The 67,091-nt window shown below is 45.0% G+C and overlaps 10 protein-coding genes and 1 long non-coding RNA gene across 15 annotated transcripts in view; 6 read left to right on the forward strand and 5 right to left on the reverse strand.

Moving 5' to 3' along the window:
- The first annotated feature begins 8,195 nt into the window (after positions 1-8,195).
- LOC4324778 (uncharacterized) lies at positions 8,196-10,425 on the forward strand. Its single transcript, XM_015767114.3, has 3 exons — positions 8,196-8,547; positions 8,638-8,990; positions 9,834-10,425. The coding sequence occupies exons 1-3, from the start codon at positions 8,371-8,373 to the stop codon at positions 10,285-10,287; spliced, it is 984 nt and encodes a 327-aa protein (XP_015622600.1). The 5' UTR covers positions 8,196-8,370; the 3' UTR covers positions 10,288-10,425.
- A 930-nt stretch (positions 10,426-11,355) lies between these two features.
- LOC4324779 (glycosyltransferase BC10-like) lies at positions 11,356-12,865 on the reverse strand. Its single transcript, XM_015777684.3, has 2 exons — positions 12,220-12,865; positions 11,356-12,115 (listed from the first exon to the last, which is right to left on the reverse strand). Exons 1-2 carry the CDS (start codon positions 12,730-12,732, stop codon positions 11,474-11,476), a joined length of 1,155 nt encoding a protein of 384 aa, XP_015633170.1. The 5' UTR covers positions 12,733-12,865; the 3' UTR covers positions 11,356-11,473.
- A 3,005-nt stretch (positions 12,866-15,870) lies between these two features.
- Positions 15,871-20,648, forward strand: LOC9267520 (chloride channel protein CLC-c). The gene is made up of 8 exons (XM_015777676.3): positions 15,871-16,121; positions 16,542-16,935; positions 17,666-17,866; positions 17,959-18,136; positions 18,246-18,508; positions 18,680-18,949; positions 19,053-20,190; positions 20,272-20,648. The coding sequence occupies exons 2-8, from the start codon at positions 16,691-16,693 to the stop codon at positions 20,356-20,358; spliced, it is 2,382 nt and encodes a 793-aa protein (XP_015633162.1). The 5' UTR covers positions 15,871-16,121; positions 16,542-16,690; the 3' UTR covers positions 20,359-20,648.
- Positions 20,649-21,171: 523 nt separating this feature from the next.
- Positions 21,172-23,388, reverse strand: LOC4325080 (F-box protein At5g07610). Its single transcript, XM_015777649.3, has one exon. The coding sequence runs from the start codon at positions 22,594-22,596 to the stop codon at positions 21,508-21,510; it is 1,089 nt and encodes a 362-aa protein (XP_015633135.1). The 5' UTR covers positions 22,597-23,388; the 3' UTR covers positions 21,172-21,507.
- Positions 23,389-25,856: 2,468 nt separating this feature from the next.
- Positions 25,857-28,740, reverse strand: LOC4325081 (SUN domain-containing protein 4). The gene is made up of 4 exons (XM_015766060.3): positions 28,280-28,740; positions 26,597-27,942; positions 26,426-26,511; positions 25,857-26,167 (listed from the first exon to the last, which is right to left on the reverse strand). The coding sequence occupies exons 1-4, from the start codon at positions 28,491-28,493 to the stop codon at positions 25,936-25,938; spliced, it is 1,878 nt and encodes a 625-aa protein (XP_015621546.1). The 5' UTR covers positions 28,494-28,740; the 3' UTR covers positions 25,857-25,935.
- A 1,264-nt stretch (positions 28,741-30,004) lies between these two features.
- LOC107277261 (uncharacterized) lies at positions 30,005-32,027 on the forward strand. Of its 2 annotated transcripts, none has more exons than XM_015766070.3 (4): positions 30,005-30,090; positions 30,892-31,103; positions 31,411-31,612; positions 31,705-32,027. In XM_015766070.3, the coding sequence occupies exons 1-4, from the start codon at positions 30,057-30,059 to the stop codon at positions 31,869-31,871; spliced, it is 615 nt and encodes a 204-aa protein (XP_015621556.1). In that variant the 5' UTR covers positions 30,005-30,056; the 3' UTR covers positions 31,872-32,027. The 2 variants fall into 2 exon arrangements, with proteins under 2 accessions (XP_015621556.1, XP_066162381.1); XM_066306284.1 differs by having other exon boundaries at positions 30,892-30,908.
- Positions 31,791-34,268, forward strand: LOC136351062 (phytolongin Phyl1.1-like). The gene is made up of 3 exons (XM_026022374.2): positions 31,791-31,891; positions 32,070-32,177; positions 33,266-34,268. The coding sequence occupies exon 3, from the start codon at positions 33,351-33,353 to the stop codon at positions 34,113-34,115; it is 765 nt and encodes a 254-aa protein (XP_025878159.1). The 5' UTR covers positions 31,791-31,891; positions 32,070-32,177; positions 33,266-33,350; the 3' UTR covers positions 34,116-34,268.
- Positions 34,269-35,361: 1,093 nt separating this feature from the next.
- LOC107279862 (uncharacterized) lies at positions 35,362-36,911 on the reverse strand. 2 transcript variants are annotated; one of them, XR_010738424.1, is made up of 4 exons: positions 36,679-36,911; positions 36,348-36,582; positions 36,156-36,269; positions 35,362-36,044 (listed from the first exon to the last, which is right to left on the reverse strand). It is a non-coding gene; the product is annotated as an uncharacterized lncRNA (long non-coding RNA). The 2 variants fall into 2 exon arrangements; XR_001542499.3 differs by lacking the exon at positions 35,362-36,044 and having other exon boundaries at positions 36,141-36,269.
- A 9,634-nt stretch (positions 36,912-46,545) lies between these two features.
- Positions 46,546-53,046, forward strand: LOC4325083 (uncharacterized). 2 transcript variants are annotated; one of them, XM_015765734.3, is made up of 6 exons: positions 46,546-46,981; positions 47,153-47,285; positions 48,116-48,254; positions 48,631-48,667; positions 50,906-51,197; positions 51,664-53,046. In XM_015765734.3, the coding sequence occupies exons 1-6, from the start codon at positions 46,799-46,801 to the stop codon at positions 51,687-51,689; spliced, it is 810 nt and encodes a 269-aa protein (XP_015621220.1). In that variant the 5' UTR covers positions 46,546-46,798; the 3' UTR covers positions 51,690-53,046. The 2 variants fall into 2 exon arrangements, with proteins under 2 accessions (XP_015621220.1, XP_015621219.1); XM_015765733.3 differs by having other exon boundaries at positions 46,550-46,981; positions 51,684-53,046.
- A 1,200-nt stretch (positions 53,047-54,246) lies between these two features.
- Positions 54,247-56,369, reverse strand: LOC4325084 (DNA repair RAD52-like protein 1, mitochondrial). 2 transcript variants are annotated; one of them, XM_015765735.3, is made up of 4 exons: positions 56,050-56,369; positions 55,407-55,444; positions 55,180-55,274; positions 54,247-54,608 (listed from the first exon to the last, which is right to left on the reverse strand). In XM_015765735.3, exons 1-4 carry the CDS (start codon positions 56,337-56,339, stop codon positions 54,465-54,467), a joined length of 567 nt encoding a protein of 188 aa, XP_015621221.1. In that variant the 5' UTR covers positions 56,340-56,369; the 3' UTR covers positions 54,247-54,464. The 2 variants fall into 2 exon arrangements, 1 of the variants encoding a protein (XP_015621221.1); XR_010738429.1 differs by lacking the exon at positions 55,407-55,444.
- A 6,577-nt stretch (positions 56,370-62,946) lies between these two features.
- Positions 62,947-67,091, forward strand: part of LOC4325085 (mitotic spindle checkpoint protein MAD1) — a 10,359-nt gene continuing 6,214 nt past the window's right edge. Inside the window, exons 1-10 of the mRNA XM_066308174.1 lie at positions 62,947-63,299; positions 63,638-63,737; positions 64,030-64,190; positions 64,466-64,663; positions 64,742-64,834; positions 65,032-65,154; positions 65,937-66,184; positions 66,304-66,475; positions 66,707-66,793; positions 66,883-67,086. Coding sequence (XP_066164271.1) covers positions 63,102-63,299; positions 63,638-63,737; positions 64,030-64,190; positions 64,466-64,663; positions 64,742-64,834; positions 65,032-65,154; positions 65,937-66,184; positions 66,304-66,475; positions 66,707-66,793; positions 66,883-67,086 — 1,584 coding nt within the window. The 5' untranslated portion in view covers positions 62,947-63,101. The remainder of the gene's footprint in view (positions 63,300-63,637; positions 63,738-64,029; positions 64,191-64,465; positions 64,664-64,741; positions 64,835-65,031; positions 65,155-65,936; positions 66,185-66,303; positions 66,476-66,706; positions 66,794-66,882; positions 67,087-67,091) is intronic.

A 67,091-nucleotide genomic window follows, 5' to 3' on the forward strand; every position in this document is an offset into this window, starting at 1 on the left:
TAAGTCCTAATCACCCACAGCCTGTTCCCTTCCTCTTCTCCCTTCTTCCGTAGTGGTTTCATGACTCCATTGATAGGCCATGGTACTTGTACAGTATCAGGGAATAAATAAATATTGGAGGAATCATCTCCATCGAAAAGGAAAACAGAGATTTCATTCTCCCTTGTTCCAATCTCTTGCAATCATGAGAGTGATTTCTGTTGAGTGCTTCAGTTTGAGTGATTTTTGTCTGCCGTTTCAGTAAGGTTCGTGAACCAAAGCCGCCGAAAGTACACCGCAAAGCAATTCAGAGAGAAAAATGATTCCAGATTGGTTTCAGTAATCTCAACTCCGCTTTAAATAATATGGTTTGATCGTGAAATCACATAAAACTATGATTGAACGATGGTTTTCATACAATTATTCCATTTTGATTTGATTGATCCCTTGGTGTTTATAATGTCATGAGAGAGAGGAGGCAATAAGGGTGTATAGTATATGAACAACGAGATGAGGAAACCAATCAAGAAGATTGAATATGACATGTAGGGCCCACCACTGATGATATCTGCCGTTGATCAACTACGGGACATGGATCGGAACAGGAACAACAGGGAAACCGCATCCCCTTTGGCTGGTGAAGAATAGGAAATCACAGTTTCTATTGGAATTCATCGATAGATGGCTAGTTGAAATTTGAAGCGCGAAAAGTTCGTCAATGGACATGTAAGAATTAGGATACTAGACAACATTGGTTGTTGGGAACAATATTCGGATGTTAGGTTTGAGAGGTTGGTGTCAATTTTTGAAAGCCCCATATACCGGTTTGAAACGCTTGGTACTTCGTGTACGTGCACCAGCGGGCACTCAGTAACCATCATATGTTTGGTTTCCTAGAGAAAAATGGACTCGAGGTTTGGATAATTGGGTTGGAAATATATGCAAAGTGGTTCATGTCATGGAGAGAGACACGTTATATTTTCAGTAAAACGTAACGAAAATACCCTCCAAATATTGTGTACATACACTGACATTATGACATGCGTATGGTTTTGTATAGTTAAATGTGGATAATTTAGAAAAGTACCTTGTGGAATCATCATTTGTGAAACATACAAGTATTTAAGAAAGCAGAGGCAGAGCGTATTTAAACACATTGCTCTCTTGTTTTTCCATCATTGACTCATTCGAGTAATGATCGGTGACATCTCAGCGAACAGAATCTTTTCTCTTACTCCGGCAAGTTCATTCCAGAAAGATAAAAGAGTATTTGCCGAAAAAGCATTTCCCAATAAGTTTCAGGCTCGAAAACCATCTTGTGCAAAATTTAAAGTTCTTGCAAAAGATTTTATCCATTTAGAGCCTTGTAAGGTAAGTCTTCAACATTGTATTTCTGAAGACTAGCCAACTAATTTGTTTTTGCTAAGATTAGCCCGGCTGTTCATCTGTCATCCACTTATTAATTTCAGACATTAAGCAGTATTATGACTTGTGAGATAATGCATACAGGTGTGTATTGAATACTAAGGACTGTACTAGCGCATTGGAAGAATATCCAGAATAGATTGCAAGGCAGGCCCAGCCATTTCTCCGCTCTGAGCAATATTAGGATATACTAATTGCAGACCAAGCGTGTCGTACATATATATTGTAATAGCAGCGGGCATTGCATGATTTGGTGTAAATATGCAGGGCCCGGGACATGAATGATTTGTGCTATCTTTTAACACAAGCCTCTCATCTGAAGATTGATGCAAGTAAAGATAAGGCTCCCTGTGGTGAACCAGTGTGTCCGGTTCGGTGCGTGGGTGATTCTCCATGTTTTGGGCTTTGCCCCTGTGGTGTGAGAGCCTCGGGCTCTCTTTTTCTTTTTTCTGTACAGACTCTGAATTTTTCTTCTTCTTAATACAAAGTTTGGCCGGCAAAGCCGGCCCGGCGACAAGATAAGGCTCCCCCTTGTAGCAAGAAAGATTGGCAACTTTAGCAATCACATCCTTGAAGATTGGGGGGGGGGGGGGGGGGGGGGCAGAAGTTTCTTGTTTATGCCACTTGTTCAAAACTTCAATCAAACAATATATCACAGATCAATCAGAGCCTCTTTTGTAAAGATAATCTGATGGAATGCATACAATATTTGAACAAAAGAAAAATTAGTGGTTCTGCTTCTGCATAGTTTGGAGGTTCTATAGCCGTCTAGGCAAAAAGGCAGCTAGATATCTTTCCCCAATCTGCCGACACTTGAGTGGGAGACACCTCTGTTAACTATGATGTCGTATACTGATGTTGCATCAGGTCGTTTCACAGGTACCAACAAAGACATGAAGGAAAACCAAGTTAAGGGAAAGGAAGAAAGAAAATGATTCCAATAGTTAATTGCTCGGTTTACCTTGGAGCTCATGGATTATTTGTGATTTGGACGCCAGCAGTGTGCGTGCCAAACTGTCATCACATTGCTCTAATCCTCTTTTGTGATAATCCTAATAGTTTGAAGAGATGACGTAACGAAGAATCTAATCATGCTCTCCTGGCTTCGAGTCCGACCTACAATATCATTGTCAAGTGACTGTATTCTAAGCAACATTTACTATTATACAGTTTCCAGTAGGAGGGCAAAGGACAAAATCGAAGTCATCATCAGCTAGGGAGACATATCTTAATTTTCTATCAGGAAAAGGCAAGCCCAAAGGAGATGAAAATACTACGCACCTAGATAGGCTCCAACAACTTGTAATATACAGGCCAATGATTTGCCAAACGAAATATATATATCATATTGTGAACTTTTTTCTTGAGAGATATCTGTATATTTTCGGAGGGGGGGGGGGGGGGGTCCCCTGTCTAGCCAATAGCCACAACTTTAGCATTTTTGGTAAGTCCTTGGTAAGTATAAAATACTATTCTTCATTGCATACACAACTTTTCCATGATTGTACCACCGATAGTTCGGAAAAAAAAAGAAAGAAAATGTACCAATTCTGAAAAATGGAGATATCAAATGTTCAAGTTAACCTATGAACAAATTTAATTAAAAACAATTTATTTATTCATCTACTTGTTTGAGAGCTAGAAATTTCATTGTTGTTTCCCTCTTTGCTCAGTTTCTCCCGATCAAGTGACAAGCCTAAAACTTGAACTCAAGTGAATAGGTTCCACTAGTCTAACTAGTTAATTGAGCTACACTTATTTCGCTCCATCTAAAAAAATCCTCAAATAGGATTATTTCAGTATGGTCCAGTGTTTTTCCTAGGTTGAAGAGATCTAATTTTGACAAATAAAAAATATATCATCAATTAAATATATTTTCTTGCGGGGAATATCATCAACTATATATGATCCTGGGTATATCGTTTTCAAATGCTAAGAACGAAATTGCTAAAGAGAAAATGACCAAATCATTGGATTCTTTTGGCTTCAATTTATCATTGGATCCCCCATGTTCTTGTCTCGACATTACTCCCAGTATTTCTTCGAGTGAAATAGCATGGATGCAAATGCTGATCCCATCACAACTAACAAAGATACATAGCACATGATTGCTCACTCACCGCTGACAGAGCTAAGCGATTCGGATCTTCTTTTCCACTGGGTCTACACAATTTCACCCCAACTTCCCCCTTCTGTAACTAACATTCGTTTGAGTGTCCAAATCACGAATTAAATGTTGATCTGATATGAAAGCCATCCTATGTGTATTCGAACAGCTCTCAGGGCTGAAAATAAACTTTCATAAAAGTAAGATTTTTTTGCTTTGGGAAAGCCAAGGAAGTGGAGGATCAATATAGATAACTATTTGGCTGTAATTCTGGATCTTTCCCGTTTAGATATCTTGGTATTCCTATTCATTATCGGAAACTCTGGAATGTTGATTGGAAAGGAGTTGAAGATAGATTTGAGAGGAAACTCAGCACATGGAAAGGCAAAAACATGTCATATGGTGGGAGATTGGCCCTTCTAAACTCAGTTCTTTCGAGCCTTCCCTTGTTTATGTTATCCTTCTTTTGAAATTTCACGAGGTGTGCTTCAAAGACTGGATTACTTTGGGTCACGTTTTTTTTTGGAGTAATGATGACCGGAAAAGAAAATATAGACTAACTAAGTGGGAAAACATATGTCGACCAAAAGATCAAGGTGGACTAGGTGTCCATAACCTTGATATAAAAAATAGCTGCTTATTAAGCAAATGGCTTTTCCAGCTGTTTAATGGTGAAGGCCTATGGCAAGACCTTTTGCGAAATAAATACTTAAAGGGTAAAGCTCTTTCTGGTATGTCTAGCAAGATAGGTATTTCTCAGTTCTGAGCCGGTTTAATGAAAGTCAAAGACCAATTTCTTAGGTTTGGTTCTTTTAGATGTGGCAATGGGACAAACATAAGATTTTGGGAAGACACGTGGTTGGGATCGCGTGCTTTCAAAGATCAATACCCTACATTATCTAATGTGGCTCGAAAGAAGCAGTCTACTGTGGCAGAGGTCATGAGCACAACGCCGCTAAATATCTCTTTTAGAAGAGCTATTGTTGACCAAAAGCTAATCGAGTGGGACGATTTGATCCTCAGGCTAGCTAATATAACTCTGTCAAATGAAAATGACTGCTTTGTATGGTCGCTCCATAAGAATGGTCAATTTTCCGTCAAATCTATGTATACCGCAATCATGAACTGTAATGTTCGGATCAAAAAGAGAATTCTGTGGGACTTGAAAATTCCACTAAAGATCAAGGTCTTTATGTGGTTTCTTCACGAGAAAGTAATTCTAACGAAAGATAACCTGGCTAAAAGAAAATGGGGGGAGACAAACATTGTTCTTTCTGCTATGCACAAGAGACAATCCAACATCTTTTCTTTGAGTGTCATGTCGCTCAGTTTGTTTGGAGATGTGTGTTTTTTGCTTTTAATATCCCCCACCCCGTAACGCCAGAAACATTTTCGGTAATTGGCTTAGAGGGGTATCTAGGTCCATTAAGAAGATGATTGTAATTGGAGCTAGTGCTGTATGTTGGTCAATTTGGCGTTGTCGCAATGATAAAGTTTTTAATGGTAAACAATTATCTAACCCTATGCAGGTTATCTTCATGTCTTCCTACTGGCTCCACTTTTGGTCTACAATGCTACTACAGGAGGAGCAGGATACTATGCGCAATGGTGCTACACTCTTGGAATCGGTAGCCAAGGGTCTCTTATTCCACTATGGGTGGCGTAGTTCCATAAGAATTGCTAGCTAAAATATTTTATGTGGTTTAACGCTAGTCAATAATTAAAGGGGAGTTGGGGATTTGTCCTATCACCTTATTTCTCATTTTGATTTACTTTTATCTTATATTTTTATTACTATTAAACTTATAGCTGTGTGTCTTATAACAGAAGCCGTAGATGTAATCCATTTTCATTATCTAAAAATGTTGATCTGATTTAGACTTGTCATATGGGGGTCAAACCAGTTCACCTTTCATGTTTCACTCAGCCACAGGGACGCCCATGTTGCAGCCTCTCTCGCTGTCACTTCGTCGCTACTACTACCCCTGTCGAATAGTCTTTCTGGTATGATTGACTCATTTCTGTTTTCTGTAGGTTTGTTGTGGATGTCTGCTTTGCTGGGTGAAGCTAGCGTGAGCTAGCCGATGATTTATTTTCCAAGGAATGCGTTGCATTGAATCGTTGGGTAGTAATATGGTCTTAATTCGGCAGGATTGTCGGCCAAAAGTGACCCCCCAACTGCAAGCAACGTTATGGCTTCTTGGACCTTCACGTGACTGTCCCTAGTGAGGCGATTACTACTGAACATAGTGGAGTGAGTGAGTCTCCTGGTACCCTCCTTGCTCGATCTCTGTATATATGTACAAGGATTTCTTGGCAGGTAGATCGGGCGCGTCAAAGTATTGTAACTGCGATCGTTTACTACGTCCGGTTGAGTTACGGATCGTTTACTACGTCCGTTCTGTTCGGCATTGGCTTCCATGAGTTACGGATCGGGGTTTGTTTCGATGCCACATGTCCAATTACGCTCCGGGAAGGGAACATGAGAAACGAGAAACGAGGATAGCCCATCGAACAGAACGGAACCGACCCAAACTAGCGGCGCCGAGCCGAGACGTAGTACGTGACAAAGATCGCGACACAGCGTGGACGAGCAACCGCCGCGTACGCGCGACCTACCTGTGGCTCCTCGCGCGCGCCGAGCCTAGCCGCCACCCGCGCGCACCCCGCGCGTACGTGGTGAAATCCACCCGATGCGTAACACATCCATGAGCAATTAAGTAGATAAAATTACAAACAGATCAGTGTTAGTAAGAATTTAATAAGAAAAAGTTAGTACGTATAGCCTTTTCCCACATCCAGGCCCGCGAGGCAGCCGCAGCGCGCGACGGCAAACGCGGGGATCGCCGTGCTCTCACAAGCCCACACAACCCGCCGGGCCGCGATGGATTGGGCGAATCTCGCGCGCGCAAGCGGGGGGCGCAAAACGTCTCGCCCCGCGCGGTGTCCGCAGGACGAACCCGGTGTGCGGTGCGGAGCGCGGCGTGTGCGACTGTATTACACTACGTAGTAGTACGTGGGACAAACATCTTTGGGCTCGCGCTGCGGCGCCCGCCGCACGGACGATTCGGTGGGGGGTTCACCATATGCTCGTGGCGGCTTGTTAATTCGCCGGGGATTGCATCCTGAATCCTGATCCTGATCACCCACCCCAATCGAGATTCGAGAAGCTAATAACGGACAGTTTGTCCCTCGAATCGCGAATCGATCCGGTTTTCGGTTTCCCTCTACTGTACTGCACGTGTTCGTCGATCGCAGGCATCCTCGCAATCACCCCATCAATCGAGAGATCAGTATATTTTTTACTACAAGTTTACAACCAACTCCAAAATTAATCTACCACGTGAGATCGCATCGCTCCAGATCCGAAGAAGTTACTGCAACTACCACTACACCAACAACTACAGCATGTCCAACGCCCCAGTGGCCACTGGTGGTCAGTTCGTCACGCACCTTGGCTCCAGACCCTGCGACAGAATACGTACGCACCGCTGGCAAATTTTGTTGCCACCCTTACTACACAACGTGCTCATTCAATTTCCATCGGCCCGGACGATCAAGATCGGTACGTGTATGTGTACCCGCCTACACGTCCGTATACGTGGCGTCGCGTCTGCACAGAGATGGACCAGGTGGCGATGGCCATCGACCGACCGATCGATCGCCATCTCCACCACCAGCTTCGCACATGCGCACACGGCCGTGACGAGACGACGCGCTCGGGAACAGAAGAATCCAAGGCGTTTGCATGGCCATTGACTAGAAGCGTACGTGCCCCGCTCGCAGTTTCTAAAATCCAATCGAGTACGCGTAGTAGCTCATATAATTTTATATGACAATCTGTCTGATAGTGTACAAAGAAAATTTTATATGTGTTGTGGTGACTCAGCCAGCGTGATAGGCTGACAGGCAGCACAGTGCGAGGAGAGCCACTTGATCTGAATGGGGGGATCAAGTAGAGACACACACACACACATCATATGCACGAGCAAAGCATTTTCATTTGGGCCGGTACGGACAAGGCAATAATTGCTAACCGTGCCGTTCTTATTCCCCAATCATTCACCTCCATCAGATAAAACCATCTTGTAATCATGCACTACTGCAACACACAGAACACTCCAGCTCTCGTCGGCCGTACACGCAGTAAGTCTTTGGCGCCTTCTCCCTCTGTAGTTGGCACCTTTCTTCAGGACTATATATTATAAAAAACATTACGACGGCTTTTTACGATTCCGTCTTACGGCAAAAATCCGTTAATGATGGATTTGGTTCTAAAATTATATTTGTAGTACTAGTAGTACCCCTAGATCAGTTTGTGTATTCCAATTTTTGTAACTAAACAAACTAATGAATCTGCTAATTTTTTATTTCTTGTAGCCCATAGCTTAGAACATACTCTTTTTGTAAAAAAAAACACAATCCTAATTACGAAATAGACATGCACTTATTCAAATAATGCTCAGAATTGAATTTTTTTATAGGGTTGTAACCATCAAAATTCTTTTTCTCCTCCACTGGAGAAGTAGATGGTAGGCAGTCCACTCCACTCCAGTCCTTGTCCATTGCCAATTCACCCCTCATGCCGCTATGTCCCCACATGCAATTTTTTCCCTCCCTCTCTCTAAACACCAGTTCAAATAAATGCCCCTACATAAAAGCCACTCTTCTCTCTCACTCACTCACTCACCCACACAGCCACACTCGCTGTGTTTCTCCTCTGCCGCTTAACCACCTCCCTCCGTAACAAACTCCTCATTTCGCTCCCCTCCCTTGCTCTTCTTCTTCTTCTTCTTCTTCTTCCTCCTCCGCGACCACCACCGATCCATCCATCCACCGTGTCTTCTCTTCCCTCTCCAATGGGGAACCCTCCCGAGCTGTACCACCGCATCCTCAACATCCCCAGGGAGACCTCGCCGCAGGAAATCCGCGCCGCCTACAAGAGCCTCGTCAAGAAATGGCACCCCGACAAGCACCCGCCGTCCTCCAAGCCCGAGGCCGAGGCCCGCTTCAAGGCCATCACCGAGGCCTACGAGGTGAGCCCCTAGCCGTGCGTTGCGTGCGTGCGTTGGCTGTAGATTGCGACGGCGTCGTGTCGTGATGTTGGGCGATTCTTGGTTGCGCAGGCGCTCCTTGACCAGCAGGAGAACAGGGCGGTGTTCGGGGTGTGCTGCAACGACGGCCGCGCGGGCGAGAAGGCCATGGCGTGCGGCGTGGTCGGCGGCGGAGGGGCACACATCGCGAGGACGCGCAGCGACGACTTCGGCGCGAGGATGGCGCCCGGCACGCCGGCGAGGGAGTTCAAGAAGGTGTACAGCTCCGGCAACTCCGGCGGGCGGCGCGCGTTCGCCGAGTTCTCCAGCTCAATCATGCGCAAGGCGCCGCCGCTGGAGCGCAAGCTCGACTGCACCCTCGAGGAGCTCTGCCACGGCTGCAAGAAGGAGGTCAAGTTCACCCGCGACGTCGTCACCAAGAACGGGTATACCCCTTTCTTCCTCCACCTAATCCGTGAGCCAAGATTGATTGGAGCTTTCACCTGAATTCTGGCGAGCAATCGCTTGTCATCCATCCATCCATTTTCCTCTTTTAAAACTAACAATTCGATGCAACCGGAACAACCCTGATGTGATTCGCTCACTTGCATGCCAATTTTAATGGATCGATGCTTGGAAACTTCAGAGTAGGCAAGAATTCAGAATTTGTTCTGATGGCGACATCCATTCCGCTTTGTGCCTCCCCAATTCTCTGCACTGTTCGGAACAAAATGATCCATGAACAGTGAAACAGCACGACCACTTCCTTCCTTTCCAGGCTATGGCGCACTTCTTTTTTACAGTGGAGGGTGACTGCTTTATTATAGCCTGCATTTGTCAGTGGAATATTTAGCTTACTTTGGAACACATGAAAACCTTTTTACACAAGTTCCCTTTGGTGTGTACCTTTTCTCTTCCGGGGTATCTATCCTATTCTTGCAACATTATCCTACCTAACACAAAGCATAATAACAGCAGTGTTGATCAGGGTTTAGTACATGTTAAGATCCAATCTTGAGGAGATAAAATCTCAACTCAAGTTGCTTTCGTTGCCACTTATGCGTATACGTGTTTGTCGAGGGCTTAGAATACAGTAGTTTTGGATCTAGCATCTAGCAAAGTGGACCATTTGGGCAATAAGCACTATCCACATTTTCTTTTGCATGTTGATGGTGGTGGTAGTCTAGGAAGGTTCAGTGACAGTGACTATTAAGCACCTTTCCTCCTTGGATTCTCTCTTTCAGTGTTGCTGGACTAATCACCTTCAATGGATTTACAATCTTGGACAGGTCAATAGTCAAGAAGGAGGTGAGCCAGATGGTGCTGGTGAAACCAGGGTGGAAGAAAGGGAACAAGATCACATTTGAAGGCATGGGGGATGAGAGGCCAGGGTGCCTACCGGCCGATGCCGTCTTCGTCATATCGGAGAAGAAACACCCTGTCTTCAAGAGGGTAGGCAACGACCTGGTGCTGAAAGCCGAGGTGCCATTGGTGAGCGCGCTCACCGGCTGGTCCTTCTCATTCAGGCTCCTGAGTGGCAAGAAGGTGAGCTGCTCATTTCAGGATGAGATCATCTGCCCAGGATATGAGAAGATCATCAAAGGGGAAGGGATGCCAATTGCCGATCAGAAAGGAGCACGGGGTGATCTAAGGGTGAAGTTTGAGATCGCGTTCCCGAAGCAGCTTACTGACGAGCAACGCGACGGTCTTGCTCAAATTCTGAGAGGATGTGCATGGGATTGATGAGATTGAAATGCAAGGTCCAAGTGTATCAAATTTTCTCAGCCTTGTGTTAAACAATCAGAATGAGTACATAAAGAGAGATGCCCTTGTATATACAGGTATAATATATGATGAAAACCAAGTCTTCTGTGGATAGTACATGCCTTTCCAGATGAGCTGTATGGGTTTATTTTGATGAGATCTCGCCCTCTTCTTTTTGTCCATATATAATGGCCCATTTAATTAATTACTAACCCCACTTCATTTATTTAAGTATCTAAAAGTGAAGCTTCATACTATCATTCTACTACCGTACCCAATGCCACTCCCACCTGCTATGTCCACCTGTTCTCCAGGCTCATTGTCTTTTGCGAAAAGCACTAACAATCATTCGCCTAATTGTCGATTGTTCTCGTCAGTTACAACGGACGTGCTGGTAACAGCTTTGCCTAATCCCTTCCTTGGCTGATGAACTGCAGCTTTACTTTGTGCTTTTCCCCCCTGCTTTTGCTGCACTAGTTGACAGGCTGCAGTTGCTGAAACCCCAAGGGATTCAAGGGTCATCACACTGCTTACATATGATATGTTGCCAATGGGCCATTTCTTGGGCCAGCGAAGCATCGGCCGATCCGAGAAAATCGACGAACTGGACCACAGCCATGAATAGATCGATCGTTCATACTCGAGTGAAGTGCGAAGAAATTGAATGCGATGATCTAGTTGTTGGATCACAAAGTTGAGAAAAGAGCTGGAATGGTTGTTGGTGCAGTGCAGGCTCCCCCATCAGAATGTTGGGCCCCTGCGTGTTCCTTGATTAGAAAGCACAACCAAATCGTCCCCTGTTGCAGCACGCAGACGCAGTGGTTGGTTGTTGTTTCAATGCCAATTAGCCAATGCACCTTTGGTTAGGCGGCAGCGGCAACAAGCTGTTGATGCTGCGACTCTGCAAGTTGGGGTGATGCACTGATACCACGAGACAAGTAGACAGGCTGGGGCTTGGTCAGTCAATGAGGCCGGTGTGCTGCTGCACTGTGCCTAACCAACCTCCATTTTGCATTGTCGCATCGCACTGTAGGAAATTCGACAAAATTCCCGCAAAATGAACACTTTCTTCTTCTTTTTCCCCTTTTGCTTGACAGGTACAATTGGTACCTGAATATGTTGTGTGAAATCCTATGTTACAAACAATAGTTGGCGGCGAGGAGAACTAGTACTGCATCACCGTCGATGAGATGTTGAGCAGCGGCTCCAGCGCGTCGGCGGAGAACTTCCTCGCGAACAGGAAGCACGCCGTGGTCGGCCGGGAGTTGTACATGCAGGGCACCTCGCTCCTCCTGATGCTCAGGATCAGCTCCGGCGTGACGTCGCCGGCGGTGTACGTCGCCGGGTGCGCGCCGCCTCTGGACCAGTCGACGTACGTCACGGTGCGGTTCGAGTTGTCCGCGCCGTGGAGCATGGCGACGAACGTCGGGAGGTAGTGCTCGTCGGGGTAGCACGACGGCCGGCAGTGCCGCCGGAAGAGCGGGTAGTACCTGGCGTCCGTCAGGGCGGCCACGGCGAGGTCTCGCCTGAGCTCGAACCACTGGGAGCCCTTCCTCCACTGCGGCAGCGTGATGTCCGGCTCCATGCGGCGGCTGTACCGGCCGCGGCACGTCTTGCCCTTGTGGTAGTAGACCTCCACGAAGCTGTGGCGCGAGCCGGTGAGGTAGCCGTACGCCACCGGGAAGCTCTGCACCGGTATGCAGCTCTCGGAGAGGAGGACGAACCGATCGTTGGAGAAGTCCAGCAGCGCGTTCGCCAGCAGCCGCTTCTCGGCGTCCATGAGTGTTATGGATCCCCATGAGGTTTCCTGCAAGCAAGCCATGAAATCGCGAGGATCAGATCATGATGCTTTGCTGCGAATGATGGCGTCGCGCTGTTGTTCGGCATTGTGTTTGTGTCGTGCTCGTGCACCTGGCTGGGGATCTGCCGGCCGTAGAACGGCGAGTCGTCGGACACGTTGAGCACCATCCCGGGCGGCGCGTGGACGTAGATGGAGAAGAGGCCCTCGTGTCCACGGAAGAATCGCTCCCAGAGCGGCGCCAGCGGCAGGACGCCGCGGCCGGCGAGGAACATGAAGGCCACCTTGGGCACGCGCTGGAACGGGTACGCGCCACCGGACGACGCCGGCGCCATCGTAGCGCGCCAGAACAGCTGCTCGTCCGTCATATCGTGCATGAGCCGCGTCGGAGCCACGAACTCCGAGAAGCTACCGCCGCCGCCGCCGCGGTAGCGGTACACGGTGGTGCTCGGGAAAAGAATGTTGGTGTATGTGCTGCAGCACCGGCGAGGCCCGGTGGCCGTCCATAGGCCGGCGACCACGCCGAGCGCGAAGATCACAAGGAACACGACGGCTTTGGCGAGGTAGAGGAACCTCTCCTTCCTCGTGAGCACAATCTTGAATTCATCAGCCATGGCGGCCTTCATGCTTGTCACAGTGGAATGCAACAAAATGCAGACGTACAACACTGTACAATTAGCTAAACGGCAAAAGCTATCAAAGAGTGAATCAAACTACACTATGGCCAGTTCAAAGTACAGCTGCTTCTGCTTGACATGGATGAACAAGGAGAGGAGATTTTAACGACGCCATAGATGATCCATAGCTTGGAAGACTAGCTAGCATAAGATACCAAGATGAACTAGGCCGCACTCCAATCTCCAATTCCTGATTCTTCCATCTGGAGCTTCAAGAACACGAGACACGGACATAGAACGAGAAAGGTATATATACTTTGAGATCAATTTAAGAAAGGCATGAATATACGCAGAGAAAAATGCCAAAAAGAGAGGAGGATTCAAGGAAAAGGAAGTTGCGCTTCTAGGACTGCATGTTTGTTCTTTCAAGGACCATGGGAAGTACTACTACTATTGCTACATATAAGACATGGTGATTTTGTTTACGATAAGGCATATGGATGTGGATTTTCATCCCTCGAGGGGACATCCCCTGTTGTTTGTATGTCATCTAAATAGTTATCATTTTTTTTAAAAACAATTGACAACATAGATTAATATGAAATATATCACTCCACAAACATGCAAGACCAATTGAACTTCTATAAGTTGCAACAAAAATAACAAATTAAACTGAAAATAATTATCGCACATTCGTAACTATATTTGTTATTTTTGTTACAACTTGTAGAAGTTGAATTTAAACTTGCATGTTTGTGGAGTGATATATTTCATATTAATCTATGTTGCCAATTTTTTTTTATTTTTTTATAACTATTTAGGTGACATGCACAAAACGAGAGGATATCCCTCGAGGAATGATTTCATTTTCCCAAGGCATCTCTCTCCTTGATAATGTACAAGAGAAGCTGTACGTCCATGTTGTCGCAGAATGGCAGTTAGTTTCGAGGACAAAGCAAGCATAGAAATCCACTAAAAACAGTGCAGAATGTCCGGATCATGCAGCATCGCAGTCGCAATCTACAAAAACGAATAAAGCCAGCTTGATCTACGCCCCAAGAAATCGTGGATTCTGACCAATACCAATGTGCTTTCGAGACTTCCAATCTCCCATGGCAAGCTGGACTCTCGGTGTCTTCGAGGCTTGGTAGCAGTTGAAAGAGTACGAGTCAGTATTAGGGCCAGATTTGTAGTGGCCTGCTTGGTAGCAGGCCAGCCTTTCAGGAGACGCAGAGACCAAGTGGAATAAGTCTACTTTACCTCTCTTAACTCATGCGCATGGTTGAATTGCATCTTCAACCGCAAAACCGGGTATAATCTATCCTCCAACTCACAAAACCATTCCAAATTGACTCCTTGGACGGTTTGGGAGACGATTTTGTCCTACGTAGCGTCTTTGAGACTCTGTTGACATGCTGAGTCAACACGTGAGCCCCACATGTCAGTGCAAGGTGTGGCCGGTGAAAACTCACCGAGGGAGGAGGAGGCAGTCACCGCCGCGCGGCTTGCACCGCCCACGCCCAACGCCCTCACCTCACCTCACCTCCTCCACCACCCACCGGCCGCCGCCATCAAACCGGCCGACGGAGATGCCCTCGACTAGGACCCCAACGCTGCCGACGCTGCCAACAGCTTAGCTGCCGACCCCAACACCGTCGACGTCGCCATCAACCTGACCGCCACCCTTAACACGGCGGGGAGGGAGGAGAGGAGGTGGCGGCAAGGTCGGAGGAGGGGAGGCCTGGGATGAGGAGGCCAGGGAGGCGGCGGTGCAGAGAAAGGAGATGAGGCGGTGGCGAGGTTAGAGGAGGGGAGGGTGGGGATGAGGCGGCAGAGGATGGGCGAGGGAGGGAAGGCGGCGCCGACAAGGTTGGAGGAGGCACCGACGATGAGATGAGACGCCTCCGCTCCCACCATTCCTGCTGCCTTGAACCGCACCGACACCAACACCATTGACGCTGCCATCAACGCGGCGGGAAGGGAGGATAGGAGGCTGCGGCGAGGGCGCGGATGAGGAGGTGGTGGTGGGGAGAGGAGGTGCCGCAGCTCCCACCATCTTGCTGCCTCGAGCCTCGCCGCCCTGTTGCCCTACTGCTGAGCTCTGGCGCAGATGAGGCAGCGATGGCGAGGTCAGAGGAGGCGTCGGCGAGGAGAGGAGACGCCACGGCGAGATTCCTGTCACCCCACCCCTCTTGCCGTCCTGCTACTCCCTGCGTGGATGATGGGTGCCAAAGTAGGAGCCGGCCTGTGAGCTCCACCCCTCACGCAGCCGACCAGTGAGATCCTCCCCATGCACAGCCATTGGCCGACGAGGTCTTCCCACGCACGCGGCTTTCCCGGCCGATGAGGTCCTCCCCAATGTGTGGCGCGGCCGGCCGGCAAGGTCCTCCCCTGCGGGTGGCGCGGCCTTCCGGCTAGGTCCTCCCTACACGTGGCATGGCCGGCGGCATCGTCTGTGCTAATGGAAGAGGAGAGAAGAGGACTAGATGAAAGAGAGAGAGGCGGGGAGATGAGGTGGAGGCCTACTGGCAAGTGGGTCCCACCTGTGACTCAGCGAGCCGACTGCCACGTCAGACAAAACCACCTACGAAACTGCTCAGGGAGTATATTTGCAACGGTTTTGGAAATTAGGGGCGGGTTATACCCAGTTTTGCGGTTGAGGGATGTGATTCAGCCAGGGGCATGAGTTGAGGGAGGCTGAACAGACTTATTCCGAGACGAAGTTGATAGGCGACGAAGCCCACAGCCCACCTATTGGTGAGATGGTGCGAGCCGTAACTCTGGCGCGCTCGCGCCGGTCCATGTCACGTCAAGCAAATCAGGATTACCGGTTCTATTCATAAGCACGCTGCTTGCTATTATTTAGCTGAATTTTAATTAATATTGTATCATGTTTTTATCATATTCATATTCATTTAAGTTTGAGATTCGTATTAGAATCAAATTCCTAGTTATATTTTTAATTTTGAATTTTAATTAATTGGAGTTTACACGGACTCTTCTTTTATTACTACTACTATGTTATTATATTTTATTCCGAATTCTAGCGATTTATGTATTTGAGTTTAGAGTTCTTGTCGGAATCGAAATTCTTCTAAAAAAACCTAATAAAAACATCTGCCGAACCTAACATAGTATGCGGATCATTGTGGATAAAAAACGGTGGCGAGAGAGAGAGCCCGTCCCTAATTAACCGCCGTTCCTCTCGCGCCTCACCACCGAATCACCCTTTTGCCTTCGCAATTCTGGGCCTGCAACCACATCGCTTCGCCGCCGTATCCCTTCTCTTCTTCCTCTTCTCCGAGCGCTCGCATCGCACCGCAATTCAATGCCCGCGCTTCGGTGTGAGATCGACCTAGCCGGCCTCCCTGACGACGATTGAAGATCGAACCTACCGTGTAAGCTCGTTGATTCTGTTGACGCCTTGTTTTTCTTTTTTTTTTAGGGTTGTTGACGCCTTGTTGATTGATTCATGGTAAATGTTGCTGTTAGTTTGATTGGTGTACTCCCTTGCAGCATTGCCTTGATCGATGAGTTTTAACTGCATTATTAATAGTTAATTCTTTTCCTAATTTGTTCTCGGAGATGAATTGACAAATTCAATCACAAGCTAATGCGGGTTGTTCCCATGCAAGTTCAACATAACATATCCTGAATATATTTTTGTTGAAAAAATATCATACGGAGTATTCCGAATCATATACATGTACTTGTATGTTTTTTTCCGTATAACACATTATCCAAACAATTTTACTACAGAATATTTTTCTTAATATATCTCTCGTTAACTAACTCTTGTCTTAATCTTACATATACAGTGCAAGATCTTGTATAGTTTGCAAAATCCAGCTGTCTAACGAAGAACATGTAAAAGATCTTGTATCTGCATGGATTTCGATGCGACTACCTAAAGTGCCAGGTAAATAACTGAAATAAGCTATCCATAAGCGGGGAATCCAGTACGACGATGGCTGTAGGAACAGAGAGTGGCTCGGGCGGCGTAGCCGAGAGCGCCCCCTCGACGCCAATGTCGGCAATGACAACAACGCCCATATCGGCGAGGTCGGTGAGGTGGGAGAGCGACATGCCGGACATCGAGGAGGGAGGCGGCGGGCTGGAGCGGCCGCTGCTGCGCCGCCGCGGCACCAACACCACGTCGCAGATGGCCATCGTCGGCGCCAACGTCTGCCCCATCGAGAGCCTCGATTACGAGTACGTGTGTCAATCGTGACATCTCTGCCTTCCTCTCTAACTCTCGCGAGTTTTTTTTTTCTTTAGGCCTTGTTCAGTTAATCCGCGAGGGAGGATTGGAGGGGATTTATTCCACACCTATCGCGGTGTGGAATTATTCCCCCTCAATTCTCTCCAATACTTTTCAATCTCCTTTAAACCGAACAAGCCCTTAGAGATTCATGGTACCGGTATTTATTTTCGATTAGATTTGTTTCGATGTTTCATGTATGTTTTAATATCTATTTTTTATTATAGACGCGCTTCATGCTAATGATGGAATACTATATTTGGTTTGACTACTTCCCAAAATGGTTGAACTTTTTAACTTTGACCGTCAATACCAATTTAGTAGCTTTATAAAATATAGTAAATTTGGTATTTACATGCACTTTCTGAAAGACGTAAAATTTGTCTTATAAAGTATAATAAGTTTTTTTTTGGAGCGGACGTATAATAATTTTTTTATACAATGATAGTGCATACGCCATTATTTTTGTTTATAAACTAATTAACTAAGCATTTGAGAAGTCAGTGACTGTCAAAAGTTTTACTTAAATCTTATGACTAGAGATAGGATAATTTTACAAGGGACAACCCAAAGTATGTTATTATGAACACTAGTTTGAGTTTGACTACAATTTTACAAGTGAGGTGATCAATGTAAGTGTGGTAATTAATGGATTTTCCATATTGACTAATGATGACACAGACTTGTGGAGAATGAAGTGTACAAGCAGGACTGGAGATCAAGGGGGAAATTGCAAATCTTCCACTATCAGATCCTTAAATGGGTCCTAGCACTTCTTGTTGGATTAATAGTTGGCCTAATAGGATTCTTCAACAACATTGCCGTCGAAAACATAGCCGGGTTCAAGCTGCTCCTGACGACCAATCTAATGCTCCAGAACAGGTAGAGTCCACCCTTCCAATGCGGTTCATTGCAATTGATGAACAAAACCAGTCAAAAATTTTTTTTGAGCTCAACATTTCTTGGTACTTTAGGTACAAGGCGGCCTTTCTATGGTTTATCAGCTGCAATGCAATGTTGGCAGCAGCCGCTGCAGCATTGTGCGCTTACTTTGGCCCAGCGGCTGCCGGATCTGGCATACCTGAGGTGAAGGCCTATCTGAATGGTGTCGACGCGCCGTCCATCTTAGCGCCCAGTACCCTCTTCGTCAAGGTATGTATGATCCTGATTGAAACATTCAATCTTTCTAACTCTAATTTGATCATCACGACACCGATTTTCGATGTGCATTGGATCATGTTGGTGAGCTTTGTACTTGCAGATTGTTGGGTCTATATTTGGGGTGTCTGCTGGGTTTGTGCTGGGCAAGGAAGGTCCTATGGTGCACACTGGGGCTTGTGTTGCCTCCTTTCTAGGACAAGGCGGGTCGCGCAAGTATGGCTTCACTTGGAATTGGCTCAGGTACTTCAAGAATGATTTGGACCGCAGGGATCTGATCACCTGTGGAGCTGCAGCAGGAGTTACAGCAGCCTTCCGCGCCCCTGTCGGCGGTGTCCTCTTCGCACTTGAAGAAGCAACATCCTGGTAATTCCCCAAAATAAAAACCAAGTTGCATCTGAAATACCATTTTGCCAGATATGCTACAGTACACCCAGCATGTCTTTTGAATTGTCAATTGTAATCTTTGCACATTGTCAATTGAAAATCCACATCCCAATTACTCAATTGAAACTATTAACCTTTGCGCTTTCTCAGGTGGCGGAGCGCGCTTCTCTGGAGGACATTCTCCACGACAGCAGTGGCGGCAATGGTGCTAAGGTCCCTAATAGAGTACTGCCGCAGCGGCAACTGTGGCCTGTTCGGGAAAGGAGGGCTGATCATGTTCGACGTAAGTTCACAGGTGACATCATACACCACCATGGATCTCGCCGCGGTTGTGCTGCTCGCCATCGTCGGCGGGCTACTTGGAGCACTCTTCAACTTCCTCCTCAATCGGATCCTTCGTGTGTATAGCTACATCAACGAGTAATCTTCACCCGAATCAATGCATTTCAAAATTTTCAATCATCTGTTGCAACTTCGGCAAGATGATCACTGAGCTTTGCATGCATTTGGGTTAATTTTGCAGGAAAGGCGCGCCGTACAAGATCATTCTTACGGTGGTCATCTCGCTGGTCACCTCGTGCTGCTCCTTCGGCTTGCCGTGGCTGACGGCGTGCACGCCATGCCCGCCGGAGCTGGCCGCCAGCGGCCACTGCCCGACCATCGGCCGCTCCGGCAACTTCAAGAACTTCCGGTGTCCGCCGGGGCAGTACAACGCCATGGCGTCGCTGTTCCTCAACACCAACGACGACGCCATCCGCAACCTCTTCAGCGGCGGCACGGAGAGCGAGTTCGGCGTGCCCATGCTGCTCGCGTTCTTCACCGCCGTCTACTCGCTCGGCCTGGTCACCTACGGCGTGGCCGTGCCGTCGGGCCTCTTCATCCCCGTGATCCTCTCCGGCGCGTCGTTCGGCCGGCTGCTCGGGAAGCTGCTCGGCGTGCTCACCGGCCTCGACACGGGGCTCTTCGCGCTGCTCGGCGCGGCGTCCTTCCTCGGCGGGACGATGCGGATGACGGTGTCGGTGTGCGTCATCCTCCTGGAGCTCACCAACGACCTCCTGCTGCTGCCGCTCATCATGCTGGTGCTGCTCGTCTCCAAGACGGTGGCCGACTGCTTCAACAAGGGCGTGTACGAGCAGATGGTGCGCATGAAGGGGCTCCCTTACCTGGAGGCGCACGCCGAGCCGTGCATGCGCAGCCTGGTCGCCGGCGACGTCGTGTCCGCGCCGCTCATCGCCTTCTCCAGCGTCGAGAGCGTCGGCACCGTCGTGGACACGCTGCGCCGCACGGGGCACAACGGGTTCCCGGTGATCGAGGACGCGCCGTTCGCGCCGGAGCCGGAGCTGTGCGGCCTCGTGCTGCGCTCCCACCTCCTCGTGCTCCTCCGCGCCAAGACCTTCACCGCCGACCGCGTCAAGACCGGCGCCGCCGAGGTGTTCCGCAAGCTCGCGCCGTTCGACTTCGCCAAGCCCGGGTCGGGCAAGGGCCTCACCGTCGACGACCTGGACCTCACCGAGGAGGAGATGGCCATGTACGTCGACCTCCACCCGATCGCCAACCGCTCGCCGTACACCGTAGTGGAGAACATGTCGCTGGCCAAGGCCGCCGTGCTCTTCCGCCAGCTCGGCCTCCGCCACATGTGCGTCGTGCCGAGGACGCCGGGGGTAATAGAGCTTACCAACTTAGCTGAATCCTACATGCTTTTCCGCCATTTTTGCATCTGAATCTTGATGATGATTTTGCAGAGGCCGCCGGTGGTCGGGATCCTGACGCGACACGACTTCATGCCGGGTTACATCCGCGGGTTGTTTCCGAACGTCCTCCGTGAGTAGCGGCCATGGCGAGCGCGCGAACGAATTCTTTTGCACATATCTTTTTTTTCTGCTTTTGGACCTTATTACCAACTGGAGTAGATTAGCTTAGATTTGATGTTTAATTAGCACCCAAGTGAACGAGCGGTGGCTGCAAAATTCTATGAACTCGCAAAGCCTGAGAGTGAGAGTTCAGCTATATGAGGTGAGAATTAAATGTCATAGGTTTAATGGAGCTTTGTAATTAACTGATGATCTTTTCGAAAAAACAACTCGTCGATGATGCCGATAATGAATTTGATTTCAGTCAATTTGTTGGTGTAATTATGTGAATGGAATAGTCTTGGCGTAATCACTCTCAAACGCATGCAGTGGCTTTGCTGGTATCATCATCAGCGGACGCCGTTGTCGCTACCGTTGTGAAATGGCAATCGGTCAATTGCAGTGATTTGTCACTGCTAACCGCTCATATTCTAGCCGAAGCTAAGACAATTTAATTGGTGTATCTAGCACTTCGTACACAAAACTGTCATATCTTGTTAGCCGAAGCTGCTCCTATCTGTTCTAAATTGTAGATCGTTTAGGTCTCTAGTAAGTCAATTTTTTTTAAAAAAATATAGCAATATTTACATTTATAAGGAAATTAATATATTAATGTTTGGTTTTGTGAAAAGGTTGTTTGAATTTATAAAAAGTTTGCTTGGATTTATGAATAATTTGCTTGAATTTATGAAAGGGTTGGTGTTGTGAATGTTAGTATTTTTTTTATTTATAAAACTAGTCGAAATCTAAAATCTTATAATATGGAAGGAAGGGAGTACACAACAACCAACGAGCGGAAACACCGAGTATTCATTTGAAATTCAAGAATTTTACATAAATTTTGCAAGAAACAATTCAATTTTGAATTTTGTAAAAAAAAACAAATCAATTTTCTTATGGAAACAGAAGAACTGTCCACTATCCTGATGGGATTAGAGATGAATTTTACTCCATAGAACAAACGAATAGCATATATTTTTTCCCTTTTTTTTCTTTTGATTGTCTTGTACCTTCTTTGTACAGTTGGACACTCGAACGGAACGGCATTGTGCCCAATGTTGCAGACAAGCATTGGGCCCACATGCCATTGTCAACATCGCCGGCCAGCCTATCAGCCACATAGACCAATCAGGCCAAGCTGTTGGCCAGATGGCGCGAGAACGGAAACAGCCAAATCTGAATGAGATGCGCGCCTTCCTTCTCCTTCTCCGGCCCGACCTCCCACTCCTCCTCGACGCGCCTCTTCTCCATGTCGAACGCCACGAGCTTCCATGGCGTCCACAGGTACACCATCTCCCTGTCCGGGTGGAACGCCATGAACAAGAAGGTGACGGCCTGGCAAGCTCCGCTCGCCTCGCCGGCGACGAGGTCATTGACCCCCAGCTCGTGCTTCAGTGCCCACTCCGATGTGGCCGCGTTCTTGAGCTCCCAGAACTTGAGGCGCGTGCCGTCGCTGGACGCGTACCGGAGGCGGCCACGGCAGTGCCCGGCGCGCGCCCGGCAGCTGACCGGGGCCGGGAGCGCGGTCACCGCGCACGCCATGGTCCCGAGGTCGATGCGGACGACGTGGCCCGAGTAGGCCAGCACGTGGATCGCGCCGTCGAAGTAGTGCATGGTGGCCGACATGGCGTCGGTGTCGAGCCCGAAGTCGAGCTCGTGGTCGCGCCACGCGCCGCCCTCGGAGTCGAACACCTCGACGGACGCGCCGCGGGGGAGCCACCCGGTGAAGCACACCACCCTGTAGTGCGGGGACGCGGAGGGGTCGAACGCCAGCACGGACAGCAGCGTCTTCCCGCGCGGCGGCGGCAGCCTCGCCCACCGCCGCGTCGTCGGGTTCACGACGTGGAACGCCGCCGCCGGTTGCGATGCGTAGTACAGCAGCATGCCGTTGCACCCGTCGATGATGGTGGACGTCTCGTGCCCGGGGAAGAATCCCATGTCGGCCTCCGCCACGCCGCCGCCGTGGTCACCACCCCCCGACGCGCACGCGTACGTGTACGCCTGCCTCCTCCTCCCTTCGCCGCCGCCGCCGCCGCCGCCGCCCCGGCCTTCCTGGTACAGCACACCGGAGGTGATGAGCGGCAGCCTCCGGCGGAGGTAGTCGCCGGAGATGAGGCGCCGCCACGACGTGGCCACGCACTGGAACCTCGCCAGCGACTTGTACGGCAGCCTCACCAGAATCTCCGTGAGCATGTCCTCCCCAATCTCGCCGTCCATCTCCTCGATTCCTCCTTTCCACCTACTGATCGACCACCCTGCACCTCACCTCACCTTACAACTCCAAGCTATCGCTTCCAAAACAACAGTAGCAACAACATCCAAGAATTAATGGCAACGCAAGCGACGCACATATATTAGCAAAGCCGTTGGGCTAAAAATCAAGAGATTATGCAGCTTCCGAGTGGTGCACAAGAACAGCATGAGTATTATCTGTACTCAAAATGGATGCTGCTGCTTGCGAATGCGGAGAACTGAGTCGATGCCTTGCCGTTCCGCGCTGGACATATATATCTGCGTACGCCATTCGGATTTGGGATATATCGTCGGGTTTCTGCTTCGTTTTTTATTGAGTGTTGTGGCGGGACGCGAGGATTGCTGCGTCTGCAGCGTTGCTTACGCGTCCTTTTGGGTTCAAAAAGGAAAATGCGCGCCGCACTGTTGTTCAGAAAGAGAAAGATGGATGTTCCACTAGCGCGTCTAACAAAAATGGACGGTTAATTTTCATCATGAGAATTTGATAAACTGAGAAGGAGACATCTGAAGTTAGGTGTGCATGTCTTGCTTCCGTTGTTGTTTCAGAGAGTACTTTAGTATTATACTTGTATGTTACTGAAGGGGATTGCGTGCAGTGAACTGTGACAGTGTGACCGGTAGTCGGTAAATGAAGTGGCCAAAAAAGGAAGGAAAAGAATAAGAAAATGTTGAGAGATCTTTTTTTGAAAAAAAGAAAGTTGGTGTGATTGTGTGGCAAAACAACACGGTCGATCTTCAGAGTCTTTAACAGATACAGAAGAACACTCATCTTCTTTGAAAAAAAATCTTATATGTTCGTTTTTATAAAGGGGCAGAAGAACTTTCTTTCTTCTTGGACTTGTCTCCAAGCAAGTGAACACATAATGGAACCATGGTCAGACGGCCACGTTAACAGTTGGGGCTTATCGCAAGCTGCCATTTGGCGTACACATCTCTCGTCAGATATCCATCACGCCGAGCGGTGCCTACCTACAAAACTAGCTAGCATACACGTATATCTTCCAACCCAATCCTTTTCTTTATTTACATAAAAACAAACAGCAAGATGCAATGATGCACATCGAAAGACCCTTCTGTTTCAGGCTTCAAGGCTGGGATATCTGTTACTTGGACGCCATGCAAATCACAGCTTTGTCGCACTATATCTCGAGCTCTCAAGTCGTCGATGATTTCCTGAATCCAGGAGAGGAATCCGGCGCTTGTCCAGGGCACGAGTTTTACCATGGTCTATGAATTTTGTGTGGATGCCACTCAAAGTTTCATCTTTGATCTTGCGTCGTCCAGAGTTTAATTGGTGCAAACACACCGACGCTGACAGCGACCTGCCTATTGTTCTTGTCTCTGGTTGGGTAACGACGGGTCACGGGCCGGTGCAAGCTGTGTGTTTGCAACGTTTCTTGGAGTGTGCAACTTGGATTCTCTGCCTGGGCCATTCTTGTGCTTGGAAGTTCCAATCATCGTACAGTGCAGGAGCTAAGTTATGTTCATCACTTTGCTGATGATCGATGGCATCGAAGAGAGAGAGAGAGAGACGTGTCATCTGAAGGAAAACGTGTAGGCATATGCCGATTCTGAGGGAGACTCATGTAGTAGTGTTTAAAGTGTATGATATTTTATCTAGTACTGTACCATTAATGAGCATACCCCTGAATTCATTATTCATAAGTGGAAATTCTGTTTGTTTTCATGTTTTCATTTTTGAAAAACAAAAAACATTTCTAAGTGTGATGTTCATACATTGAGGAATGGAAATAAGGCCTTACATTGGGCTTCAAGAGTCAGTAGTGGTCTGGGGGCTCTGGCCTCTGGGCTGATACGTAGCCCTGCCTTGATTGGGTGGGCCAAGTGAGTTATAATCTAAGCAGGTGGGCTCAGATCTTCTGATGCTCGGCTCTTCCCATCACTTCCCATCAGGCACCAATTCCCCAACCATACCCGGATACCCCTAAATAAATTATCGAAACCATAGCACAAATGCAGGCACCAATGCCCAACCTGGCAACCAGTCTGCTGTTTATAGCAATCCAAAGCCAAGATGGCAATTAAGATGTAAGGCATAGTCCCGTACGGACTTCATTCGCAGGAACAAAGTGGTCAAAAGATACGATGAGTAATTTACTCCCAAGCAATTAGATTATGAATGATTACCCAGCTAGGAGGCTAAATCTGCAGCATGCTTTGTTGATAATACAAGTAAACTTTTTTTTTGAACATTTACAAGTAAACTTGAGATAGAGATAACAGAAGCAAGCTTGAAAAATGGAAGCACCTTTTGCGTAAAAAAAAAGGAAGCTATTATAGGTTGTTTTTTTAGCCACCAGCCCACCGTATCAAGTTGCTCCAGACGGAAGAGTGGTATTTAAGGGAATAACAAAAGAAGCAAGCAAAAGTAATGCTGAAGTTGACATAAGAGAATGTCGTACAAAACTGTGGATAACTGGGATATCCATGGGGGCAAGAAAGCCAACAGTTTGCTAATGAAAGCAGATGAATGTATATTCTATGAAACAAGTTGACCAGTAACCAGGGATCACAAATAAGTACTGTATCGTGCAATAGGTAGTCCCTAAAATAAATGTCAGACATCATGGAAGCCTACTTACTTTAATTTATAGATATGTGCAAAAGTCTCCTATAATTTATAGATATGTGCAAAAATGGCTATCAAGAGATCTGGAACTGGAAGCAACCAACAAATTTACAGCAAACCAGTGCAAAGTACTGTTTCAACTAAAAGAGCTGTACATTTGTAGTACATGTTTGAGGTCATTGACTTCATTCAGTACCGTTAGCAGTTATCAATGCGGCCTCTCAAGCTGGAAGCAAACGGAGTACTGCCTTGTAAAGCAACATGATGTTGAGGCCATGTGCACCAGGCAGGAAGGCCACTCAGATTAAGAACATCGAGTGCACAGCGATCATGCCAAGATATATATTACTCCATCTCTTCTTGGAATATACAAGGAAGCACATGGAGGCCTGTCATGGTTCTGAACTTATAAAAGAAATTGCCTGGCTCCAGGTGCATGCACATGCTTTCCAGGTAGATTTGCTTCTACATTCCACTGGAGAGGACCATGCAGCTGACAAAAATAATCTAGCACTGGTAGCTTGCTGCAACTTAAAAATGACCTGGGTACCACAGCCTTTTCCTTTTCTACCCTCCAAACTGAGATCGCCGACGAGTTATAATAACTACACTCCCTTGTGTAAGATCTCAAAGATGCATTGTAATAGATTTTGAATTAGACACCTCAGGCAATTACAAAGCGCAGCCGCAATTATATGGAGTTGATAGGTACATCACTGTATTATCAAAATGGAGGCTATAATGCAACTGCTGAACAGCAACACAAGCCATCCAGATTTTACCCTATCGAATTTTTCAAAATTATATAATCTACAGGTATTAAATATCATGCCTATAGACAGCTTAGCAATCGCTAAACATCCAAAAACAAAACTCAGGAATATTACAGCAAAGCTTCTATTCTCCAAGTCAGCCTGCTTTTCCCGAAATCTTTCAAGTTCTGATCTGCAGAGACACCATAACATGAATCACAAAGTTATAATCATCCCAAGCCGACATAATTATTCATTAATACCAAAGCAGTTCAAGTAGTTTATCTGAACTCTCAATAGTACGATTAGAAGCTATAATTAGCTAACAGAAAAAAGAATTAAGGAAAACACTTTTTGACAAGCAAACACGGAAGCCAACTCGGGATAGACCTATATCTCGAATACGAGAATAGAGTAAAAACACAAAAGGGAAAACGGTAACTATACAAACCTGATTATGACATTATCCAAGAGTAGCTGGTTTAACTGTGAGGAAGCAACTAGTTTCCATGAGAGAATCCCTTCAATTTCTTTCGCCTGAAATGAATGAATATATGATAAGGCAAAGAAAGTAATGCCAACAAAAGAAGAAAGAAAAATACATGTGAATAGAAAAGCATACAAAGTCATCTTTGCTTCTCTCAAGATGCTTCAGCTCCAATTTGATTTTCTCCAAGAGTGCATCTTTGGTATCAATATCAGCATCAAAATCCTTAAAAATTTGCCCATATCTGCTATTTAGTTCTTCTAGATACCGCTCCAAGACAGAAAAGCTCACATCAAGAGATTGCACCTTCTGCATTAGTACCTTAAGAACTGTATCTCCAGGAATCCTGCCAGCCTGAATTGGCCTTGTCTCGGTAACTTGATCATGAGCACCATTCTTTGATGAATCACCGTTTAGTTTATCATCTTCTAGTTCAAACTCATCTTCATCCAGGGGTTCATGTGAGGATTCTTTTCCCTCAGTGGGCTCCTTCAATTGTGTTTGCTGATCGACTGGTTCCTTCATTTTGTCATCAGGTTCCAGCCTTTTATTCTCAACTGGAATCAAGTTCTCCAGCATCTTTTCCACCGCATCCATTCCATACACTTCAAGCATACTGAGCGTGCAGTAGAATTCGGAACCATAATGGCTAAGCAAGTTGAGTTTCAGATATCTAGCCCACTTTGGCTCAGGAAAAGTAAAATTCTGAGCAATCTTGGCATTTGCAACAGTGAATCTCCCGAGTGTTTCCCAGCTATCTGTGGGATAATTCAGACTGCTCAGCATTTCAAATTCTTTCAAGTTAGAAGAATAGTGCTCAAAATTTGCAATTGCGATTGTATCTACCAAGGTTTCTTCAGACAGCTCTATAATGACAAACTTCCCCTCTGCTGAGCAAGGATTGCGGAGATACTTGTCTTTATCCTTGTCTAGGATGTTAGAAGCACCCTTGGCCTCCTTGTTGAATTCCAGGACCTTAGCCCCTTTAGCTGCCGAGGCATAATTGTACAACTTCCCACTAGGCTCCCTTCTGTGGATCACATTTCCAGGTTGACCACTAGGGACACCCTTTCCTCTTTCCGCAATCGCTCGTGTCTTGAATTCATCAAGACCAGGAGGGACAACTCGTGATAACCTTGCTGGTCTTGGAACACCTTCGCTCTCCACCTCCCCCTCTGGATGAACTACAGAATCATCATCTGTCCGTGGAAGATTCTCACCCTGATCAACGTTATCCTTGGGCAGAGCATCCATGCTATCACCCTGTGCCTCATCATTGGAGCAAAGCTGATCTTTCTCCAGCAGTGTCTCTTCAGAAAGCACATGATTTTCATCGGGTTTAGCACAGCTATCACCTGGCAACGCATGATTTTCCCCATTCTCCTGCTGTACAACTGAATCAACAGAGCCTTCGCTCAAGGTAGGCTCAACAGAATCAAACGAGGGATCAGAGCTTCCTTCATCCGCAAAAATCCCTTCATCTGCAGAAATCAGACAGCACCGAACATGAGCCCAATCGACACCGAGAAATACGCATAACGTCAATTTGAAAATTATTGACATGCGATATCTTTCAAAAATGGTAAAATTAAAGCGGAAATTTCATCAGGACATCAAAAAACCATGATGTTTATTCAGAATTCAGAAATGAAACGCGCATATATAGATCTATGTTGTAACCGCGTAATATTGCGATTCACGTTCGGCCGATTCAGCGAACGACCATCTTCCCCAACCACCGTTCGCACCACCACGCAACCACCCACCAAGCACGATCGATCAAAAATTGATTCCGCGAAGGCCAAAACGAAATCGTACCTCGTTGACCGTTCCCATGACCGACGAGGGGGTTGAGCAGGAGCAGGACGACCCAGCAGGCGACGACAAGCGAGACGGAGAAGCCGTACAGCCGCCGCCGCCGCCTCCTCCCGGCGGCCGCCGCGGTAGCCACGCCCACCCCTGCCTCCTCCTCCTCCTCCTTCGCCGCCGCCGCCGCCTTCCTCTTCAGAAGGGCTCTCCGCGACCTCTGCATTCCTCCGCCCTCACATCTGCGCCACACAACACGCCACCTCACCACCGACTTCCCCTCCCTCCCTCCGCCCCGGCCCACGCAGAGGAAGAGCACGGGGCACGGGACGAATCCCCAGCTGCCGCCCCGCCCCGGCCCCGCTCAGAAGAACCGCCGCGGCGGCGAGGTCCGATGCTGCGCCGGCGAAGGGGAAGGGGGTTGGATCGCCGCGTGGCGGTGGATGGGCGGGGGCTTTTGAGGTGGCTCCATCGGAGGAAGGGGAGGAAGGCGTTGATGGCTTTTGTACCGCGAGATCTTGTCGGCTTCTCCACCCCCGTTCGCACTTGTGAAATCGTGAGACCTGTCCAATCCCCAATGCCAACCTGTTTGTTACCGGTGCGCGTGGTGGTGAGGTGGATTCTTCTGGACTCTTTGGCTCCCTTGTTTATTCCGTCCAGCGTGGAGGAGTACAATCTTATTACCGTTTGCTGGGTGGACTAGTTCAAATTCAAAAGCCAGAGAGAGAAATCATGTCCATTTCAGGCTCACCGTTTGCTTTTTGGTTACTTGCCGCAGTCGAAAAGTTAAATTTTGATTTGATTTTAAGGATTTTTTTTCTCATTTTAAACAATCTCCCATTAGCTTTTAAATCCGTAAGAACGCATATGTGAGAGTTTTCCTCTACCTATAAATTATTTATTGATTGTTATTTTTTTCGCGAACGCTTTATTGATTGTTAAAAATCAGTGCCAAACAATCAAGTTGTTTAGTCTCAAATGTGTAGATTTTGTTTAATGGCCAGTGGTGGTATCTTTTTTTTTTTCTAACTACGGCAGATGTCACCCGTGCAAAAATAAAACTAAATTATCATGTGATTGTAGCATTATATATTTATATTACTACAAGATTATATAGTAGGAGTAAACATCGGTATACATCATATATAAAAACATGGGGTACTGAGTGTGTAACCATGATGCTTTAGATAAAATAATTTAAGCCGACTTTGATATGTTACGCAAACAAAGATGGTTGTACTAGAAGAAAAGAATTTTGCAGCCAATAAATATACGGAGTACTAGTAGTACTACTTCAATTGTAGGTTTTGTCGAGTTGTAGTTGGATGGTTCCACGTCAATTCCGGAGTTGAAGCATACACGTCACAGCTGTGCTTGCTTGGTACACGTAGGGTGCACGCCACGCGTGTCAGCCAACAGCGAGCCTCCACGTGGACTCAAGGAGTAGCACTGTACGTCTTCCCTTCTCTCTCTCCTCGGGTCAATAATAGTTAACCCGTTGACTCGATGGGCCGTGTTTTCACCAGCGCGGCGGAGGCCCATTTATTCAACTACCGATAAAGGGGCCCACACAACCAGCCCAGCATCATCTCCGTCTCCGTTTGCACCGAGGCCTCGGGGCAAGGGCCCAACCCGTTTCCGAATCTCGAGGCGCAAGAGGCCATCGAACGGCGGAGCCTTAAAGCCCCAACTTGTCCGTGCGGTTTCTTACTTTCGTGGGCTTTTTTTCTCCCTCTTGATTGCGGCGCGACTGCGAGCGAGAGAGCTTCACGCCCAGATCCGGGCGGCCATGGCGAGGAACCCTACCCGCACCGTCTACATAGGTGAGCGTCTGTCTCCTCTTCCCCCTCCCCGCGGCGCTCGCGGTGGCTTCAGATTTTGGTTTTAGTTCGGATTGGAGTAGATTGATGTACACCTCGGTGATTTGATTGATCAATTAGTTGGTTGGTACTTGGTAGGTTGGTTAAGTTGTATGATGTTTCCGTGGTGTCCTCGGTTAGCGTGGTTACGCGTGATTTGTGGATTTAGCGTGGTTGCTGTTCCTCTGATTTCTGATGGGTGCAACTGCAAATGTATCGTTGAAAGGATTCCTGTTGTTCCCCTTGTATTTCTTTTACTGGCTAAAACGATGAGTGCATTTGGAAATAGAGCTGCTAGATGCTAGTATCAAAGCTTGACAAGTGATTGCACTGTTGCTGCTATGAACTTTACTTGATAATAACGTTGGACTGTGTTTCACAAGTAGCATTTCAATTTCTACACGTTTCTTAAACTTACCTGGCATGGAGATACTGAACTTCCACTTTTCTCTCTTTTTTTTTTTGGTTGCGAGGAACTTTTAGTCTTTTACTGTTTGTTGCATTAGTGAATCTGTAGCGGCTCTAGTCTATTGAACTTTTCTCCAGTTGTTAGCTTTCTTAGCAATTCTCTGGGCTATGCTAATTTATTCGGAACCTTGTCAATTTATTTGCCTGCAAATGCAATGTTTTTTGTGGACAGTCCTGGTGTCATCTGGTATTGTTTGTATGTATATTGTATATCTAGTGTTTTATGTAGTCTAAGCAGCTTCATTTCTCTGTATCAGAGTATTGTATTAATTATATTGCAATTTTTTCCTACAATAGGTAACTTGGATGAAAAGGTAACTGAAAGAATATTGTATGAGATTCTTATTCAGCCAGGTCGTGTAGTAGACCTATGCATACCTCGTGACAAGGAAACTAGTTGTCCCAAAGGTTACGCTTTTGCTGAGTATGAAACAGAGGAAATCGCACAGTATGCTGTTCAACTTTTTTCAGGACTTGTTCGGCTTTATGGTAAAACACTCAAATTTGCGGTAGGTTTCCTTTTTATCTGTTTTTTTTTTGTTTGGATGTGTTACTTCTATATGATCATCAGCTTCTTATGATTAAACTGTACCAATATGATTACAGCTTGCGAAATTAGAGTGCTAGTAGTTGTTCTTGTGTTCTGTGCCATACAATTTCGCAAAAGATTGATAATTCTGATTTCCCAAAAGATTGATAATTCTGATTTCGAATTTCTTCCACATCCTTTAGATAATGTTTTAGTTCATACTTATCTATATTTATGCGGATATGAAGAGGGTCAGTTTTCTGAATTTATATCATTGTCTTTTGCAGATCTCTGGACAAGACAAACCCTCATCAAATGGCAATAATCCAGTAATGCCTAAACTCAATCCTGTACCATTACCAAAGCAGCCTCAGTTTGTGCATCATAGTGATATGCATGTATTGCATACCCCAGCGGATCCAATGGTAAATGGTGGGACAAGAGATTATGGCTTTTCAAACTATTATCCTTATAGTGCTAATCCCCAAGGTGAGATTATTTCCTGGGCCTATCTATATGTACTGTTGTACGCTGCATATATGTCACTCTTAATCTAATCCTACTATTCTTTTGCTAACCAGCATTACCAGTTGGACCCGTGCATAGCTACAGAGGGTTCAGCAATGGTACGTATGATTGCAGTACATGCATATTTGGTTCTATTGTTAATGGTAGGTATGGAGATTATGTTTTGAATGCTGCTGGCCATGGAGCTCCGAGGCAACCAATGTTGTATCCGTCCTACTAGGCACCAAAGAAGGGAATCTGGTATGTTGAGTTGTTGATAGAGTAGGCTGGTTGGGATTAGCTCCCTGAAATTTTCATCTCTTAATGCACATCATTGTCATACATGTACAGAATATGGCTCTCTTTTATGAATGGTAATTAGAAAATCTTAGTACAACACTCATCCTTCTCTTCTTTGGGGACGGGAGGGCTGCAACAGCGAAGGCTGTACTACGCCTCCTCCAACTCTCGAAACAATGAGCTATGCACGCTTAGGCTGTATTTGAGGAGAGGAGATAGAGGAGATTGGGAAGATACGCAAAACGAGGTGAGCCATTAGCACATGATTAATTGACTATTAAGTATTTTAAACTTCAAAAATGGATTAATATGATTTTTTAAAGCAACTTTCCTATAGAATTTTTTTACAAAAAACGTACCGATGAGTAGTTCGGGAAGCGTGCGTGTGGACTCTTAAAGCCTTGAAAGCAATCTTTGTCGTGTACTTGAATGACCGTTACTCTGTAATACTAGAAGATGTTGATGTCTCAACATCAGCTGTAGATTTTTTATGGAACCGAATCAAGTCAACTGTTCTTTACTTCTTTGTCCGTGCACATCACAGAAATGAGTCTCTGTCAGTGTCAGGGACAGGCAAGTTGCTGCAATGTGGCATTGCCAACTAACCCTATTTTGTGATGGTTAAGTGGTAGTGGCTTGGCTGATGTTTCGCTTTGCAGTTCTCTATTCGTTTGTCACCTGTCATTGCTAGCTAGTAAATTTTAGGCTTATCTTGGGCATTGCATTCCTTTTTATGTGTTAGGTGAGGTGATGCATACGTTGGAGCTAGGCAAATTTTGATCATTTCTCTACTAGTGCAGTTCCATTGTGTTCCACCTATACCAAAAAACACATAAGACAGACACACAAAACTTCACAGGTAGACAGGATGGCACTAAAACACTCCCATTTTGACTCACCTAACCCAAAAGGTATCCTATCCTGAAACGAAAATTCTACTGAAAAGATCATCACTTTGGGTCCCCTCGATTAACCTTCTTCAAGGTGAAAACCACACCTCAAGACACGTATCAGAGGTGCTGCTTCTCGTTGCATATCTCCTCTAGTGTAAGTTACTTCTGATGCTCTACTAAACCTAGCCTCCAGGGGTTCTTTCCTTCACTTCTTGGAGTAGTAGCATGTACAAGTCACATGCCATCTCTGCATTGTGCTATTTTTCCGTTGCAACTAGAGCAATATGAAAACTGAAACCAATTGTGCATAACCAATGCTAGCGCGGCATCTTTCCTCTGCAAAAAAACGTTTTGGATCTTGTTGCTCCAGTTGCAGTTGCAGACTTTGCATCTGCCGTACTGCTGCACTTGCTCGTTTGACGCTGTCTCTCGGCATTGCAAGCTGACAACATCGAAGACCAAGACTACGCAACGCACGTACAAGGACTTTTCTGGGTAAGACTCTTATTGAATCCATTGGAGTGTGTATGATTTCTCGCCGGTCAAAGCCAAGAGAGGAGGCGATGAAGATGGAGAGCCCGGGGGTGCAGCCGGCGGCCGCCGGTGAAGAAGAAGGCGGCGGCGGCGTCTTCTTCTGCGTGGCGGTGACGTCCAGGGGCAGGACGGACCGGCTGTCCTACTTCCAGGCGGAAGGGGACGGCGACGACGCGGAGGAGGTGGCCCGCGCCACCGCCGCGCTCTGCCTCGACCACGCGCCGGAGCACCACCACTGGCACCACCACACCGTCGTCGGGCGGCGCACGTTCGCGTTCCTCGCCGGGGACGACGGCCGCACGTACTTTGCCGTGGCGGACCCGACGCCTGGCAGCGCCGAGACGGTCCGGTTCCTGCAGCGCGTCCGCGACGCGTTCGGCAGCTGCGGCGGCGGCGGCGGCGGCGGCGCGACCAGGCGGCGCAACCAGCGCGACGACGCCGTGGACGCCGTCGTGTGGCAGTTCGTGCGGGCGCTGCGGGCCTCCGCGGGAAGAGGGACGGCAGCGCTGTTCCCCGGCGACGACTCACGAGGTGGAGGTGACGCGTCGAGCGCCGACGGCGACAAGGACGACGAGGAGGAGGAGGATGATCGTGGCGGCGAAGCGATGGCCGTCGCGGCGGACGGCGCGCGGCGGCGAACGCGGCGCTCGTGGTGGCGCTACAGCAAGGTCGTGATCGGCGTGGAGTTGGTGCTGTTCCTCGTCCTGTTCGTCGTGTGGATGATCGTGTGCAAAGGCTTCAATTGTGTCCAGCGATGAGCGGCACATCGCTTGTGCAACTGTAATTACATTTACACGTATAGTTTGTTTTAGTCTACGTGCTGTGCTGTCCATGAAAAACCTTGCCCGTCTTGTTAAATCGTAATTGTCTTAGCAACATGGAGTACAATTTACGGAGTATTTGCTGTGAAAGGCTTTGCTGGTTGATTTTGTTTTCATGTAAAAAACTTGGGCTCGCTTGCCAGCGGGTTTTCTTAACGATGGTAAGGGGGTTACCTCTTCCTACCGCGGTAGCAAAACTGAGCAAACTTTAACAAAAAAAAATTAAAGCTTTGTTTAATTGTTGATGGTTGATATGCTAGGAGCTAGGTTATTTCCGTTACTAAACCCTGACGATAAGCCCATTCACCGCTGTAACCGAAGATGAGAGACATTGCTTTTGCTTGCTAGTTAATCCTGGGGTAATGCAATTATGCCCAATGCAGGGTTTGAGAAACATACCAATGCCACTATGCCAGCATCTGTCAGTTACCACGAACTACGGTACAGAAGAAACAGTACTCAACAGGGTACAAGAATTTGCAGGGTGGGAGCTGTTTCAAACATGGACTCGAGCTGATCATGTGTGTTCACAAACAGGGCAGCCCTGTAAAACACTATTCTAAAATCTCGCCGTCATATGCATGCCACGTTGCCCGTACAATTCCTTTTTTTTTTCCTAAACACGGTACCGACGCATGCGCCCATATACACGACATCTCGTAGAATAATACGTCATCTACCATAATAAAATAATTAGCCGTAAATAAAAAACATATGCTAAATTTAAAACTTAAATTCGGATAAACATGTTTCACTGTAAGAAACCTAATCGGTCGTTCACGTTGCCAGTACAATTTTGAGCAGCTATAGTCCGACTCATACTCATACATAAACACTGGGAATTTGTAAATGAATTTTCTGAATAATAAATGGCATTTGATGGATGAATTTGTAAATGAATTTTCTGGATAATAAATGGTATTTGAAGGATAATTGCAAAACAAACTGACAAAATGTACCAGTGTGAAGACTGCACATTTTGTTTGATTTGGGCTATTGGACTTGCATCATAGTAAAGTTTTATTTGGCCCAGATGTAAATCAGGCCCGGATTATGACAGCCTCCAGGAGGCCATTTTTCTAAGGCAGTGGTTGGGAAGCGGTAGTTGATGAATGGCGATCAGCCTACCTATCCTTCTCTCCCTAACCGAAAGGGAGGAAAAAAAACAAGTAAACAACAATTCCTTGGAATAAAAGACACTATAGTAAATAGAGTAATATATAAGAGTTGATTAGTCTATGAAAATGAGCCTATATATCGCCTATGATTTGGACAGAATATCTTGATCAGCTTTGTTGCGCTAGCACCCAACCATTTCCCTCATAAAAAGACAGAAGTACGAAAATGAAAGGAGCACAGCTTTGGCAGCCTTTCTGTTGTAAAACCAATTCATACGCATCCACATCTCTAAATTATAAAACTTTTCTCCCCACGACAAAAGGAAGTAATGTGTGCTACTCCTATCACCGTTCTGAATAATCTGCAGTGGTTTCTTTGGCAAGATCAGAAGAACCAACATGAACTTGCATTTGCTTTGCCAGTTGCCAGTTTGCCACCAAAACACAGAACACGGCATGCTCTGTCTCTCGAGCGGTGCAATGCAATGCAAGCGACACCCTCGATTTCCTCCTGCAAAAGAGGGAGAGAGAGAGTACAGGGCATGGACACCATGCGTGCTCCAGTTTCAGGCTCGGGTTCAGAAACGGGCAGTACGGGACACGGCCTTTACCCACACAACTCTGCATCACATGCGACGATCAATACCAAACAGCTGCGCCTCTGCATCTGCATCTTCAGCCAGGGGCGGAGCTAGAGAAAAACCGAGGGGTTCCTAACTTTCTTTACGTAGTATCGACATGTACAGCTCTGGAACGATATTATACTAAATAGTTGTATACTCAATACATATAAGCATCATCTTCCTAATTAATGACAATATATGAGAAAGTGCATGAAAAAATTAAAAAAAATACGTACCATAATGAAGAAACCAACTGATAATAATATATATGAAGTTAATAATGTGTCATGAGCTCCATACCCAAAACAAATGAATATATCATGTAAAATGCGATGTCACCATCTTCATTCCTCCATGCAACAAGGCATAGTTTAATTATCAACAAACAATAAGTCATGAAATGATTTGACATAAATAAAAACAGTTACCTATTAATCTTTATCATATTTGCGGTGGTTATATTCATGAACCGATAAACCACTTGTTGTAAGTGGTGGCTATCGGATGTGATTTTTGATAGAAGCACTTGTGGTCACTAGGCGGATTTGACGAGTCAATGAGGGCAAGCCGGCGAGCTCATGGATCCAGCCATTGCCGGCCAGCTTGCTGCTGCCGCTGCCCGCCGGCCGTCCTAAACTTCTACTCCCAGACTGCCCTGAATGGCTGCGTTCATCGCAAAAGCAAGCAAGAAAATTAAGATTAAATCAATGGTAAACTAGCAAAATTGGAAGAGAGAAGAAGTAGGAGTACATGACTTACAGAGTGGCAGATTGGATGATAGGATTTAGGGGCTGTCATAGGTCGCGGAGTCGTCGGAGTGTGTGGGAAACGGGCGGCGTCGGCAAGCGAGCGCCGGGCGGTCGCCGCGTCGAGCACGGCTGTGGCGGTCCATGGGCGAACGGTGACGGGCGCACGACGGGATGGAGTCGGAGACGTCAGGCGTGGTCGCCGGTCGTGGAGTCGCGTGGAGCAGGTGCTCAGCGGCGACGGACGAGGAGAAAGAAATAATCACGCGCTTGATTTTGGGAGATGAAACGACGCCGCCGCTGCGCCGTGTGGATCCAACCACGTGCGCGACTCCTCCTCTCCTCTCAGCTGGGCTGTCTCTAACAGATACACATCGATGGGCCTTGTTTTGGGCCAGACGAAGGAGGGGTTCCTGGTTTTGGGCTGAGGGGGTGCTGATGTGGTGAATTTATGGGGGTAACAAGGTATTTCAGAAATTGGGCCGGGTTCCTGGGAACCCCCCGGGCCTATTGGGCTCCGCCCCTGTCTGCAGCTGTTGCGGGCTTGCAGCAACGTCATGGGTTTTGCTACGCTACGTGCCAGGAGAATGGTCTCGGATCCTCTCTCTCTGTTGCTGTTACTGCGGGGCTGGCTTTGCTGCTGTGCGCGTGAAATTGTGAACAGTGTAGTGAGTGATGAGTACTACCAGTGGTACTGGTACTGGTACTCCAGTAACTGAAGAACCGAACTGGGCAGCAAGCAAGCAAGGAAGGAGAGGAGTCTGCTGTGGTGGTTGTGTCGCTGAAACTTTTTTTAACCGCATGTTCTTCTCTACCGCTGTTGATGGGTGGATGGGGCGATGGGCTGTCACATTCGCCGGTCAAAGAAGCCTCTCTTTCCTTACAGTTGGAGCCAGCTGCCACCGACTATTTTAGCATACGTACTCCTACTCCTAATCTGTTGCTCTTTTGCATTCTTTTGTGTATACCGGTGCAGTACTGGTACTGCCCTGCAGTGCCGGTGGGAGACCGATTCCACAGCACTTGGGACCGGGGTTTTCCCTCTAGGAAAGGAAGAAAATTTCGGTGGGCATCAAAATTCCGGAATTTCGGATATTCCTAACGATTTTTTAAAATTTTTAACATATATTTACTGAATTTAAATAAATTATGACTAAATTTACAAATATTTGAAAAGGTCTGAAATTTCGATCAGAATATTTGCTTGTCGGAAAGGGATGAAATTCCCAAAATTTTGAATATTCCTGAAATTTCGAACCAAAATTTATATTCCTGCTTGGGACGAGGAGCGAGCGTCCACTCTCCATGGTCTGCATGGACCATAGCCCATATACCCGTCAGCCGGTCAGCCACTCTTGGAGAGGCTTTTCCCTATTTGGTAGGAAATACTTTCAAGCCATCGAAATAGTTGACAGTAAACAGATCAAAGTTCAGTACAAATGGAATGAACTAGTGTGAATTGCGGGTTTATGATATTAAAGCTAAAGGTGTCGTCATCTCATATATTGCTGGGAGTTTCGTTTATTTTGTGTTCCTATTGTGTTACCCTTTTCTTATATGTAACTATAAGGCACATACACCTCAAGATTATAACTCTACAACCTATTAATTTTACGGAAAGTATGTGTACAACAAAGTACAACAAACTATATTTTAGACCTGGTAGAGTAGTAACTTGTTGACGCTCTCGATGAAGGGGTTTGGTGAAAAGTGATTGTTGGAATAGTCTCTGGGATCTTTCTTTGCTTGTATCTCGATGGTATTTATGCTCGTAGGCTCCATTGTCTTGAGAGACTCATGATTTTTTGTCATGTACCCGTGCCATTCTAGTTGAGTTCAAATATGTCATGAAATCCTTACATAATTGGGTGCGTCTCCGACCCTTATATGCTCTAGGCGATACCTTTTGCAGAATTTTTTTTTATATGCAAGTTGGTATGCATTCTTTAGGCCGTGTATCCGTAGAGTATCCTTTGGCTTCGTTCGAGATGGCTGCTTGGACTAGATTTTCATCGGCACGTGAAATCAGACGAGCTATTAGCAAATTATTATTTGAGCATTGAGTATTACAATTTAAAAATAGATTTATTTAATTAAAAAAATTCTGTATAGGAAGTATTTGTAAAAAGGCAAAATTGTTTTACACTGGAAATTGTTGTCTTTGGTTTCATAGCATCGTAAGATATTAGTAAAAATGTGCTAATGATAAACGAGAGAATAGCTAATCCGAAAAACACTCTGAAACTCAGCCTTTTAACCCTAGATCTAAAGGAAGTATTGCTAGCTCTGTTTCAGGCTTCACCCAAACCTGACTAAAGGAGTATATCTTTGCCATTTCTGTTCATTTACACGCACCAACTAATAAATCCAAATTAAAGACCAGATTGTTAAGCTAATGAAAATGACCAGGCAAAAACTAATTTATCCATGAAAGTCACATAGCCGTATCGTCCTTCATCGTCTCCAACTCCAACATCGCCATGCAGTACGTACGGATGAGAGGCAACGTGGCTGTTTGACGAGCCCGTAACGTACATAATTTGTCACATTCCGGAGAAAAAGGTCCCAGCCGTTGGCTCATCATATTCATATCTTTCACGGTTCACCGCTACGGACGCAACGCCAAAAGGTGCCCGACCGATGCACTGTTGGCGACGGCATATACATACATACATCCACGCGACCATACGCTATGTCACGACGGGGATCTTCGAGTTGTCGGGTTCGTTCCGTTTTTATAATCTCCTGCATATATGCATGTTTATCTTTTAGCGTCAAATGATAGAGATCAGGTTAGTCGTCTTCACAGACGGAATCATCAATCATGTACTCCATGTGCTTTGCATGGCTGTAGATTCCAGCTGCTGTCGTCTAGCATCACATAGACGGCACTTAAAATAAACAGCCGGTAAAAAATCTGAAAAAAACTTATTTTTATTTTCAGTTTTTAACTTTTTATTTTTTTTTTTCAAATTCTACGATTACATATTATAAAAATCTGGATTATTTAGATAGTTTCTGACAGCTGAATATTCTAAAAGAAATTGTAGTACTAGCTTAGAAGTTTCCCCAAACATACACATATTTTCTTCATCCTAAAAAACAAACCTCCCGTATTAGTATGTGTTATATTCTGTACTAAGGCCGTGTTCGATACCAGCCGTTCCCAACTCCCCCTCTCGTTTTCCGCGTGTACACTTTTTAAACTACTAAACGGTGTGCTTTTTGTAAAAAGTTTATATATGAAAGTTGCTTAAAAAAATCATATTGATTCATTTTTGAAAAAAAAAAAGCTAATACTTAATTAATCACGCGATAATAGACCGCTCCGGTTCCCATCACCCACCACCCACCACCGAACACAACCTAAAATTTGTCTTGTACATGATGAAAGAAATAAACTCGTACCACAGTCACCATGACACATACTCCCTCTGGCTCATAATATAAGGTCATGTACAAAGGTAGAGACTAATATGAGCTCTCTATATTAATTAATGTAATTAGAGACTATTCTCCTACAATATTAGAGACAATAAAAATTCTAAACCATTAATGCATAAATAATGTTATTATTATACTTCTTTCCTTTTCTCTACCCTCATGCAATAAACTTTCTGTTAATAAATGTTAAGAGTTATCTCTGAGCCGTTGTCATGCGTAGCAATAATATTTCTCATTCCTTTCCACTTTTTCTTCCACGTCACCAAATTTACTTGCATAACAATGAAGAGAGCCCGTTATTAGACACCATTGTACATGCCCTAAGGGATTTTGGAGGGATGCGATATATACTAGGACAACCAATCTGGATAGGAGTATGTCCAGATTTGTTGTCCTAGTATATATCATATCTCTTCAAACTCTGTTGTAATATGTGACGGAGGGAGTATTTATTTATGGACTTAACTACAGCGCATGCAGCGTGCATTTACCTCCAGGATCGTCACGTTGACGGTACGGTACGGTACGTAGTCCCATTTTGACCATGTACTTAGATCCTGATTTCCTGTGGAAAATGACACGTTTCTACGGCAGAATCATCTAAAATGACGTTGACAAGAAGCCGGCCATCTGCCAACTGCGATGTGCCGCTGCAGGAATATTTTGGTCAGTTAATTATAACTGGCTGTGCCTCTGTACGGAGTGGAAGTGCAGGCCGGACCGCCGGAGAAGGGGCAGTCTGAGCCAAAGCGATGATGTCTTTCACCCCCCCTCGGCTTTTCCGGTGAGATCGGCGGGCAAGAACGATGGATGCAGCGTGCGGCGCAGCCGCGCAGGCCTACCTACGCCGCGCGGCGCCACTGCCGCTGCCGCTGCCGGCTACGGGAGGACGAGGGAGGGAGGGAGGGTTGGAGGGGCGGCGGCCTCAGAATCTGCGACGCTTGTCACAAGTGGCCTGGGGACCCTCCTCCTCACCCTCGAGATCTGCACCAGCAATGATTCGCCGCGTGGTAGGGCCAACGCCGCACTGCTTGCCATTCGAGCCTGGAATTGCTGTGCATACGTCCATACGTCCATACGTTAGAGCAGTAGGCTATATGCCGGCTAAGAGAAGTGGGCTATAAACTTACAGTCAGCTTAGACATAAGAACCAAAAAGCTCTGTGAGAGAGACAAGTGGGTCATGTATTAATTGTAAAGAGCTAATTATTACTCCCTCCGTCCTATAATATAAGGGATTTTGAGTTTTTGCTTGCACTGTTTGACCACTCGTCTTATTCAAAAAAAATTAGAATTATTTTTTTTGACTTACTTTATTTTCCAAAGTACTTTAAGCCTATTTTTTTGTTTTTTATATTTGCACAATTTTTTTAATAAGACGAGTGGTTAAACAGTGCAAACAAAAACTCAAAATCCCTTATATTATGGGACGAAGGGAGTATATGGGTAGGTTGAAAGAAGACTACAAAGAACCTTATAACCAACAGGTCGGCTGTATTATTAGCCTTGCTCTTACGGGGGATTTTTGGTTCTCTCCCAACTGGCGAAGTAGAAATTTAACTCTGTGGGGTCAATTACTAGTTTGTACTTAAACGAGGTCATTTATTTAATTATTTTGGATTTATATATGAAAATGAAAGTCTATAGTGGTATTTTTCAAAAAGCTGTGAGGTCAGCTGACCCCACAGTTTATGCATAGGTCCGCCACTACTCTATTCTTGGTAAGTTTTGGTACTAATAATATTTTTGGTAGATAGATATGCATGTATCACACATATTTGGAATGATACTAGTATAAAGCCAAATATTGATCATATGGAGAGGAAGGTTTTAAATTAATGCTAAACTGACCGTTGGAATTATCAATTATTTGGGTTTAATCCAAATATACACTAATACCATTCAAACATATTTTTTGACAACAACCTAAAAATGGTCCTATCCTACATCGCTGGGCACATTTCCCCTTTTAAAATCACACGACTTTGGATGTTTTAGACTACTTTAAGATCTGTTCAACACCTCTCTAGCCCCAACCCGTCATTATATTCTTCTCGTTCACTCACGACACCATCGCGACAGGCTCTTCTTCTCCCGATCCTCATGCCCTCTCCATTGCAACCGTCTTCCCATACCAGCGTGCCGTCCTCGACCTTGCTAGCGCCAGGAGCCACTACCAACACGTGACGAGATACATCCGATCAAGCTCCTCCATTCCCCCAGCCATGCTTTCTCCCTGTTTCGAGACCACCGGAGACACCACGGTCACCTAACCACTTTGGATCCATGCTTCCATCGCCAATATAGACCAATCACCTTTTTTTTTTCGTCGAGACGACAACACCACTGTCTCGCCGCCCAACCATGACCGTGGGTCCACCATCAGACTATCACCGCCTTAACCATTCCTCTTAGCTAGGGAACAATTCTCACTTCCCTGCCTCCAAACCCCATTTTCTCTCTCACCCTCAACTTTGAAACCATTATAGTATGTAGTTCAGGGCTTATCAGAGACAGACGAAGCACGAATCTTAGAGCATATCTGAAGGCTCAAAATTCGAGTGATCTTCACCCTAAGAGCAAGTTTAATAGTATAGCCAACTACTAGCTCCAATTCATCTATAGCTAATCTAATAGCTCATTAATACAATGGTTACATACTACACTATTAATACTTGGTTCCACCTGTCATACACACACTGTGTTTTGGAATCCGTGCTACAGCTGACTATAAATATATAGCCCGCTGTTCTTCTCTCTCCTCACTTATCTCCTTAAAATATGTTTACAGCTGGCTTATAGCCTGCTACTGTACCTGCTCAAAAATGTGTCAAGTGGTATATATAGCATTCCCGTTGGGTTGTGTGGTTTGTGCGCGTAGCGGGTTTTCTCGTGGCGAAGAGGATCCGCGCGGCCAGCACGGTGCACGCGGGCCGTACCTGGGCCGCACGTGCCGGCGAGCCCGCGGGGGGAGGCAGTGGGCGGTGGCTTTTTGCGCGCAAGTGACCTCGATAGAGGAGGGGGCCCCGCTTTACAGCTGGTTTCTCCTCCCCGGCAGGGGGGCACTCTGTCCAGTCACGTGGGACAGACAGCCTCAGCTCTTCTCTCCCCTCCTCTCTCCCTCTCTCTCTCTCTGCCCAATTATTTCCTGAATTATTGCGGCTAAAAACACGACGTGGCCCACAGACAGAGTGCTCAGAGGTATAGTTAGCCTATTGTGCACTCCTACTCCTACTACTAGTACCGGAGTCATGTTCACGCTGTGCCCTGTTGGTTTGAACCGTGGACCAGTGGTCAAAACGAAAAACGGATCAGTCCCCTGCTCACGTTACGTTAATTTGGACAGTAGTCAGGTCCATGCAATCATGCATGCATGCAGCCCAAGTTGTAGAGTACTCCGCAGTATAGTACCACTACTATAACTCATGAACTTGAGTTGTATAAAGATCTTGTAAGATATTGGTAGATGAGATTTTTCAAGAGGCCGTATGTTACCGATAAAAATTCTAATCCTACGAGGCTTTAATTGGGCATGTTCTATGTTCGACTAGCAGCCAAAAATTCATTGCACCACCAACCAAAATTCCAGACGATTCTCTCTTTACGTCAATCTTTTCCTACAAGTGGAAAGACTTAGCGAGGTCTTCCTACGTCAGTGGCACCGCCCAATATCTCCTAACCAGAATAATACAGGTTGGAAGCTTGGACAGTTGGGTAGTGGAAATGTGGAATCCTAATTGCTGCGCAGTATGGGCACAGCCGTTTACGTACCCTTCTCAAGTCTCAACAAATATTCATCGGGCGAAAGACGACACGCTGACAACAGATATACGAAGTACTACTATTCTTTTCAAAGATAAGCAGCAGTTGCGCTTTTCTTTTCAAAGATTCTACTGTTCCTGAAAAAAAATGGTTGATTTGTTAGTGAAAATCCCTCGAAATACATACGTACCAAATGCGGCATGATGGAAATCATGTAAAGGAAGGCAGAAAAACCCTACTACAGTATATCACTGGTGAGTGATTGAGCTAGCCGATAATTCCCCCATTCAATCCCATAATTCAAACATCGTGCAGTAGAACTTACCAATTGTACTACGAGATGTGCCAGCAGCTTACCAAGTTTTCTGGATTCTGGTTCAGACTAGAGAGTATCCAAAGTTCCAAACTTTAGTGCGCTGGTGGAAGAGCAGAATTGGATGTGAACAGTGATCACTTGCATACAGGACCAGGCACCAATGGACTGACGCCTCAGTGCTTCACATGTCCAATTAGCCAAGACCCCCTTGCTCCAGGGTCAGTCCACCTCGACCAGTCAACAAGGACAGCCGGCCTGGGGAGAAGTTAATCTAGGACGCAGATACTGTAGTCTGATACAAACGTCAGGCTGTATACTGGACCAAGCTAAGATTCCTCCCTTCTCCAGAGAGAAATACTCCCCTGGTTGTTAAAAAAGATTCCCCTTGCAATGAAGCATGTAGCCAAATGATTAGTAGACAACATCCATCGGAATGAAAGAGACAAAAGTGATAAAATATCAAAGCATATGTAATTCAATGATTCATAACATACATCTTATTTCTAGTTCATGTGAATACTGCACTTGCAGCTAGCCAGCTAGTACTACGAGATTATAAATTCCACATTAGACATCCATTTTCAGTCAGCTAAAGCGAGGTGATAGCCCCCTCACACTGATATTCATATAATTTAAGCGAATGTTCTCGGATTATGCACATTACACTTTTCTTCATGGATTTCTGTAATATACTAATCTCTCCTGCAGGTACTCCTAATCTCATGCAAGAGTATCTAAAGCTAAGGAGAGTCTCCTCGCTTAGACACTATTATATATGAGAACCCACTCTAGCCTACTTTATTATATTAGTATTTACGCTACCATGTCAGATTCCAAAGGTGCTTCAGACTGTTTGAAGTACTTGTACTCACAAGTATGAACGAACATATGCTTTCTATGTTAATAAATCTAACCTTGCAGTTGCAGACACATGTTACATGATATACACTTTCCGCATATTCTTTATTTTCGTCTTGAAAAGAAAGGGACAACTATTAGTCAGCAGCAAGATATTGCATGGATAGGTACATACACACGGGGCGCCAAAGATTGTATTGTTGTTGTCTGGGACATGACAAAGTGATGGAGGAGGCTGTTGTTATCAGAGGTGGCTTACAGGCCAAGAGAGATCTAGAGTTAGGAGGAGCTAGAGAGACAGGCAAAAGCTTTGGCACCTGCGTCCTTGTCAAGCCTCGAAACAGTTCAGTACTCCCCCAACCACTCCAATTGGGGTGGCAACTCCAGCCGTCCATCTCCAGATCAGATCTGATGGCACATCATGCATTCCCTCAGTTTGCCAGGCAGTGCACATCATCAAATATCTCTCCCTCCATTGGTGGGGCATATTTTTCTACGTGCTTGATGTACAAGGAAGAAAGCCTCCACCACAGCTTTGCTCCAACTCAAAGCGGCTAGCAGCCTAGGATCACGAGTGAGAGTGATGCTGATAATCTCTAACTATATTGCTCTACTGATTAGTTCATTTAATGTAGCATATATTTATTGAGTGAAGTAATATAACCTTCACAATTGTTGGCAAAACGTCTCAGATAGGAATTAGGATATTTAACATGGGTTGGAAATGGGGCATGAGATATAACTCGGATAAACAACTAGCCTAAGATTTGCACAAAGGATTTGTTCAGGTAAAAAAAGCCCTGGGCTTTATAAAATAGAACTTATCTGCAATTGCAGTCCTATCAGGCATAAATTATTCTCACCTAGAAATATAGCACAAAATAACCTATATTAGTGGTGCAGTGATTTTACCTTTAAACTCTTTCTGCCCACTTCCTCAACCCATGCTTATCTACCACTTTGAAGCAAAACAGTACTCAAAATGATCTCTACACATCATATTCTGCTTGGTATTAGATTGTACCAAGTATGACCAGAAGATATGTTGATGCGCCCATAAACCCATTCTGTCCACCATAAACCTCCAATTACGCAAGAGAGTACATCCATAAATCCATTATGTCCTCTGTTCTGCTAGAATATAATAATCAAACTACTATGTTATAATTGCATTCAGAGCACGAACAGCGCTAGACTGATTACGCTTGATTATCTATAATGACCTACCTCCAATCTAAACAAACAAAATCGGGATACGCTCACAAGGCCTGCATCTTACGAAATTCTGTTAAGTTCCCTAATTCCCGACGGAATCCCTCCCTAACTCCGTTCCGTTTTTGCCACTATCCAGACAAGGACAGCTCAACGCCACCCTGTAACTACTGTTCATCCAATAAGGACAGTTGAGTCATTCTACTGATGCTTTGGCCGGGGTGGGTGTGTCTCCCGGTGTGTAGTATTATTATACGAGCATGGTTTGGACCAAAAGGACAAGAGTGGTGCATTATAGCAGACACTTGTATATATTGCCCTTCTGTACTCTCCCTTCCCCTCTCTCCTACCCCCTTTTCCTTCTAACCTTTAGCTTTTCCTGCCTCCCTCCTTCTTTCCCTCCTCTCTTCTCTTCTCTTCTCTTCTCTTCCATCTCCTAATCTTCCCCTAACAAGTCCTAGCTAAATTCAGATCCTTAGTTGCTGGTTTTTCTTGTTCCTTTTCTGAGCTAGATTTCTTGCTGCTGAGTTGAAGTTAGTATCATGAGTCCACCGAGTGTGATAGGGCAATTTGGGGACACAACCTACACCAAGGTGTTTGTAGGAGGGCTGGCATGGGAGACCCAGAAGGAGACCATGAGGAAGTACTTTGAGCAGTTTGGGGAGATCCTGGAGGCAGTTGTTATCACTGACAAGAACACTGGCAGATCCAAGGGCTATGGATTTGTATGATCATTTACAGTTCTATCTTTCCTTTACGTGCACTTAATTGCAGCAGTTTACTTTGCAAACCTTTCAGTTCTAGTCCACGAGTTTTTTCTTTCCTTTTTGGTTTGCTGCAATATGCAAAGAATGCTTAATTTTTATTAAATTATGCACCACAAATTCGTATTGTAGGTTACCTTCCGGGACCCGGATGCGGCGATGAGGGCTTGCGTTGATCCCGCGCCGGTGATCGACGGGAGAAGGGCTAACTGTAATCTGGCTTCCCTTGGGGTTCAGAGATCTAGGCCTCCAACCCCACAGCATGGTTAGACATTTGCCATTATCTCACCAGCTAACAAAAGCAACATAGAACACACAGTTAGCTAGCTTGCTTGAAAGCCTTCGATGACAACTTCTTATGAGTTGAAAACAGCCCAACACCAAAAGCTCTTGAAAAAGAGAAGTGATAATCATTATAGATGCACTAACTCTGGCATTTTCTATGATTTCCACATATAGTTTCATGATCGCAAACTTAGCTGTTATGATTTTATGCGCAAAAAAGTTCCTTCCTGCCAATAGAATAAATAAGAGCTTAAAGAACACGACATCAAGTTTGCCTAACTTTGCTAATTGGCTAAGCCTTGTTAGATGAGGACCTTTTAAATGCATTGGTTTAGCTTAGTGCTAACTAATTTTTACTAAGTACAGAGCATACATTTTGACAGGACTGCCCTTTTACCTAGCAGCAAAAAAATCCATAGTCTTGACGATATTATCTTGGAATTTAGTTACTGGAAAAGTAGATAAGGAGGACGAACAACATTAGCAGTACAAAGATGTTAGTTATCCTTGAAATAAGTGCCTTGTTTCGGATAATGCGCTATACTAATTATAAATCCTAGGCTCAGATAATAAACTATAGGATCAAACCTTAACCCTAAATTAATCGGGACAGATTCAGAGAATCTTTTACTTCTATTATGTCGTCTTGCAATTCAGCGACCGAAGAATGGTTTGACCATCTCTGTGAATAAACTCATTAGTGGTGCATCAGAACAAGTGCAAGGCTGCTTTCAAGTGTCTTTTTGCAGATAATGCTAGCAAGGCAATGTGGGTAAATTTGCTCTAATTTTCTTGACGATGTTGCTACAGGAGGGGCTAGGAGCTTTAGGGTGATGAAGTCCTTTAGCCAGCAGGCAGGGATCCAAGGTGGTCTGGGCGCAGCTTTTCCTTCTCACGCCACCTTCCCCCATTATGCTATCCCACAAGGTCTCCCTTACCATGTCTATGGGTAAGTTCTCTCTCTCTCTCTCTCCCCCCTTAAAGTTCCCAAGGACCAACTATGACGGGGGGCTTATCACATGCATGACATGTGCATCATGACATGCCGCCTTGGTCAATGGTGAATGGCATGGAAGCTTTTTAGCTTGCACCCCCAAGGCCCCAACCCCTCCTCTCTCACACACACACAGTGGCAGGCTGGCACTGGCAGTGCATGCTGATCCAGTGGCACATGAAAGGGCAGTCTTGTTATCTCCCTTAGACTGCAAGCACGCCCTACTCTCCCTCTGGCGCAAGCTATTAGATGCTTAGTCGAGTAGATGATTTCATAACCATGATTGATACAAAATTGATATTATTTCTTCTCCTTCCCTTAACTACTGCAGGTACTCTCCCTATTCTCCAGACTACAGTTATCCCACAGTAAGTTCCTCTTGCAAATCCAGCAAGTACTATTAGTTGGATAAAAAATATAATAGGATGCTGATGTTCTTATTATTTAACTGAGATCAGTTTCTGTGTGTGTTGGGGGTGGGTGCGGGGACAAATATTAAGCATATCAATTTTAAGCTAACATACCATTGTGACAATGCTTATAGGTGTACCAGAAATTAGTTTTGTAGTATGCATTTGCAATAGCAATCAAGATATGATACATGCTGCATAGAAAATAGTAGCACATAAACATCTAATAGCAAAACAAGACATTGCACGAAATTAAATGCTGCTACAGGAACATATACTATACTGCTATAGCAAACAGTAACCCAAAGAAGGTGAGAAATGCTAAGCATATTAGCCTCTTCAACCGCGAGCTTTCAAGCCAACCTGGACGGTTTGTCTCCATACTCTAGTGTACTAAATGAAATCTGTCTTCATAGCAAATCCTACACAGGTTTTACTTACAAACTGACATCCTGCATGCACCGTCACTTAAAAACTGGCATAGCATGCTTGTCAAACACTCAAACTTGTAAATCATGTACAGATCCCATTAAAATGTTACTAATGGAAAGCACATAACTAGCTAATACAAGCCCACAGCCCCACACCAAATAAACATTAGTGTGTAGCACTACCCCAGTACCCCTATATAAATATAATAACATGAATATACAAAAAGAAAAGCTATCAAAATAATCACTTTTGCTACTAGAAAACCAAAAATCCTAGCAATTTCAATACATTGAACCATTTGAAATACCACAGGCTGATAAAGATTTTCCTTTACCAGTAGTTTTTACCTGTCAGTTGGCATGAGTTAGCAGCTCTTAAGAATATCCATCGCCTGCCTAGCTTCCTCCATGTTCAGTGACAATATTATGTGCTATTGTGCTGAAAGGCCCTAAGCCATGCATCCTTTCAAAACCATTCCCTTCACGTGTAACAGGTATTATAATGTTGAATTTCTGAGTCCAGCTTCGCTAATGGATATGAGGTTGTTTTCCAACCCCCCTCAAACAGTTGTCCCATATGAGATGAGCCCAGTCCAAACAATGTCCATGCCTGCATTAAAAAAAATCATCAATTATCCATCCTGAGCCTCCATCAAGTATAGTGCCTTATGGTCCTAGCAGCTTCTATCTTACCTGGTACAGGCGCACATGACATGGGCCCTAGCTTGTCCAGACCAAACCTGTTAAACACTGGGTCCATCCTCCCATCAGCTAGACCCCTTTGTTAGCCAAATAAACTTAGTGACAGCACATGCGTGGGTCCACAATTCTATTCAAAGCTATACCTCTGTTTGGCTCCATAAAGACCTAAGTCACCTATTGGGCCTTTGATGCATGGACCTAAATGTAGTCCAGAATACAGGTTTTTGCAGTTAGTGCGCCAATTTAGCTTTGTCCCAGATTGATGCACTGCATATGACAGGAACAGTCAAGTGTCTGTCTAACATGTAATCTGTTGCAGAGGCACATGATTTTCATGAAGTCAAATAGGAAGCACAGAAACTTGGTATTTCAATACTGTTTGATAGTTTACATGAGCTAGAAAAAAAAAACTATTTGAGGTATACCACTCTAATAACGGGACTATAGCCTGCCCCCTTCTCCCCCTCCTCTCTCTCTCAGTTCCAATTTCCAAACCATGCATTTTGACACCATCCATTTACTAGTGTTGGAGCGAGGAAAAAACAAAATAAGTTACTTGTTTGGATATAGTAGGATATTTTCTAGAATAATGCAACAGAACACCTTTTAAAAGTAGGTAAATTGTACATCTGCATAGTGACTGTGATACCCAGAATTAGATTATTGGTTATGTACTGTAAAAGGCATATCCAAAATATTAAAATGACAATTAAACCAAATTGTTGCCTTTACTTTAACAGTTGCTAACGGTTATGCACTTACGCCTTAGCCGCCTTAATATAGTACTATCAGAGTCACTGATTCAAATTCATTAGTAAATTTTCAACAAGAAGCAAGAAAACTTAACAGAATATGCAAGCACTTAATTCAACTTTTTACATAAAGTTACAGATGCTAAAATGCATCTCTTGCAAACCTAACAGATTCAAGCTGCATATAGGTATGTTTTGAATGTAATGTGAACTGAATTATAACAGAGTTCCTAACATACATCACAGAATTATATCAGAAAGAACAAACGTCATGGAATCAAGACTTATCTTCTCCTTGTGCTGTTAATTAGAACTACTACAACATCTACGGAGGAGCTCAATACCCATTTTATGGAGCGGCGGCGGCGGCGGCAGCAGCAGCAGCTGGCATGGTGACTGGAAGCAGCCCCTTTTATCCATATTTCCAGTTTGGGCAATCAGGAAGCACTACAACCAACTATGCAAGTGGACAAGGCTACAACTTGCAATACCCACAGATGTTTCACTTCTCAACTGTGGCTTCTACAGCTGCTGCTGTAACAGGTTTTGCACAGCAATATGGAGGGCCATTGTCTCTTGCAGCGAGTCCTCAAGCCCAAGCAGGTATTACTAGCTCTCTTGTATATGCACCTCCATCATAATTCAAATCCTCTGTGTAGGCATGATCCTAGTTTCCTAGGTAAAATATAGAGCTTTCAAAAGTACATTAGATTTTTTTTTCTCTTCACTTGACAAAAATGCAATTCAGAGGTTACTTTGCATGAATATTAAAACAAGAAAAGCAATCCAGCAGCTGTTACTAGGTTGCATTTCAACCCTAACAAAAGGTTGCATTTCAATATGGAACTTTTCAGTCTGCCCCAGTACATTTCTAAGGACAAATTAGCTGTCTTTTACGCATTTGTCAATCAGTCAGTGCATAAAGAATCCTAACTAGTGGACATGTAATGAGAATGATACAAAGTATGGTTTACTTTTTCACGCTTGTTTGCTAAGAAAGCTATCATTTTCTCATAATATAGTTACATTATTTCTTTCTTGCTCAGTAGTGACACTAATACATTCACAGTGTGTGTCCCCATTAAACAGGCATGACTATGGCTCTCACAGCTCCTACTTTGCCGACTCCAACTCAGGCTGCTCATCCTTACCGGCTCATTCCCTCGCACTTTGCTGTGTCTGCTGCTCCAGAGCAACCCTTGGCCTAACCATGGTCTCCTTTCTCATCGTCACTCTCATTTTTATTTCCCACATGTTGAGTCCATGCATCCATCTCTAACACCAGAAGGCACTATTGTTGACCTCATGCTCATCAGCTAAAAGTGCACACTCCATATCCCACATGGTCATGTGGTGATTGGAGATAAGCTTCAGCCCCAGGATGGGCTCAAAGCTTAATGCCCCCATGGATGGGGCTGTACTAACAGAGAAGCACAAACCAACCAATTTAACAACAGTCCAAGGAAGGACTTCATGGATTAATTTCAACCCTAGCAGAGAAGGCTATGGGCAAAAGTAACCCTAACAATCAAGCATTAACCCAGGGAGGGTTCATGCTGATACAGGCCAATTGGACAAAAGTGACATCTAAACAACTGATCGAGCAAGAATGCCACTTCAAAATTTCGTCAGTGGAATCTATATTGTATTTAGCATAGGCCATGTGCTTCTGGATGAAGCACAAACCATTTAGCAGACCCTAATCTTCTAGTCTTGCTGTTACCTAGAGGAAATCAATTTGACATGTAACCAGTCTTTAACCTCTTCCCATGCAAATTAGCCCCCAGCAACTTATCTAACACCACGTGTTAACTTGTGTAACCAACTTTTAACCTTTAGTAAGCAACTATTAGGTGCTCCAACTAACATTCCTTTTTTATCTTCCAGTTTATAGCTTGCATCTAGGTGGTTAAGGCTCTAAGGAGAGCCTGTGCCCCTTGTCAGAGACAGGTTCAGAGGAGTGCTAATGTTTGTTTTTGGCACTTAGTGCTACCTCCTGTCATTTCTAACATAGTGATGGTACCCCAAAGAAGGCTTTGGAAATGCCAGACACTGCCTATGTATTTCATTCATTAACCCCAATGGACCCATAGATATATTTTATTGTCTTGGGTCGGCCACTCATCTAGATGTCCATTGCTTCCCCAATGTCACTACCATGGTTAGGTCCAGGATCACTCCTTTCTGCTCCCTTCCCTCCTTCCCCACCTCTCTTCCCTCTCTCTGTGTGTACAGAGAGAAGCCTTAATGCTTTTTAATGTACTATTATCGGACATGGTGATTGTAATAATAAAGTAGTACTGTGACACTTTTAGGACAAGCAGTCAAGCAGAACTGTTTACTATTCAATCCTGCATTTCTGCCACATCCATTCCTGATGTTGTAGTTTATTGTATAATGTTATGTAAAATCTACCTACCGTGATGCAAATTTCTTGCTCGTTTATCTTTTACCTAGTTTCATCTCAGAAATCAGAATTTAAATAAACAGGAATTACTGATGTGAAAAGTATGTGTTAAAATCACTCAGTTAAGGCAGTTCATTTGAACCACCATCCAGTAATATTTTAGCTAAATAAACTCAAATTATCCAGTGAGATAGTGATGCACCAATTACAATTAAAGAAATCACTTCAGCTGCTGCTATTTTCTACAAAGTACCAAGCCACTCTCAAGGCGTGCTTTGCAGTTTCCATGCTGTGTGGTGTTGTGCTTATTGTTTAAAGTTGTTGTGGGAATGAAAACTTATAATCGCTACAGTTTGTTTTACCTATAAAATTAAGGTTAGAATGAAATATGTTATTTAACAGTCATGTCTCTCCCATCAGTTCCATATTTTTGGGAAACAATAATAACATTATCTTTTGCAACAAAGATAGAGAGAGAGAGAGAGAGAGAGAGAGAAGTCAAGCATAAAATGCGGAAATGTCTAAAAAGCAGTTGCACCAAATGATATTATCATAATCCAACGCAATTCCAAAAGGAGCCTGAGTTAAGAATCATACCTAAGCTGTGGACAAATAACCAATTTGCTCAAATTATTACGGTAAAACAGCACATAGGTCCAACTACAATCGATATAAACCAACAGTTTGCATGTCCAGTTCTATACGAAGATGGCAATAACCAGATTGTTTGTAATATACAAAATACTGATGAAGGTTAGTTTAGACTGTTATTTTGTCAGAAGTTATTGCCTAGTATAGCTAGTTAGCTACATCAGTCGTGGAAATTTTGGAAGTCAGAATGACTCAGCATCCCTTAGAACAAACTCAAGTAAGTACATATAAATCATTTGACCTAACAAGAGAAAAGAAGGTGCTATAAATATTGAAGAACAGTTGCGTCATCAAAAAATTCTATTGGATTGAAATTCAAATAGTAAACATAACTGTACAAAAAAACTTGCCTGATCACCCTGCAAAACCATTAATACGGGAACAACCGCTAACATGCAATATGTTTCCTTCCAGCGAGCATGCAAATGAAATATATAGTAAAAGAATGTTATAGATCAGAAAGAATAGAAGTCCGATTCCCATAAGAATCAGTGGAATAAATAGCATATGCATATTTTCAATCGCAGGAATTTCATATGAAATAATTTAATTCCAGCAGTAACCAGGAATTTCTTGATACGAAAAAGGGACATATATCTTGGAACAGCAGGCTGGTTCATAATAAGGTAATAGTTCAACAGTAGTTGCATTAGTAGCTTACATTTAGCGATCTACGCAACCACCTAAAGTACCTAGCTTCATATGCTGGACGTTCATAACATGCACAAGAAAAGTGTATCCAGCACAAAAGGGGGTCTGTGCACCATGAGACATGCAAGAGTTTAATACCGCAGACAATTGACATTAAGCATTTATGACATATCTTCATGATAGAGATGAAGTCCAAGACCAAGACGGGTACAAGCTCGGCGAAAAGCCATTGCTTCAGCCTTCTGCACAGGATCTCCATAGCCTGTATCATCAGCAGAAGAAGTTCCAGTGGCTTCTCTGTAGATCTGAAAGAAATATATCCCAAATAGGTCAGTTCTACCATATGTTAATTAAACAGAACTATGTAATGTTAGTATGTTAAAGCCTAGCATTTCAACGCTTCGAGTTGAGATGAGTTTGTATTTAACAAAGGAATGCTGAGTGATCTCCAGGATCCTCGCCTTACCATTTGGAATAGAATTTCATTAGTATATTTATATGCATCAGCATGTGCACTCCATGATTGAAGAACTAGTAACATACTGGAAGATTACAAATGGGAGAATAGTAGAAAATGCAGTATATGAATCTAAATAACCTAAACCATACATAACAGTACGACACAAAGCATGCCTAGTAAATTTTGATGAACTATGGCATGAAATCCTAGTTCAGCATCAAAAGAAATCCTGCATCAAAAAGGGGGCAGCCATACTTAGTTTGAAATTTATCAGCAGATTGTCAATAGTACCATACTAGAAGGCCTGGGATTCAATAATTCATCCATATCTTCTAGTTTCGGAATGACATTTAGTAATTTAGTTGCAGAGAGCTTGTCATCTATACAAAATATGATTTCCTGGGGAAAATAGGTACCTCTGCATCAGTTCCATGGAGAGTCACGCGATAAATAACAGATACAGATTTTCCATCAGATGAATAAACAATGCTGCGAACCTCGCCAGACCATTCTGCAATGGATACAAAAATCTAAAATTAAAACAGCAAATATGATCACTCAACTTCTGGCCCACTTTGAAACTAATCCCTCTACAAGAGTATAAGTAAACAGCCAATGTAGTAGTGACCAGAAAAAAACTCACCTGGAGCATGTATATTCAGAATTTTGTTAACAATGTGCCTGCAAAAGTCATCAGAAGTGAAAACACAAATACAACTATATGAGCGTCATTTACCCAACTCAAACAATGGTATGGTTGCTGAAGCTCATGGCATTACCGATTGTAAAGTTAGCTAGGTGGATATGGTTGTTTAAGGAAGATCGTATGTTTTATCCCTTCTTATTGGAGAAGTTGTTAGTGAATACATGTATATAAAGGAGACCATAATGCTACCATTGAGAATTAAAAAGAAGATGAATTGCTCTCAAGAATCAAGACCTTCAAGTTTTTTATATTTAATCTAGCTCCTCTCAAAGCAGCAGGTGGCCAAATTTTTTCCTCTCCATCAATCAATCCCAAATTTTTACACGAACGAACCAACAATTACATGTAGTTCACACTTCGCAGAACAGTGTAGTGTGTTAGGTCCAAGCATCATTCAGCTGCTAAGCACGATTCTACAAGTATAATCTAGGACATTAATGTAAACCACATCAAAAATCCGCAAATACGCGCAACGCGTTAAAAACTAACAGGGAAATCTCCCAAAATAAGCCGATCCCTGTGTTGGTGTGTAGGAAGGGAGGATTTCGATAGGCCATCGAAAGTGATCGAGCGGGCTCACCATGGGATGTACTTCAGGGAGAAGCCATCTTCGACGCGCGTCTTGACGAGGGCCTCGGGGACCCTCTTACCGAGCTCCCTGAGGACCTCGGCGAGCGGCTTGCTGATGCCTTCGGTGGGCGCGGGCGCGGCCACCTCGCCGCCGGCGAAGTCGTCCTCGTCCTCCGACGGGAAGGCCGGCTCCTGCGGCCGGCGCGACGCGCGGGCCTTCGCGGCGAAGGGGCGCGCGAGGAGAGGGGTGGCGGCCGCGCGGCGGCCGAGGAGGAGGCGGGCTAGGGCACCGGAAGCCATGGCGGGGGAATCGGGGGATGCGGAGGGGGCGGGGAGAGCGAGAGGGGTTTGGTTGGGGTTTTGGAGTGGAGAATCGGAAGGTCGCCTTTTATTGCGAACAGAAAATCTATCGCACGGCATCCCGTGGCGGTGCGGGCGGTCACGGGACAGCTTTAGGGTCCCTTTGAATCGTATGAATGAAAAAACAGAGTAATAGGAAAAACACAGGATTCTGACAGGAATACAATTGTAAAACAGAGGATTACAAAACACAGGAAAAACACAGGAATGGCCGTTTGATTGGACCACAGGAAAAACGCAAGAATCAGATGAGAGAGATAGACTCAGAGGAAATGTTCCAAGAAGTTAGACATCTTGCTAACTTTCCTCCAAAATGTGCATAGGATTACCCATTCCATAGGAATTTTAAAGGATTGGATAGGATTCAATCCTTTGTCTCAAAGGCCTTCATAGGATTTTTTTCCATAGGATTGAAATCCTCCAAAATTCCTACATTTTTCCTACAAATCAAATGGGCCCTTAATGTGTCCGAAACGCCACGGCTTACAGCTTGCAGCTACTCACAGCTCCCTTCCTCTCTCTGTGTTTTTCCCCTCTATTCACAGCGCTCGCCGGCGTGCGCAGCCGCTCCCCTCCCTCCCTCCGCCTCCCCACGCCGGCGAGCCTGCGCCGCCGCTCCTCTTCCTCCCTCCGTCCCCCACGCCGGCGGTGCTGCGGCGCCACTCCCATCACATCCTTCCTTCGATCGGAATCGGCTCCTCCACTCGGCGCACTCCACTCCGGCCGATTCCTCCATCCTCCACGTCGGCAGTGCTGCATCTTCTTTTGGCTCCCTTCGTTTCTTTCCACTGGTACCTGTCGTGCTCCGGCCATAGGTTGATTTACCATCGCTTCAACGACCTACATCCACATCGCGTCATCTAAAGTTAGTGATGGTGTTTGTTTTAAAATGTAAAGGCAACTCCATAGTGCTTTTGAACCATGTACTGACCTCCCCCCCCCCCAACAACCAGGCCAACTATCTGGTGGTACCACCATTTTTTTTGTTTTAAATCATGTGAATATGTGAACAAATGTCACCATGTAATGGCTACTGCAGTGTCACCATGTGAAATACATCCAAACTTATCTTTCATTTGCAGCACTCAACTTTTTTTATGCTTGTTGTGTGATATTTTTTTAAAAAAATATATACCGCGAATTTAAACCATGAAATCAAAATGTCAATAAGTATATGGGGGTTGGTACCTAAAATATTTTTTCCCTGTATTTGAAAGGTATCAGGGTCTTGGTACCTCACAAAATGGGGTTGGTACCTACAAGCATCGGAGGCTTTGATTGGTACCTTCCAGTGAAGGTACCATGATATGGTACCTTGGTACCTCACACAATGGGATTTGGTACCTAGTACCAGGTACCACACCTGAACCTAGGGTTACTGTGAGGCACACGGTACCTGCTACCACCACCTTGTCTAAACTAGGTACCAGACCTTGTACCTCAATGAAAACCCAGGTATCAGGTCTAAACCTAGGAACCAAACATGGCACCTCACAGGATAGGGGTACCAACCTCACAAATACAGGTACCAGGGTCTGGTGCCTAGCAACAACCAAGGTACCGGTACCTCACATAAAACCCAGGTACCAGGTCTAAACCTAGGAACCAGACATGGTTCCTCACAGGATAGGGGTACCAGCCTCACACAATACAATACAGGTACCAGGGTCTGGTGTCTAGAAACAACCAAGGTACCAGACCTGGTACCTCAAAAAAAAACCCAGGTACCATGTCTTAACCTAGGAACCAGACATGATTCCTCACAGGATAGGGGTACCAGCCTCACAAAATACAAGTACCAGGGTCTGGTGCTTAGAAACAACCTAGGTATCAGGTCTGGTACCTCACAAAAAACCAAGGCACCAGACCTGATACCTTACAGCACATGGTCACTATAGGTATCATGACTGGTACTACACAGTCATGACTAGCTTAGTACATGTATTAGGCATGACCAACTCAGTACTTCTCACAACAAGGTACCAAGATCACCTCACAGTACAAGTATCAGATAAAATTCAAGTATCAAGTGCAACAAAATTTGACATTCTCTGACCATACATCACAATTGTTCAGAAGCTTTCCATTCAGTATCAGGCATCATCATCATGACTTGATACTTGTTCCATTGCTCTTTCAACAGAGACATCTTCCTTGCCACTCTACTGTTCTTTGATACTTCTTTCACCAAGGAAATCACTCCCTTCATTTGCTATCTTTTCTATCATTCTTCCAGCGGATCCAACCGAGGAGTCCATTTTTTAACTGAAACTACAACAGCATGAATAATTCACACATTTTTTCAGTCATTTTTTGGCCCCACACATAACAAGCAGAACACAAACCATTATAGCTTGAAAAAAATAGACATGCTGATACCTACACTAGAGACAAGCTGATACCTAAACTAGAGAAAAACACTGATACCCAAAAACTAGAGAAGATGATACCTGTCTGGGCAGAAGAAGGAGCACTCCTGCTCGGAGTGAGGCGTGCCGGGTTCTGGCTGGGGCTGCTCGGAGTAGTTGCGGCGTCGCGGAGCGTCGCCGGCGAGGTATCGCACGCCTCCGCGCGCGATACCGAGCCAGGTTCTGGCTTGGGGGAGTCCCTACTTGGAGTAGTTGCAGGCGGTGCCGGCGAGGTATCGAGGATTCGGGGCGAAGGAAGGAGCGCTCTTGCTCAGAGTAGTTGCGGCGTCGCGGAGCGTCGCCGGCGAGGTATCGAGCGCGATACCGAGCTGGGTTCTGGCTGGGGTCGCTCAGAGTAGTTGCGGCGGCGCTCCGCGCCGCCGGCGAGGTATCGCACGCAGCTGGGTTCTGGTTGGGGTTGCTATGAGTAGTTGCATATCAGCCGGGTTCTGGATAGGGAATCGAGCAGAGTTGGCCTTGGTCGGAAAAATGACGAAGTGTGGTATTAAATCTGTCGGGGTGGTTTTGTTAATTATCCCGTGACTACTGCGTTGCAATGGAATCCCGTACGGTAGCTGCCCTCTATTGCGAAGTATTGGAATGGTTTGGGTTTTTCTACGGAAGCTTTGCATTATTATTTTTCCAGAGTATTTCGGCCGTATGGTTTCGCTTTTGCATGCTACTCCCTCCGTTTCATAATGTAAATCATTCTAACATTTTTCACGTTCATATCGATATTAATGAATCTAAAAATATATATCTATCTAGATTTATTAACATCATTATAAATGTATAAAATGTTAAAATGACTTACATTGTGAAACGGAGGAAGTAGTATATTTCCTGTAATTCACTGTAACTATTCTTCGGAACCTTGCTATACGTACGACTACTCCATTCAACCGGTGTCCGACTGAAATGGCACAACACCATACCACGTAACGGCGTAAGGCTTCGTATGATGTTCTGCATGTTACCGACGCCGTGTACTTCGCAGTCGTTGGAAAGTTGGACGCTCAGGTCGCGTGTGTAGCATTTTCATTTTCTTTGTTACTGGTAGATTTGGTCCTGCAGCTCATTTTATTAATATTTTTTAGGCAACTAAAAAGTCATAATACCTTATTAAGTCACCTAGCACACTAGTAGCTAGGAGAGTTAACTTCTGCCCCATTATCACATGAAGCTCTTAAGTCCTACTGTTAGCGCGGACAATGTTGTTATGGTTTCTACCGCTATAAAATCGAATTAATTTGCAAGCATATATAATTCATAGCTATCCCTAGAAATTCATCTTGCTTGAATCAATTCATATTGTTCCTACTAGTTTCCATGATTGCTACAGGAGAGGAGATTATACGGGAGAGAAGACGGTGGCACAACTCATAACACAAGTGAGGCAGCTTGGGTCCTAAAAAATGTTGAGAGATTTTAAAAGTTAAGATGGCTACCATGATAATCTAGAGATAACCGCGTGGTTTTATCCGCGTGGTTTTATAAACCCTGTTAGAAACTTCAGAGCCATTATGATAGGTGTGGATACTGAGGCAGCTCAATTTGTTATGCTAAAAGCAAGCTCATGAACCGAGTCGGAAAACCTTAGCGAGCTAAAAGCCTGATTCAACTCGACTCGCAAGTTGGCTTGTTAGGTTTATTAATATATCTATTATTATTCTTTTTTTGCCGAGAAAGACCGAATGAGGCCATCCGAGTATATTAATAATAAATAAAGTTACAAACAAAACACGATAAAAACTATCGAGGTCGGAAGTGCACCAAGGTACATGACCAGATAGCCACGTGCTAACCACACAAACACAACCAACCGAAGGTGGAATCTAGCACCGAAATAACCCCTGCTAAGTGTGACCGAACGCGGTCAGGCTTACGACAACACCACCAAAACGAGACTCTAAAAACAATGCTCCCACGAAGGTCACAACATCAAGGATGTCACCATCATCCATCTAAGAAGATGTGGTTTTCACCTAGAGAAACATCAAGGGAGAGGGGTATCATAATTTCAAATCTATAATTTTATCATATGCATAAACATAAATAATAGATATTAACTAATAAAGAATTCATTATATACAAAATAGTCTAGATGTAATTAAATGATCAAGCACTATTTAAGAATTTCGAGCAGCTCGCTAGATTAAGGTTAGTTATTTTTCTCAACTTCAAACTTTAATTTTATCGTTTTCCGTTAGTATGCTTTTCAAACTGTTAAATGATATGTTATTTAAAAAAAAATCTATATAAAAGTTATTTTAAAAAATCAAATAAATATATTTTTCAAGTTTATAATTATTAATACTTAATTAATTATGTGCTAATAAGTTTTCTCGTTTTGCGTGAGTTAAAAATCTCTCTCTAAAAAGGAGATATAATGCAACCAAGTATAGTTTGACTTGACGTATTAAGACTTCGACTTCAAATTCGAGGTGAACCAAATCAGATTAGAATCCTCTACAGTTGAAGTCACGTGACTTTCTTACTCTAATGATCTATGGGCTCACATGTCGGTGATAAAGACATCGTGCATTTAACTGAAGAGTATCTTAATCTAATCAGCCCCGTTCGTTAGTCCAACAAAAGTTGGATAAACTTTTGAATACTCGTGGCACGTTTTTCAAACTAATAAACGGTGTGTTTCGTGTAAAAACTTTCTATATAAAAGCTGCTCTAAAATATAAGATTAAATTATTTTTCAAGTTTCTAATAATCAAAACTTAATTAATCACACGTTAGTGCCACCTCATTTTACGTGAAACACTTAATATTTATTTTCATCTTCAGGAGATTCAAACACCACCACATGAGTTTCGTATTTTTGTTCACATGTCACAAGTTTGCACTCGCTCGAACGTTTCGACGGTATAAACAGGGGTTAATTGGATCAATGCCACTGTAAATGTGACAAATCAGAAAAATGCAACTACTATTTATGTTATCGGCCAGGTACCACTGAAAATTTTTAAAATTAGAACCATGCCACTCCCGTTACTATTTCCGTCGTTCTCTCTCACGTCGTCATCCTCCTCTCTCACGATGGCACGGCGAGGGCAAGGCGTCATCCTCCGAGGACGAGGCGGTTGCCGGCGAGGACGTCGCGAGCGCGGGGAGCAGGTGCGGCCGCGGTTGCCGCTGGCGAGTACGGTCACGGGAGGTCGCGGAGGTCGCGGGCGCCGCCGGCGAGGACGGGAGCGGGGAGCAGGCCGGACGGCGAGGCAGTCGTCGTCCCCGAGAAGCTCCGGTCGCCGCCGATCCAGCTCCTCCTCCATGACGAGATCCGAGCAGCACCAAATCCTGTCGACGGACCAGTCGAGGACTGGGCTGTCTTGGGCATGGGACAGCACTGGACTCCCCGTATGGTCGAGCAAGGTGAACTTGCACCGCGCGTTCATGGGACCATCAATTCTATCTTGAAGAATGAGCAAGAAGGACATGCTCCATGGTGAGCCAGAAGCTGCTATGGTATTGGTAGGTGATACGCCAGAGGGGAGCGGGCGTCCGCCGCCGAGGACGGTCGCGGGGAGGTCGCAGAGGTTGGGGAGCGGGCGCGGCCGTCGCCGGCGAGGACGGGAGCTGGCGCGGCTGCGGCCACGGCCGGCGAGGACGGTCGCGGGGAGCGGGCATGGCCGCCGCCAACGACGGCGCGGACGCAGCCGCTGTCGCCGCCGAGGACGGTCTTGGAGGCGGGTGCGGGCGCTCCTTCCCCATCCGTCGCCGTGCTGCACTCCTCTGGCAGAAGAGCTCGTCCTCTCGCCGCTCCTTCCCCATCTCGACGCCTCTCGCCGCTCCTTCCCCATCCGCCGCCGTGCTGCTCTCCTCCGGCGCCATGTTGCCCAACCGCCGTTGAGACCAAGATGAAAGGTGAAGACAGAGACGGCAAAAATTATGACAGAGAGGACGGAAATAGTGACGGAGTGGTATGGTTCTAATTTTAGAAAATTACAATGGCATTAACTCGATTTCATAAATAGGAGTGACATTTTTTTATTTGCCATATTTGTAATGGCATGATCCAATTAACCCTATAAACAGAGGGCCGACGAATTGGGGTAAAAGTGGGAATGGGGTAACGGAGATCGGAACGGACGCCTTTCACCCTTTCCGGCTTTCCCCACTGGTTCTACAGGCATCCGCGCGGATTCAAATCAAATCCCTCGTCGTTACCCATTCCAGCCTTCCCCTCTCACCTTCCCCAATCTCCCTGCGGTAGAACCCTAGAGGAACCTTCTAGAACCCCCGAGCCCCCCCCCCCCCCGCGGCCCCCGGCGAAGCCAGCGAGATGATTCTCCGGACTCCACCGCAGCGGAAGCGGCGGGCGGACTCCGACGTCGACGCCGCCGCCGCCACCGCCACCACCCGGAGCCCCGTTTCCGACCGCCGCCTCGTGCTCTACGACCGGCCCACCGCCCTCGTACCCGCTGGCGTCCCCGGGGAGCCCATGGATGACATGGTCTGCACGTACCACTGCCGTCAGATGGTGAGATCGCTTCGCCCCTATCTTCTACTGCTATTGTTGTCTTAGCCCAATGGTCGGTGGAAGCATAGCGTGTCTAGTAATTTCGGTGTTACTCCAGCCTCGAGCTCCCATTTAGCTCCAGGTAGTCTCATATTTGATATGCTTAGCTCAGTTGATTCCACGCATGCCACATCAAAAATGTAGACAATTATCGATTGATTGATCAATTTGTAAGGAAATAGATGGCGTGGAGCGAATAATTGTGTGTGGCTGTTGCAGTAAGCGTTATTACATGCCAGTGTACCATATTGATATATACATACTGGTGTGTTCTTTTTTCTTGTATGTAATTCTCGTAGGTGAAATCAGAATTTATGGTGGCATTGGACACTGCAGAGAAGCAAGTTCAGGAGTATCGAGCCACACTTGATGATATGGAGGAACGATTATCCAAGAGTGGTATGCTGTTCTTTTTTCGCATGTGTACCTTCTTAAGTTCGATTTGCTATATCCGTTGGTCAAGATACATTTATGTATCACTTGAAGCATGCACGGAGTTTGGGCCTACCTTCTTCCTAGTTGTGTTTAGTTTGATTTGCCGGGCGCAGAAAGTAGGAAGGACACGTAGTATTGAATCAGATTCACTGCTCTAAGCAATCTACTGTTAGAAATAGGTGTTAGCTTATTACATTCGAAGCAATTGCATGCACATACTTAAAGGTAATCAATAAACATTTTTTTACTGCTTCAGAGGATGAGAGGGCAACATGCCAGGACAAACTGAATTATGTCGAGCAAGAATTGGCAGCAACAAAAGGTCGGGAAAGTGCAATGCAAGAGCGATTATTAAAGGAGGTGGGTGACTTTCAGGAACGCTACTGTGATCAAATCAAGAAGATAGGGGAACTTGAGGTATGCAAATCTCCTTTGGCACATGACCTCCATCCCGTCACATAGCTGGTGACTTGCCTTTAATGTACACCCCCCATTTCTTTTGGTTAGTTCCTTCTGCACCACTGAATATTTGCAAAAGGCCTCATTAACTCCCTAATAAAGTGGGTCTGGACGTACACACCCACTGGGACATTGGCTTGACACATAAGTGATGAGGCAAACATTCAGCTCCTTTTTTTAATCGTATATCTGCTCATCTATTGGCATGACTAATGAAGATCTTGGTGCTGCAGACGCAGCTGAAAAAAGAGATTGATTCTCGAATTGCTGCTGAATCATCGTCAGCATCCGCAAAGGAGTCAGTCAAGGAGTTGGAGGGGAATTTGCAGCGTTTATCTGAAAATTCAGAAAGGGAGAAGAAAGCCCTTAAGAAGAAGCTTTCATACTTGCAAGACGACACAAAATTATCCATTTCTAAACTAAATGCGGAGGTCTGTATTGTTGAACTCTTGTGCATAATGATTTATTACTAGATATTGGCTTATCTGTTTGAAAATGTCTGATGATAGCTTGAAAGAATGAGACTCAGGGCGCTAAACTCTGAGGACGAAGCAAAGTTGCTGAATGAACAGTTGGAGGACTTAAAAAAGCAACTAGATGAGGTCAGCTTATCTCTAATTTGCATGCTTGTCAGCTCATATTTTAATTTGCATGCTTATTTTTGTCTAGCAATATTTCTAATCTTTCCCTGCTAAGAATAGGCTATCTCATTAGATCATCTTTCTCATCTATTTTACTATTTGTTTGATATTTTTGTTCAACATCTATATTGATTTAATTTGTTTCTGGTCCTTGCCAGAGTGTTCGTGAAAATAATGAGATGGAGCACAGGCTATTGAATTGCAGTTCTTTATCTTATGAACGTACTCCATCAGACGATCAGAAGTTGATAAAGCTTTTGCAAGAGGAGCTCCGGAATTATGTGAGCATTATAAATTTGATATCTCCCAGATAGGTTCATAGCTGATTCTATCTGACTGGTTATTTTTCTTGCTTCTTTCATGCACTTGTACAAACTACAAAATGCTTCTTTGGATACACGTGGCTAAACAGCGAAATACCAGCTATTGATGACTGGCAGAATCTTATGTAACTAATCAGTGTCTTGCCGATATAAGCCTTACATCGTTATTACCATTACCTGCTTAGTATTATTAGATAGCATAGGGCCTTCCCATTCATAGTGCAGGGTAATAACACTGACAGAATGTGTCATATTAAAGTTCTGCCCACCCACCCCCCCCTCGCCCCCCGATACCGCAACATTATTAGCAGTGACTAGTTTTTTTTCCTCGAGAACAGCACTTGCTAGTAATTACTGATGCAAAATTTATGTTTTAGTTCCAAGGGAGTTGTTTTTCTATGGCCAGCTACCATAAATGTAGAATGTTCAAGCTGTATTGAAAGCTCTAATCTTCGCACAAGTGCGCTAGGCTGCTTGTTCTTATATTCTTCTTCTTGGATTCTAGATACAATGCTTTCCTGTAGCTGTCTTAAAATTGGATATTGTACAAGTGCTGCTTAACTTCGTTCATCAAGGGACCCTTTCTCCATGCAATGCACTTAGTTACCCCCTTCCCCTCCATTCTTCAGCTTTAGGCATATCTGAAGTTTTATTTCTTACCTGTCATTATATTAGGTTGTCTGAAATGAACTATTGTCCAAAATGAATGCATTTTTACCTGTATGGTTCTGTGCATTTAGGAAAAAGAAGTTGATGAAGCTAGAAGGTTGAAGTCTTCCCACACAAATGTTGAGTTACTTAAAGAAAAAATATTGGAGGAACAGGGGTGCAGGGAGAGAGCAGAAATGGAATTATCTAAGCTGCAGGAAATTGAAGCTAAAGCACAGAAGTTGGAGCTTGAATTAGCATCATGCACAGCATTGCTCAGCAACATACCTGATGTATCTTCTTTTGGTGATATACCTCAAAAGATCGCAGATTTGCAGAAGTGCGTGTCCATTGTTACAATTTCAATTTCATTTGTCTGCTATAGGCGAGCGCTATCAATTATCTGTGCTTCTTTCTTTCTTTATGTAAGGTTTATATGGTTATTTTGATTTTTAACAGGCAAGCATTGACAAATTTAAATAAAGTTGGTGAGGTAACATCACAGTTGAAAGAATTAAAGGTTGCATTGGAATTTGCTGATCTTAGCAAGCAACGGGCAGAAGGTGAAGCAACCCTTGCCAAAGAGAGGGCTGAAAGTGCTACTAGGGAGATCAAGCGGCTTGAACTTCTGGTACTGTTGTTTATTGCTATTTTTATAATTACTACTGTGATGCTAGTTTCTACTCCCCCCCTCAGTGCAATGCAATTCTGTAGATCCACTTGTGGCACCATAGCAAGTTCATAATCTGTTCATGCAACGATAACTCTTCCTCTGTACATTCTGTAATTACATTGATAACTTGTTCTTTCATACCCCATGATTTCATGCTGTCATTCCATTTGCTGTTTGTTTTCTGAACAGCTTGCTGCCATCAGTGAAGAAAGGGATAGATTAAGAAAGGACCATGCTGTGTCGAAATCTAGGGATGGAGATGATGCATCATCCAAGGTTTGTGATTTTTTTAATAAAATTGACAGTTTTGTGCCTTTATCATTCTTAATGGAATGCACAATATTTCTTGTGAGGTGACAATCCAGAATATGGAATCGGATCTATCTCGAATGGAAAAGGTAGTAACAGAACTGGAGAGCACTATACGTGACCAGAGAGAACTAATTAGTCAACAGCACACTGAGCTCAATTTGATGAATGAAAAATTGAGCATTGAATCAAGAAAAGCAAAATCATTGGAGCGAGATGGAGATCAACTACGCTCACAGGTGGCTTTACTTGAGTCAAAGGTAAG

The sequence above is a fragment of the Oryza sativa genome, chromosome 1 (genome assembly GCF_034140825.1).
Source record: "Oryza sativa Japonica Group chromosome 1, ASM3414082v1".
In the NCBI taxonomy this organism is placed as follows: domain Eukaryota; kingdom Viridiplantae; phylum Streptophyta; class Magnoliopsida; order Poales; family Poaceae; genus Oryza; species Oryza sativa.

What these genes read in the sequence shown, in the direction of transcription:
- LOC9267520 (XM_015777676.3), top strand. Translation starts at nt 16,691, where the DNA reads ATGGCTGTAGGAACAGAGAGTGGCTCGGGCGGCGTAGCCGAGAGCGCC. An exon ending in AATCTAATGCTCCAGAACAG is followed by an intron (nt 17,867 to 17,958) that starts GTAGAGTCCACC and finishes TTGGTACTTTAG; the next exon opens with GTACAAGGCGGCCTTTCTAT. An exon ending in GTGTATAGCTACATCAACGA is followed by an intron (nt 18,950 to 19,052) that starts GTAATCTTCACC and finishes TTAATTTTGCAG; the next exon opens with GAAAGGCGCGCCGTACAAGA.
- LOC4324778 (XM_015767114.3), top strand. Translation starts at nt 8,371, where the DNA reads ATGGGGAACCCTCCCGAGCTGTACCACCGCATCCTCAACATCCCCAGG. An exon ending in CCATCACCGAGGCCTACGAG is followed by an intron (nt 8,548 to 8,637) that starts GTGAGCCCCTAG and finishes TTGGTTGCGCAG; the next exon opens with GCGCTCCTTGACCAGCAGGA. An exon ending in GACGTCGTCACCAAGAACGG is followed by an intron (nt 8,991 to 9,833) that starts GTATACCCCTTT and finishes AATCTTGGACAG; the next exon opens with GTCAATAGTCAAGAAGGAGG.
- LOC4325084 (XM_015765735.3), bottom strand. Translation starts at nt 56,339, where the DNA reads ATGGCTTCCGGTGCCCTAGCCCGCCTCCTCCTCGGCCGCCGCGCGGCC. An exon ending in TCTGAATATACATGCTCCAG is followed by an intron (nt 55,275 to 55,406) that starts GTGAGTTTTTTT and finishes TATCCATTGCAG; the next exon opens with AATGGTCTGGCGAGGTTCGC. An exon ending in TCCATGGAACTGATGCAGAG is followed by an intron (nt 54,609 to 55,179) that starts GTACCTATTTTC and finishes TATTTCTTTCAG; the next exon opens with ATCTACAGAGAAGCCACTGG.
- LOC4324779 (XM_015777684.3), bottom strand. Translation starts at nt 12,732, where the DNA reads ATGAAGGCCGCCATGGCTGATGAATTCAAGATTGTGCTCACGAGGAAG. An exon ending in GCCGGCAGATCCCCAGCCAG is followed by an intron (nt 12,116 to 12,219) that starts GTGCACGAGCAC and finishes GCTTGCTTGCAG; the next exon opens with GAAACCTCATGGGGATCCAT.
- LOC136351062 (XM_026022374.2), top strand. Translation starts at nt 33,351, where the DNA reads ATGATTTCTCGCCGGTCAAAGCCAAGAGAGGAGGCGATGAAGATGGAG.
- LOC107277261 (XM_015766070.3), top strand. Translation starts at nt 30,057, where the DNA reads ATGGCGAGGAACCCTACCCGCACCGTCTACATAG. An exon ending in GTAAAACACTCAAATTTGCG is followed by an intron (nt 31,104 to 31,410) that starts GTAGGTTTCCTT and finishes TGTCTTTTGCAG; the next exon opens with ATCTCTGGACAAGACAAACC. An exon ending in TTATAGTGCTAATCCCCAAG is followed by an intron (nt 31,613 to 31,704) that starts GTGAGATTATTT and finishes TTTGCTAACCAG; the next exon opens with CATTACCAGTTGGACCCGTG.
- LOC4325080 (XM_015777649.3), bottom strand. Translation starts at nt 22,596, where the DNA reads ATGGACGGCGAGATTGGGGAGGACATGCTCACGGAGATTCTGGTGAGG.
- LOC4325083 (XM_015765733.3), top strand. Translation starts at nt 46,799, where the DNA reads ATGAGTCCACCGAGTGTGATAGGGCAATTTGGGGACACAACCTACACC. An exon ending in CTCCCTTACCATGTCTATGG is followed by an intron (nt 48,255 to 48,630) that starts GTAAGTTCTCTC and finishes TAACTACTGCAG; the next exon opens with GTACTCTCCCTATTCTCCAG. An exon ending in CAGACTACAGTTATCCCACA is followed by an intron (nt 48,668 to 50,905) that starts GTAAGTTCCTCT and finishes GCTGTTAATTAG; the next exon opens with AACTACTACAACATCTACGG.
- LOC4325081 (XM_015766060.3), bottom strand. Translation starts at nt 28,493, where the DNA reads ATGCAGAGGTCGCGGAGAGCCCTTCTGAAGAGGAAGGCGGCGGCGGCG. An exon ending in TCATGGGAACGGTCAACGAG is followed by an intron (nt 27,943 to 28,279) that starts GTACGATTTCGT and finishes TGATTTCTGCAG; the next exon opens with ATGAAGGGATTTTTGCGGAT. An exon ending in AGAGAAGCAAAGATGACTTT is followed by an intron (nt 26,512 to 26,596) that starts GTATGCTTTTCT and finishes CATTCATTTCAG; the next exon opens with GCGAAAGAAATTGAAGGGAT.